General features: G+C 37.6%; 3 protein-coding genes across 3 annotated transcripts; all 3 read left to right on the forward strand.

Moving 5' to 3' along the window:
- Positions 1-25297: 25297 nt before the first annotated feature.
- LOC138869780 (uncharacterized) lies at positions 25298-50064 on the forward strand. Its single transcript, XM_070147448.1, has 4 exons — positions 25298-26027; positions 26189-26248; positions 48923-49013; positions 49655-50064. The coding sequence occupies exons 1-4, from the start codon at positions 25809-25811 to the stop codon at positions 49684-49686; spliced, it is 402 nt and encodes a 133-aa protein (XP_070003549.1). The 5' UTR covers positions 25298-25808; the 3' UTR covers positions 49687-50064.
- A 6199-nt stretch (positions 50065-56263) lies between these two features.
- LOC104238531 (DNA replication complex GINS protein PSF2) lies at positions 56264-63508 on the forward strand. The gene is made up of 8 exons (XM_009792907.2): positions 56264-56475; positions 56703-56777; positions 56867-56981; positions 59186-59282; positions 59353-59383; positions 59466-59561; positions 62790-62942; positions 63182-63508. Exons 1-8 carry the CDS (start codon positions 56428-56430, stop codon positions 63200-63202), a joined length of 636 nt encoding a protein of 211 aa, XP_009791209.1. The 5' UTR covers positions 56264-56427; the 3' UTR covers positions 63203-63508.
- Positions 63509-65246: 1738 nt separating this feature from the next.
- On the forward strand, positions 65247-68092 carry LOC104238530 (glucan endo-1,3-beta-glucosidase-like). Its single transcript, XM_009792905.2, has 3 exons — positions 65247-66347; positions 66949-67327; positions 67874-68092. The coding sequence occupies exons 1-3, from the start codon at positions 65283-65285 to the stop codon at positions 67900-67902; spliced, it is 1473 nt and encodes a 490-aa protein (XP_009791207.1). The 5' UTR covers positions 65247-65282; the 3' UTR covers positions 67903-68092.
- The last annotated feature ends 3997 nt before the right edge of the window (positions 68093-72089 follow it).

Below are 72089 nucleotides of genomic sequence, written 5' to 3' on the forward strand. Positions count from 1 at the left end.
ATGAGAAGATCTATTGATAGTGTAATGACCTGACCGGTCGTTTTGATCTCTAGCACGTCGTTCAGCAGTTTGAGGCCATGAGCAGCTTCACTTTAGGTATTATGATTTGTGTGCACGGTCAGAATTGAATTCCGGGAAGTTCGGAGTTGATTTGGAAAGAGAATTCTCATTTCGGAAGCTTTAAGTTGAAAATATTAACTAAGGTAGGATTTTTGAGTAAAAGACCTCGGAATCTAGATTCGAAGGTTCCAGCAGGTTCGTATGATGATTTTGGACTTGGGCGTATATCCGGACTGGGTTTTGGAAGATCCGGGAACATTTCGGCGCCTATTGTAGAAGTTAGCATTTTTTTAAGAATCTCATAAGTTTGGATTGAAGTGCATTTCAGGGTTATCAATGTTCGTTTGAGATTCCGAGTTTGGGAATAGCACCGTATGGTAAATCTGGTATTGGGACCGCGATCAGAAGCGAATTCGGAGGTCCGTAGGTCATTTGGAGTCATTTAGCTAAACATAGAAATTTGAAGGTTTTTGAGAAATTTGACCGGAAGTGGACTTTTTGATATCGGGTTCGGAATCCAAAGTTGGAGTAGGTCCGCAATGTCAAATATGACTTGTATGCAAAATTTGAGATCAATCGGACTTGATTTGATAGGTTTCGTCATCGAATGTAGAAGTTTGAAATTCTAAAGTTTCTTAAGCTTGGATTGGGGGTCGATTCATGATTTTTGCGTTGTTTGATATGACTTGAGGCCTCGAGCAAGTCCGTAATGTGTTTTGGGACTGGTTGGTATGTTTGGTTGCGGTCCAGGGGGCCTCGGGTGGATTTCGAATGGTTAACGGATCAAATTTGGAATTTGAAGAAGGATTGAAGTAGCTGATATCTGGTATAACCGCACCTACGAAGTTTTGGCCGCAGGTGCGGAGCCGCAGAAGCGTACAAAAGAGCGCAGATGCGGTTGAGAAGGAAAAAGGATGGGACCGTAGATGCGGTCAAGTCGCCGCAGAAGCGGGACCGCACCTGCGGAAGAAGGAGTGCAGAAGCGGAAATAGGGGGCCTGGGAAGGACCGCAAATGCGGTAGTGGGGCCGCACCTGCGGAACCGCAGAAGCGGTCATGTGACCGTAGATGCGGAAGTGTTGGAGGCAATAAGATCTTTAAAAATCGGGGGGTTGGTCATTTTCCCCCATTTTTCATTTACTGTGGACGATTTTGGAGAGCTTCAAGTGATGTTTTTCTTCATCAACGACAAGGTAAGCTAACCTCACCTATCTTGAGTTAAATACATTGATTATGTACGGATTTGAGCACAAAAATTTGGTAAAAACTTGGGGTTGAGGGAAAACCTAGAAAATTCATATTCTTGAATTTTGACCACGATTTTGGGTATGAAATTAAGAGGAAATCATATATTTGAGTTCGTGAGTTCATGGGTAAACTTTATCTTCGAAAAATTTCGAATCGGGGCACGTGGACCCGAGGGAAATTTTGTCAACTTTTCAATCGGGGTTAGGAATTGTTATAAAGTGGATTGTAATGAGTAATTGAGCATATATTAATGGATTTGCATGATTATTTGCTAGTTTTGGAGCATTTAGCATCGATTCGAGTCACCGGAGGACGTGGAATGTCGGGTATGGATCTTCGGAGCGAGGTGACTCTCCTTTCTAACCTTGTAAGAAGGAATTGTCCCCATAGGTTATATAATTGGTTATGTGCTCCTATTTGTGGGGGCTACGTACGCACGAGGTGACTAGATTCCGTGCGTAGCTACAATTATGTGTAAGTCTGGGTAGTCTAGGACCCAAAAGCATGATATACTTGGGATATCTGTAATCTTGTTGGTTGTTGAATTTCTTAAATCTTATCGAATTGGTAAATGAATTTCTAAAAGGATTAAACTTCATTTTATTAAATGGCTAAAAGAGAATTGGCTTTTATTTGTATAAATGTTCCCCGATAAATTCTTGATTTGTTGTTTGAGCATGTATTTCTATGTGTACTTGCGTCACATGTATGATTCGCGTAGGGTGTTTGTTTATTTATGTTGACCGCGTCGCATGTATGATTCGCGAGCGGGCTAATAGATGCATCTATGGTTCGCACCATTCGACCCTCGGCAGTGCACATTTTATATTTATGTTGGATCAGGCTGTACGACCTCGACATGATTTGCGCATGCTTGCCTTGAGATTTATCGATATTGATATTTTCCCTCCCTGGCTTGAGATAATTGAAAATTTATAGATTATGAATCCGGAGATTTTTAATATAAAAAGGAACTTTTACTTGTTCGTGATTTATTTGAAATTACTGTCGTTCTTAATAACTCCATGATTACTCGCATTAATAATATATTACTATTTGACCACTAGTAAGTGTCGAAGTCAACCTCTCGTCTCTACTTCTTCGAGATTAGACGGGATACTCATTGGGTACATGTTGTTTTCGTACTCATACTATACTTGCTGTGCATTTTTGTTGCACAGGTTTATGTGTGGCTAGTGGCATAGCGGCATGGTTGACACGGAGACTTAGGTGAGTTGCATTTATCGAGACGACCGTAGCGAGCAAAGTCTCCTTCAGAGTATTGTATTGTATTTTCATTTCTATCCACTTGTATTCCTGTGATGACCCAAAAGGTCATCACTTGTTTTTAAAATGAATTATGCGTCCCAAGGCCTTAAAAACTTCTTTCAGTATCACCTCGACCTGCATGCGCAGTCCGGGCGCGTAGCCGGAAAGCTATTATGTGGAAATCTGTGAAAATGTTGAAATTTTTATTTAAAATGCATTTTAAGTTGACTTTGGTCAACATTTTGGGTAGACGGACCCAGACCCATGAATTGACGGCTCCTGAGGGTTTGTGAAAAAATATGGGACTTGGGCGTATGCTCGGAATCGAATTCCGAAGTCCCAAGCCCGAGATATGAATTTTTAAAAGAAAATTATTTTCTGGATATTTCTATGAGTTTTGGAAATGAAATACATTTAGAATTTGATGGTATCGGGCCCGTATTCTGGTTCCGGAGCCTGGTACAGGTCTTATATGTGAATAAGATAAGTCTGTGAAATTTGGTAAGAAACGGAAGTCGTTTGAGGTGATTCGGGCCCGTAGTTGTGAAAATTCATATTTTAGGAGTGTTGAGATTTAACTTAGATTTCTATGCTAAATTCATTGTTTAAGCGGTTATTTTGGCAATTTGATCGCACAGATAAGTTCATATGATGTTTTTGAGTTAGTATGCATGTTCGGTTTAGAGCCTCGAGGGCTCGGGTGAGTTTCAGAAGGTTTAGAACTTGTGAAAAATTGCAGAAACAGCTATTGTGATGCACAGACCTTCTGTGCTTCACGATCGCAAAGCCCTTCACGCGATCGTGAAAGGGAAAATGGGCAGGGGTGGATTTTGTTCAATACGAACGTGAGGTAAGTATCGCGAATGCAGGGCATTGGGGGGGTTGTTCTATGCGAACGGGACCCACATCCCGCGAACGCATAGCGTAAATGGGAGGTTGGTCTGGGAAATAAACGTTCCTCTACGCGAACGCGTGCACAGGCCCGCGAAGGTCAAGGGGGCCAACCCTTTGCGAACACGTAAGAGGACTCGCGATCGCATAAGCCTGATGAAGGCTGCTATTCGCGAATGCGGCAGACCCAACGTGAACGCTATGAAGGTCTGTCCAACGATTGTAAACAGAAACCAGCACATTCGGGACTTAATCAAAATTTCATAACCTTTTCTTCTCAACTCCAAATTGGGCGATTTTTGAAAGAGAATTTCACCACCAATACTTAGGTATGTAATCTTAGACTTATTTTCTTCAATTTCCATTAACACTCATTAGATTTCTAGGCTTAAATCATGTTCTTAAGGGTAGAAAATTAAGTATTTGGGTAGAGTTAGGGCTTTTTGTATAATTGTGATTTAGACCTTATTTTGGGATCGAATTTTGGAATTAATTATATATTCGGGCTCGTGGGTGAATAGGTAATCAGGTTTTGGTCCAAACCTCGTGTTTTGACCAAGTGGGCCCGGGGTCAATTTTTGACTTTTTGGAAAGAATGATGGGAAAGCTATAATTAAGCATTGGAATTGGATTGTTTAGTGTTTATTGATGATATTAAGTTGATTATGTCTAGATATTATTGATTTGGAACTGAATTCAAAGGGAAAAGCGATGTTTGAGTCTTGAGTTAGCCGTGAAAGTTCGAGGTAAGTGTTTGGTCTAACCTTAGCTTGAGGGATTAGAAGTTGTGTCTTATTTGCTACTTGTTTCTTGTTGAGTACGACGTATATGCATGGTGACGAGTATCTATACGTTGGTATCGAGCATCACCGTGAGTCTTGAATTGAAATTTATTGTGTTCTTAAATAATACTACGGATGCCTAAGTTGATGATTCTCTGTATTGAGCAAGGATTATGGTTATTCTTGTGAAAATTACTTATGACTGAGTATTGGTATTAGCTGAGGTAGTTAGGTGTTGGAACAAGTTTGGTTATAGTTGTTTTTCCCTTGCCGGGACGTAGTTACTTATACTGTCAATTCCCTTGCCGGGATAGTGTAGTTCTTTATTGATCCCTTGCTGGAACTCTTGTTATAATTGTTGTTGTTGTACATTAGGATCGGGTTGCGCGCGGCAACGATTGTTGATACAAAGTGTTTATAGATTGGATACAAGTTTCTTATTGTTTTACCGTGAATTCTAAGTTGTCCTTATGTCGTTACTCTTGATTTACTGTTGATATTGATACACCCCCGCAACACGTACCCCCCTCCCATTTTTACTTGTTTATTCCTGTTTTATTTTTATTGTATATTATAACTGCACAGGTTCATTTGGTAGTCTGGTCCTAGCCTCGTCACTACTTCGCCAAGGTTAGACTAGGCACTTACCAGCACATAGGGTCGGTTTTGCTGGTACTACACCTTGCACTATGTGCAGATCCCGGAGAAACTCTTGGACCATAGCATTTGGGTGGCTACCTTCAGTCCACTCGGAGATCCAAGGTAGACCTGCAGGCATCCGCAGGCCCTGGCGTCTCCTCTATCATTTATTCCCTATTTCATTTCTTTTATTCGGAAACAATGTATCTTTATTTTCAGACTTTGTATTTAGCACTCTTAGATCGCATGTGGTACTGTAACACTAGTTATGGGTGATTAAGGCTTAAAGAGTTGTATTAGATTCATATTTTAGATATTTTACTACATTTCTTTCGCTTAATGAAATTTCCGCTGTTTTTTCACATTATTGCTTTATAAATGCTAAAAAGGGTATACAATTGGAAAAAGGTAATATATTCAATAATTGGCTTGCCCGGCTCACATTAGTAGGCGTCATTACGACTCCCGAGGGTGGGAAATTGGGTCGTGACAATTCCGGACAGTTACTGTATTTTATTTTCATTCCAAGTAAATGCTCATGCACTTGTGACACCGGGTTCTAGGATGATTATGGGTTATCTTGTAATAACTTTTTTTAACATTTATATTCGATTTGAAATGATTATCTTTTACTAGTAAAACTGAAGGGAAATCATAGTTTTCAAAATTATTAAAACGAGAATTTAATTAAGTATTTTAGTTGGCTTGCCTGACAACGATATCTGGCGCCATCACGACCCTTAGTGGAATTTGGGTCGTTACAACATGGTATCAGAGCACTAGGTTCCCTTAGGTCTCACGAGTCATGAGCAAGTCTAGTAGAGTCTCGCGGATCGGTACGGAGATGTTTGTACTTATCTTTGGGAGGCCACAGGGCTGTTAGGAGTACTTCCCTTCTTGATTCTTCATCGTGCGATTTGATTCCTTGAGGCTTATGCCCTTGTTTCCTTCCTACTCAATCTTACGCGACGCGAACCGCTGGTTATAAATCGATAATTGAAGGATTGTAATGGCACTACAGATGTGGTGCGAGATGTTTCTCCCGGTATTGTTGATTGTGCTATTGTCGTTGCCTTGCGGGAGGATATCTTGTCATTTCAGCTCAGTAACAGTATTCCCGAGAGCTTTGAGACTATGCACAGATCGCTATGATTCTCATGATTGGTTATCGCACAATACTGACTTGATGGTAGGATACTTGCCTATGTGTTGGGGCGGTGAATAATTTGAAAGGAAGTCTACTCAGTGCATGATTCAAAGATCTGATATCTCATTTCCGGTGGAGGAAAAGCAATTGGCCTATGAATGTACATATTTGGGGTGATGGAGAAACGAGACTTGGTATTTTCGAGCGTGGTGGAATTTTCATTTGCGATGTAGTGTCGTCGTCCTCGATTGTACGTGTTAAGTTCGTCGGTGTTATGGTCTTCTGTGATTCACCTTTAGGTTAAAATATTACGAAATAATATGGGAGAAATGACTGTCAGAGATCGCGGGGTACGGTGGTTCAGGATTGAATCGATGTTTCTAATGTTGACGGCTCGAGAAAGATTTTCTTCGGAAAAGTTTAAGGTTAGTAGCAATTTGAAGGTTCAAGTGCTGCGAAGATAGATTTTATTTAAGGCAATAACTGAGCAGCGAAGGATGAGAAAGGACATGTAGGGAGTGTCAAGCGGTGGTTAAAATTTCTAGAAGGCCAGTTATAAGAAGCAAAGGTCTAGTAGTCGATTAAAAGGGTAAGTTTCGCCAAAGTGGGAGAGTGGAGGAGTTGCGTGTAGGCTTTGTGGTAGGATGACTACACACCTTAAGGAGAGTTTGGAATGATTTGGGAATTTTAGTGATTGGTGATTGGGGTCTATGGATTTAATTTGAAGTATGGGCTCTTATGCGGCAGGAGATTTGATATAACGAGAAGGAGCTGCTTGAAATGAAGAAGGATACAACATAACTTTGAATTGGAAGGATGTTGCCGCATATTTAATTGATGTCCACGAGGGGTGAATGGACTTGTGTAGCTAGAGAATAAGCCCGGACTCAGGATGGGGTATTGATGTCATAGTGATTGTACCTCGTGCAGCAACGTTGGAAGATGTCGGGAAGTGATTTCCACAGGTGGGGTTTTCCCTGTGAGTAGGTTAGAGGTCGTGTGGTTGGCGAGGCTTCTGCGAATAATTCTATTGGTTATACAGCAAAGAGATCGGTCGTGCGAATGTGGTTGATGATTCAGAGTAAAAAAAGGTTTTACAGAAAAATTTTGAGAATTTTGGCTGTTGATTGCGCAAGGTTGTGTCAATAAGAGATAAAGAATTCTGGAGAATTCCAGAGTTGTGTAATAGTGGCTTCAAGCTAAGTGGGAGAGTCTCACGACCTATGATTGGGTTGCATGGTTAACTACTTGCGAGATTTCTGGTTATTAGCATATTGATGGGTTATTTCAGCTACGGGAAGGGAAAATAAGTGGTAATTCGAGCAAAGGAATTGTTAAATATGTGCTATGGTTGGCCTTATTGGCTCATGTTCAGACTTGGGGAAGGATTTAGGAATTATGCCTTGTATCGATGCGGGTTTCAAGGGAAGTGATTATGCCTGGTGCTTCGCGAGAGGGTACTCATGTGCTAGAAGATTCATGGAGTAGATTATATTCGGGGCCAAGTCAGAGCGGGTGGCTCTCAACAACGGTTCTAGTGGATTCATAGGGGTAAAAGTGTGGTGCCTAATGATTTCAATCCTATAGGTACGGTTAAGAATCAAGCTTTGTAGCATCTTATCAGAGTAGGCCCATAATGTTCTATGATGTTTTGACTTGCGTTGTATCATTTGGGAGGTATGAAATGGTTCGTAGGATTTGAAACAACATGGTCTTGTGATTCAAGGTCACTCGGGATGAGAGCTAATGGAGTGTGTTATGTGTCGAATGGAGTTATTTCTAAGGCAACCAAGGATAAATTGGAAGAAGATAGATTGGTTAGCCATGGTTGAATTGGCATATTAGTGGTAGTGATCAGTTCTTTTAGTGTGATCAAGTTATGCAAGTGATTTGTGATGGTACGTGTGAGGCTTGTCGGCTGCTATAATCGATGTTATTCAGAAGTATTCTACTGTTATAGCCTATTATGTGTAGGCGGATCCCGGAAGGGCTATGGTGGCTTAGACCACTACTTAGAGGTTTGCATATTCTACGGTTATGAGAATTCACCTGTGTGTTGCTATGGTTCTCTTGAAGTGAGTTAAGTGAAAAGTTTTTATATATGATGAAGTGTTAATCTATTAGTGGTTCCGAAGTTATGATGAAAAACGTGTTATATCGTATATTGGCATGTTGGGTTCAGTGAGTGGTATGCAATTTGAAGTGAGTATCATGGTTGCAGTTCGGTGTTGACAAGGATGTCACGAGCTCGAATAAGCAGGAAAAGAGTTTCGATGTTTAAGGTAAGTTGATATTGTCTTCAACGTCACCTGAGATCGGTGTTCTGTGAAAAAGGCTTTGCATCCTAGTTAAGGATTCTTGATCACTTTTCAGCGTTAGTGCGACTGGTGGTTTAGATGTACAGACCTGTTATCTGTTACAAAAGGTTGTGGGAGCATGGCCCATGGGAAGTTTGCATTAGTGTGGCATGTAGCCACTTGATTGATTGAAGAGTTAAACTAAGTATGAAGATTGTGGTGATGTCATTAAATTGAGAATTGATGCCTGGAGGGCACTCAATTTATTGGGTTGTGGACTATGGAGGATTACTCCGGTTATGATGGTTGTTCTTGTGTGTTATGATAAAAGGGGAGTTATTATGGATTTTTGAAAGAGTATTAGCCTAGTTCAGTGCGACCAGAATCAACTTGAGGTCTGTGGATGGATTTAAATGTGAATATGGGCTCTTTATCAGGCCAGATGTGTTCATTTCAGCAATGCGCTCCTTATGGAAGAGTAGTCGGGGTGTTATTTCATCGTCAGCTATTTCATGTAATGATGTATTGCGTTGTGTGAGTCGTGAGACATCTTGGTGAATTTTTTATGTGTTGAGGTTCTGCGTAGAGATGATGTTATATGAGCAGAATGGCTCTTGAGATTCAGATTGTATATCGCACCTCAGTTGTGCTTGAGTTTGTAGCTTATAGCGCTATATGTCTCCCTACGGATGGTATTATGCACTTGACGTGCTGGTGACCGACATTCGGTATTTTGATGTAATGAGAAATATAGCTCGGTATGTATCTCCTGATGTGAATTTTATGTGTGGATCGGGTGGCACGCCGCCATGGGTATATTGTTTGGATCAGGTTGCGTGCCGCAATAGTGTGATGTTGAGTACAGTTTCCCATACCTATTTTTATGTGTTTTGTTTCCTATTTTTCTGAGGAAAGCTCATATTAGTTGTGTGCCCGCGTCGCATGTATGATTCACGAGCGGGGTGTCTGTTTAGTTATGTTGACCGCTTCGCATGTATGATTCGCGAGCGGGGTAATTGGATTTCCTTTTCAAAGTTCGTTTTCCTTTTGTATCGAGTTTGAATTGGTAGCCTATTGGCGCATTGTGGCATCATATGAGACTTTTGGTCATGTCTGGGTGGTTTATTGCCTGAGCAGTTCGTATTAGGTGAGACGAGATTATTGGATTTAGGATCAGTACAATCTGATTATATGGAGTATATTAAGGAGCTAAGACCATTATTTGGTTCAGAATGAGGTGATGGTTCTTGTCAGGGGTATAGACCCAATGATTTATTGATTCAGCAGTTGGCTACGAATTTCTACACATCTCTTCCATCGTGGCGGTATTGTAAGAGTTAGAGCAAGACCTATGTATGTTATGAGTTGCAATGGGAGCATCAGAGTCATGGAATTTCGACTAAATTGATTAGAGAATGTTATTGTGGTCCTGTGAGTAAAGTGGTGCAAGGTGTGAATTCAGCTAAGGTATGCAGTCATGTTTTGGTGTTGCGTGTAGTTATAATTCGGTGAGCGTATGTTGGAACAGGAATGCAGAGAATTCAGGATGTTGGAATTGGGCTTTAAGGCTTATTTGCCTAAGTGAAAAAGGGTATCTTCAGATTGATCGAGCTAGGGTGCCCAGCTGAGTTGTGGTAGCACGGGTAGGTGCTCGAGGTGTTAAATAGTGATTTCGGGTAACCCCAGCGTAGTTCTTAGCACGTTCGAGGACGACATATGTTTAAGTGGGAGAGAATGTAATGACCCAACCGGCCGTTTTGAGCTCTAGCGCGTCGTTCAGCAGTTTGAGGCCATGAGCAGCTTCACTTCAGGTATTATGACTTGTGCGCATGGTCGGAATTGAATTCCGGGAAATTCAGAGCTGTTTGGAAAGAGAATTCTCATTTTGGAAGCTTTAAGTGAAAGAATTGACTAAGGTTGGATTTTTGAGTAAACGACCTCAGAATCGGGATTCGAAGGTTCCAACAGGTTTGTATGATGATTTCGGACTTGGACATATATCCGGACTAGGTTTTGGAAGATCCGGGAACGTTTCGGCGCCTATTGTAGAAGTTAGCATTTTTGGAAGAATCTCATAAGTTTGGATTGAAGTGCATTTCAGGGTTATCAATGTCCGTTTGAGATTCCGAGTCTGGGAATAACACCGTATGGTGAATATGGTATTGGGAGCGCGATCGGAAGTGAATTCGGAGGTCCGTAGGTCATTTTGGAGTCATTTGACTAAAGATAGAAATTTAAAGGTTTTTGAGAAGTTTGACCGGAAGTGTACTTTTTGATATCGGGGTTGGAATCCAATACTGGAAGTTGGAATAGGTCCGCAATGTCAAATATGACTTATGTACAAAATTTGAGGTCAATCGGACGTGATTTTATAGGTTTCGTCATTGAATGTAGAAGTTTGAAATTCTAAAGTTCCTTAAACTTGGATTGGGGGTCGATTCATGATTTTAGCATTTTTTGATATGATTTGAGGCCTCGAGCAAGTCCGTAATGTGTTTTAGGACTGGTTGGTATGTTTGGTTGGGGTCCCGGGGGCCTCGGACGGATTTCGAATGGTTAACGAATCAAATTTGGAATTTGAAGAAGGACTGAAGCAGCTGATATCCGGTATAACCGCACATTCGAAGTTTTGGCCACAGGTGCGGAGCCGCAGAAGCATCCAAAAGAGCTTAGATGCGGTTGAGAAGGGAGAAGGCAGGGACCGCAGATGTGGTCAAGTCGCTGCATAAGCGGGACCGCACCAGCGGAAGAAAGAGCGTAGAAGCGGAAATGGGGGGCCTTTGAAGGACCGCAGATGCGGTAGTGGGGGCGCACCTGCGGAATCGCAGAAACAGTCGTGTGACCGCAGATGCGAAAGTGCTGGAGGTAATAAGATCTTTAAAAATCGGGGGGTGGTCATTTTCCCCCATTTTTCATTTGGTGTGGACGGTTTTGGGGAGCTTCGAGTGAGGTTTTTCATCATCAACAACAAGGTAAGCTAACCCCACCTATCTTGAGTTAAATACATTGATTATGTGCGGACTTGAGCACGAAAATATGGTAAAAACTTGGGGTTGAGGGAAAACCTAGAAAAGTCATATTCTTGGATTTTGACCACAATTTTGGGTATGAAATTAAGAGGAAATCATATATTTGAGTTCGTGAGTTTATGGGTAAACTTTATTTTCGAAAAATTTCGAAATCTGGGCACGTGGACCCGAGGGCAATTTTGTCAACTTTTCGATCGGGGTTAGGAATTGTTATAAATTGGATTGTAATGAGTAATTGAGCATATATTAATGGATTTGCATGATTATTTGCTAGTTTTGAAGCATTTAGCATCGATTCGAGTCTCCAGAAGGTTGTGGAATGCCGACTGTGGATCTCGGGAGCGAGATGAGTCTCCTTTCTAACCTTGTAAGAGGGAATTGTCCTCATAGGTGATATAATTGGTTATGTGCTCCTATTTGTGGGGGATACGTACGCACGAGGTGACGAGAGTCCGTGCGTAGCTACTATTATGTGTAAGCCCGGGTAGTCTAGGACCCAAAAGCAAGCTATACTTGGAATATTTGTAATCTTGTTGGCAGTTGAATTGCTTAAATCTTATCGAATTGGTAAATGAATTTCTAAAAGGATTAAACTTTAGTTTCTTAAATCGCTAAAAGTGAATTGGCTTTTATTTGGATAAATGTTCCCCAATAAATTCTTAATTTGTTGTTTGAGAATGTATTTCTATGTGTACCTGCGTCGCATGTATGATTCGCGAGCAAGGTGTTTGTTTATTTATGTTGATCGCGTCGCATGTATTATTCGCGAGTGTGGTAATAGATGAATCTATGGTTTGCGTCGTTCGACCCTCGACAATGCATATTTTACATTTATGTTGGATCAGGTCGTACGACCTCGGCATGATTTGCGCATGCTTGTATTGCTTGCCTTGAGATTTATCGATATTGATATTTTCCCTCCCTGACTTGAGATAATTGAAAATTTATAGATTATGAATCCGGATTTTTTAATATAAAAAGGAACTTTTACTTGTTCGTGACTTATTTGAAATTACTGTCGTTCTTAATAACCCCATGATTACTCGCATTAATATTGTATTACTATTGGACCACTAGTAATTGTCGAAGTAGACCTCTCGTCTCTACTTCTTCGAGATTAGACGGGATACTCATTGGGTACATGTTGTCTTCGTACTCATACTACACTTGTTGTGCATTTTTGTTGCACAGGTTTATGTGTGGCTAGTGGCATAGAGGCATGGTTGATACAGAAACTTAGGTGAGTTGCATTTATCGAGACGACCGTAGCCAGTAGAGTCTCCTTCAGAGTATTGTACTGTATTTTCATTTCTGTCCACTTGTATTCCAGACAGTTACTATATTTTATTTTTATTTCTAGTAAATGCTCATGCACTTATGACACAGGTTCTGGGATGATTATGGGTTATATTGTAATAACTTTTTTTAACATTCATATTCGATTTGAAATGATTATCTTTTACTGGTAAAATTGAAGGGAAATCATAGTTTTCAAAATTATTAAAACGAAAATTTAATTAAGTATTTTGGTTGGCTTGCCTGACAGCGGTGTCCGGCCCCATCACGACCCTTAGTGGAATTTGGGTCGTGACAGATAGGGGTGGTAACCTTCATTAGTCCTAAGTCATTCCATATGTGTTTTATGTTAGAACAGTGGAAAAATATATGGTTAATAGTTTCCTGATCTGTCCAACATGTTTGGCACTGGTCGTCAAGTGTTATGCCTATATGGTGAAGATAGTGTTTTGTAGGTAGCCTATTGTGCATTATAAGCCAAAGGAATATTTTTATTTTGGATGGTACTAGAATCTTCCAAATCCAATTGTAAATAGGTGTGTGGGCTATTGTGTTTAAAACATGTTATAATAACTTTGAATATATTGATTCCACAGTGAATTTTCCATGATTGGATAATCCCTAGTAGATAGTGTCAAATTTGTTTGTGTAGACAGGCACATTGATCCTATTGATAATTTTTTGTAAAAAGCTTGTAATGTTAAAAGGTATTTCTGCTCATTTCCATTCATTTTGAGCTCTATAGGTACCTATAGTCCTTGTAGTGTGTTCTAAAGGGATAGGACCATGTATTAAAGATCTAATTGTGGTGTTGGGAGCAATCCATGCATCATTCCAGAAGTTGATGTTAGAGTTGGTACCCACTTTCCATTGAATACCATATTGGCATTTTTCCCAACCCAATATGATATTGTGCCAAGTATTAGAGAAAGTTCCTATAGTACATTTGTGCTTGTATTTATGTATAAGAGTGTTCGCCCAGAGTTGATTGGGTGAGTGAAATAGGCATCAGGCTAGCCCTTCTAGTAGAGCATCATTTTTTAAATCAAGCCTCTGTATACCTAGTCCTCCCAAATTCTTTGGAGTGGTAACTCTTTTCCAATTGACTACGTGGACTTTTTTTTGTGAGTAGTGCCCCAAAGGAAATTACTCATATATTGCTCCATTTTATTGATAATATTTTTAGGAATGAAGATGTATTGCGCTATGTGATTTGACAAGCTAGAAAGGATAGATTTAATGTGAGTAATTCTACCTGCTAGTGATAGGAAATTAGTCTTCCAGCCTGCAAGTCTAGCCTTGAAGTTATCTAATAGGAATTGGAAGTCTAATTCATTTGGTCTATTTTGAAACATGGGGAAACCCAAGTATTTGCCGAAGTGTTTTCCTTCATTCATGCTAAAGGAAGATAGAATATGATTTTTGGCTTCAGTAGTGCAGTTATTAAAGAAGAATATTCTTGATTATTGGAGATTAATAGTTTGTCCTGATAAATTATTAAAGGTATTAAGAGTGTCAATGATAGTGTTGCAACTTGTATTATTTACTTTAGACAGCAGGATGATGTCGTCAGCGCAAAAAAGGTGTGATAATTGAGGTCAATTTTGAGAAATTTTTATGGGTTTCCAGAATAGGTAATCTACTGATTGGAATATATTCCGTGAGAGGCGTTCCAAACACATAATAAAGACATAAGGAGATAATGGATCTCCTTGGCGTATACCCCTATATGCTTGAAATTTTTTTGTACGTGATTCATTTATCAATATAGATACGGAAGACGTTGTAATGCAGGACATTATGAGGGAGATTAGATTGTTTGGTAAGTTGAAGTATTGGAGAGTGTTTTTTATGAAGGACCATTCAAGCTTATCAAAAGCCTTTTCCAAGTCCAGTTTTAGAAACATTTGGCCCATTCGCCCTTTTTTCTTATTTTTGAAGTGGTTAAGGAATGTACAATGATTGCATTGTCAGAAGCTTGCTTCCCTTGTTGGAAACTTGACAGTGTTGGACCTATTATTTTTTGAATGAAAGGTTTGAGACGGTTTACAATTAATTTTGTAATTAGTTTGTAAATTGTATTGCAAACTTATAGTACGATATTGAGTGATGGATGAGGCATTTTTTATTTTAGGAATTAGGTGCAAATAAGTTTTATTAGTTTCTTCCGGAATTTTACTTTGTTTGAAAGCATTGCAACAACAATTTATAACTGAGTGACTCAATTCTCTCCAAAATTTTTGGAAGAAATATGGATGAAGGCCATCAGGATCCGGTGCCTTGAAAGGTTGAAAGGAGAGGAGAGCTTGCTTTATTTCAATCAACTTTAATGGTTGTGCCAGTTGTTGTTGATCAAACGTGTTCAAAGAATCAACCATTGCTGATTCAATTTTTATTTTGTTAGTTATTGAGTGTTGTGTTTGGAATAGGGTATTGTAGTATTGAAAAATTTGTTGGTGAATTTGTATTGGATCAAAAACCCAATTTCCTACACTATCTTTTAAGACATTTATGCAATTACGCCTACGCCTCTGTAAGGTAGACATATGAAAAAACTTTGTGTTAGCATCGCCTTCGTTTAACCAAAGGATTCTTGATTTTAATTTTCAAAAAACTTCCTCTTGCTTTAGTAAACCACTAAACTCATGATTTAGTTGAATTTCTAAATTTTGAAGGAAAGTGCTAGTAGGGTAGTAAATGGATGCTTGAATTTCATTAATTCTAGCTAGTAGTTTACGTTTTTCTTGAAAAAGATTGCCAAAAGTATGCTTATTCCAATATGTGACATTTTGTTGAAAGTTAGCCGTAGCTTCAACTATTGAAGAGGTATTTTGTCAGGACTGTTGAATTACAGTTGTGAAAGTAGGGTGGGTTGTCTAGATTTTTTCAAAACGAAATATATTATTCCTAGGTATTCTGTTGGGTTCTAGTGTGACAAGTAGAGGGCAATGGTCTGAGTATGTACGAGGGAGGTGTTGCACTACTGTTTCAGGGAACAATTGAAGCCAATCATAGTTTGTTAGGAGTCTGTCTAATCTTTCTAGTATAGTATTTCCATAATGTCGTTTATTTGTCCATGTATACCGGCTACCCTTAAACCCTAGGTCTACAATTTATAATAGTTTATACAATGTGCAAAGGCATCCACCCTTGTATTATTGATAGGGTTTCAACCAAATGTTTTATTTTCTCTAATTATCTCATTAATGTCTCCCCCAACTAACCAAGGACCCCTATAGGAATCATGAATGCATTTTAAATTGTCCCATGTATTTTACGTAAGGAAGTAGAGTTATTTGCATAAATTGACGAAAACAACCACTTAATAGGGTTAGGCCATACCTGGACCATGCAGTGCACCTCTTGTATGGTCATGGTGAGATCCTCCATAGTTACAAGTTCAGCATTTCATAGTATGACTATACCACCAGATATTCATTGTGCCTCAACTTGTGTCATGTTGGAGAAATTGAAATCATTCTTCAAAATAGTGTGATCATGCATGCGTGTCTCCAGTAATACAACTAAGACTGGTCTATAATTATCCAAAAGCGATCTGAATTGTCTTCTAAACTCCGCATTATTTGAACCTCTACAATTCCATAATATTAAATTCATGATAGGTTGTGGGTTGGTAGCTTCATCTAGGTCAGCGATGTAACTCGTCACTCCCAATGGAGTCTAAGTCTAAGGGTTCCTTGTAGTGGTCTGTCGCATAGAGGGAATTATTACCATAGAATATTTCCCCTCCTGTGGGTTTGGATTTGCCCTGAAGTTGACATTGCATATTGTTAGCTCTGGAGGGCATTTGAGTATGAATTTTTTTGCGTACTGCTCTTTGAGGCTGTAGAGAGAGAATCCCTTTAGCCATATGAACTCTATCCAAGTTTCCCTTATTTTCTCCATTATTTGTGCTAGCTCTAGCCTTATTTGTTCTCCTAGTTCGTTGGGCGATGGAGGTGGAGTGATTGGAGGACTCAGGAGAGGAGAGAGTGGATCATGTGTGCTTGTTAGAGACAGGTTCATTTGTGGTGGTGAGAATGAGTTCATGTGTTAAAACCATGGGGCATAGATCATCCTCGTATGGTGTTGTGGATAGAATGGGAGCATTCCCATGATCTGATGAAAATTGTGCAGTGGGGAAGTCGGTGGGTGTGCCTATGGTGATGTTGTTTATGATGAAGTCCTGTTGTGGTCGATCCTCGGTGATGTGTGAATGTTGGACCACTGGTTCTGAGCAACTTCCTCCATCCATAGTCTCATACCCTCTATTACAATCTCTATTAAATGAGTTGGGTTCTGTACTAGTAGAATTATTTCCTGATTGTTTAGTTCCATTATAAATATTAGAGCATATCTCTGTAGCCCCATCTCTAACCATGACTGGAGTGGATATTCCAGTGGTGGAGTTTGCGAGGTGTATATCAATGGGGTTTTGGGGTTTGGATGAGGTGGTCCGCTCATTATCAAGTGTGGGAAGTGGAAGTGTTGGTTGTTGATCTGGTTGTTGTCGTACCCCCTTTTTCTCGTAAAATCGGGTTTATGACATTTGGGAGGACAGCTCGTTCCCTTTCGGGAATTGGGTTTGAATTGAAGAGTTGCCACCTAATGATTTAAGTGCATTAGGACATTAAGAAAGGTTTAATTTGAACAACCAGAGATTGGGTAAGGGCTTGAAATTATCCCAAAGGGAAGGTACTAGACACCCCTCAAGATCCACTAGTGTGGTTCCCAGCCAAACCATTGTTGTGACTTTAGGTACAAATAACACGTAGGCAAATAAGAACTTCAAACAAAAGGGGATTTTCACGTAATGATTACAAAATAGGTGAAGTTAAAAGAACTAAAAGAAAAGCTGATTTTTTTAAAGAAAATAGTCTGAAATTTGAGAATAAACAACGAAACAAATAAATAAAGGAAAAGGGGTCCTAGGTCTATAAATAATATGGATCACCCCACACAACATCCGGTAATTACTCCTCAGTGAGGGTCTACACGAGATGTTATTGCGTGATCATCATATCCATATCTACCCTTTCCCACCCCGTTGAGGTATTAAAGCGCGGAATGGTCTCGTTTACTTATTGCATGCTATTACCCGCCCCAATCCTATCAGTGTCGGAGGCATTTGGGACTACTAATCCTAAAGGAGAGGGATATTGGGCTTACTTGTGGTTTCAAAAGGTAAAAATACTAAGGCGACAAACAAAACATATATGGCAAGTATGAGAAAGCATATAAACAAATGAAAAGGCTCAAACATACCTCCTTTAAGCAGAGAAAATCAAGTAGTTAGCATGACTTACACATATTGTTTAGGGTCTGATTAAACTTAAAGGATTGAGGCAGACTGATTTATTACATAGTTCAGATAAGAAGCCCGAATCAGGCCTGCCTGCTAGTTGTAGCATATAAAATCTGATTCAGTTTATAAACTTTCACCCTATGGCTTGCCTAAGTGTTAGACGAAGACACTATAGCCATGATATTTACTGATTCCAGAAATAATGAAGTAAACATGAATACATGCTGATTTAAGAAAAATCGTCTATTATTAAAAAAAAAAAGGCGAGTTTTAGCAAAAGAATATGCGTCATTGTTACTGATTTTAGACTTACAAGCGAGTGAAGCGGTTCAGATTCGATTAAATCTCCTATAGGCATGCTTTTTATGTGTTGTTGATTTTGGACACTTTTATAAACATAGTAAAAAATGCAGAAATCCTATAGGCATGGCATCTAGATGTTGAATTTCATTTAAAGTCAATGAACATGATATCTAATTGCGGGTGATTATTTAAGACCTATAAACATGTTTGCCTAATGAGGAATGCATATGAAAGATTCAGAAATTCCTATAGACAGGATATCTATATGATATGCAGAAATTCAAAAATAACCTATAGGCATGGTATCTATATGGGAATGCAAGATTCCTATAGACATGTTATATATACATGAGAATGCAGAAATTCTTAGAGACATGGTATCTATATGAGAATGCAAGATTCCTATATACATTGTGTTTATATGAGAATGCAGGAATTCATAAACTCCTATAGGCAGGTTATCTACCCCTTTCGCATACATAGTTACCCCTCCCTTTTCACTAGCCATCCTCGAGAGTTTTATTACAAAGTTGTTATAGCCCAGAAAGAGTAAAGTAAAGAAAAAATACAATTAGAAAAGTATAACTAAGGAGAGCCTGATTCAGACTTCCTGTCTGAAGTATGAAGTAAACCAACTCCAAGAGATCTTATTTCAAAGCCTTTCTCCCATTTGGATGTGTCAGAGTTCCCTAAGAGCCTCATATGGACTCGGGGCAGTGGTCACACCCAAATGCATTATAGATGAAGACATAGTGCATTGTGGAAGGGCCAACCCTCAAGTGTCCAAGTTCAGAGGAAACTCAAGGTCCCAAGGCAAGGCTCACAAGAGGGGGGCAGAACTTAGAGACTAAGAGAGGGTGCAAGTGCAGAATTCTGAAAAAGGGAAAGGGAAAGGGAAACAGTTTACATTAATACACATAGGGGTATAGGGATTGGGGAGGTGGTAAGGAGGCAAGGACAGACTAGTGGGCATACCCAGCAATGGGAAATACTGGCACACCCATAAGCCTGTTAGAACACATTTTTTAGAGGTTAGGATCCTCTAAGGGATCAAGTTCAATCCATAGACAATAACTTGCATATAACCCTATTTTAAACTGTAACTCAAAGCACATAAAAGGAAATAAGGAGCGATGATTCATAGCAGAAACAGGTAGTAGGACATAAGCATACTAATTTAAATGTTGAACTCTACAGAAAGCAGTAAAGTAGACATGGATACAAAGACTGTAAATGAACACATTGTTGTGGTGCTGAAGCTTAAATCAGGACATACCAGTTTCAAAGGAAACAAACAAAGAAAAGTAGTAGGTCTTGTAAACAGGCCACAATGCAGACAAAAAGAGAAAGTTATTGTGAGAGAGTATGAGTTCAGAAGGATTCTGATGTCCTCTTTGTGAAAAAGGGTCGTGCCTTTTATAGTGTGAAAATCATGAAGAAGTAAGGTAAGAAAATAGTCAAGAAACTAATTGTCAATCAATTACACAAGACTTCCCTTAATTAAGGGATTCAGATTTAAATGGGTAAAAGCAATTTAAGGAAAGAAAAATGAATAAGCACTTTCTGCACAATATGCAATTAAGGGTAAATACATAAAGGTTATTTAAGGACAGAATTTCTTAAATACGCGGTTGCACAAACAAGGCAAGAAAATCAATTAACAGCCAGTAAATCAAAGGTCATGGATTTTGTATGAATGAACCGAATCAAAAAGATGGGAAAGGTTTTTTAACTTAAGGGAAATCAGCAAACAATAAAAAGGGAATCAATCAGACCTATTTAGAAGGAATTTGAATCAATCACGAGTTGAAAGCCTTTTTAAAGGAAGATTCATCACATATAAAGAGAACACAAACACGTTGATTTGAAAGAAAATGTTGTGCCATTGCAAAAATCAATAGAAAAATCCAGTGAAGAATCCAGTGAAGAAAGAGTTTTAGAAGAGTTTAGCCAAAGGTTAGAATTATATGCAAACACGGATGTCCAAACTCGGTTCAGAGACTCGAAGTTGGTCTGAAAGATTTAGGGGTTCTAAAATAAAAACCCTAGTTCAATTAAATCACATAATCAAACTTGGCAGAACCCTCGAATTCTAGGGTTTCCACCTTGAATCAAGTACAAAGATGAGAAGGCAAGTAATCGAAACAGGCTCAGAGGTTTCAGTTCTATGAAACCTCTTGCATGTTTCTTTCAGCAGCAGAAACTCATGAGAAAATAATGATAGCAAGTAACACGCAAAACATAGTAGCAGAATTCAAAGAAAAATAGAGTAGAAGAAGCTAATACAAAAATTAATAGAGAAGACTAATAAGAATAGTAGAAGAAGCATGCTAAGAAATTTTAGAAGAAACTTTAAACAAAGCTCAGTAAAAGGAACTTAATAAGGAAACTTAAGAACTTAGTAAGAAAATATAGTAGGAGAAACATATCAGAACACAATAGAGAAAGCATACAGTAGAAAAGCATACGAGAACATAGTATAGGAAAATACAGTAGAAGAAGCACGTAAGAACATGGTAGAAGAAAATACAAGAACCCAGTAGAAGCAAATACACATAAAAGGAAAAAGAAAGTTAGAAAACACTTAAATACTTTCAGAAAATCCTAGATCGGAAAAGAAAGATTTTGAAAGTAGTTTTTTGAAAGAAAAGTCAGGAAAATGTTTAAGACCTTAAGGAAAGCATGGATCTGGAACAGATCTAAGGGAATCGAAAAAACCTCAAAGGGTTAGGGTGTCAGAAGAACCCTAGAAATGAGAAAGGCTTTGAAAAGTCACCGATCTGAGTCGGAGAGGTCAGGATCAGGCTCAAACAACCATGGTACGCCGGAGCAAGGTCGGAGATGGCCGTGGAACCTAGAATCGACAGAGGTCTGGGTACAAACCTTCAAGGTGAGACCTTGAATCTTCAGAGATCAGGTGTGTAAGAGCAACAGAAGGTAGGTATAAGACTCTCATAGCCCTAGAAGCCATGGATTCCGGTGGCTTTCAAAGTGGAAGCGGTAAGAGGAGGCTAGGGTTCTGATAAGACTCGAGAGAGTTTGAGAGAGTGTAGGGTTTCAGAGGTGGCGGGTAGGTGAAAATAACTTAAGGTTAGTAGGGTTAGTGAATTAAAAAAGGAAAGGAGAGAATGTGTCGTTGATCATTTTGATCAACAGCTTGGATTAAACGGGGAACCGGGCAGGTTGGATTTAATTGGGTCAGGGGCGGATAATTTTAGGAATTGGGATGGGGTTCAATTGGGTTTAATTGGGGTAGAGTTTAGGCTAAAATTGAAATAAGTAGGGCTAATATTTAAATAGCCACTTTTCCCTTATTTATTTTATAAAAAATAGTAAAATAATTTCTGGAAACAAATTAAAGGTACTAAATTAATTAATAATATATAAATATTAAATTAAAATACTGGACTCAATTTTGTAATTATAAACGTAATTAAATCTTAAAATAGGCTAATATTGCAATTATACGCAATTTGGCTTTAAAAATACTAAATAAATTTGTAAAAATGTGCAAAATTCATACTAGCTATTTTTTAGTATAAATATAAGAGTCCAATAAATGAATTACCAAAATGATAATTTTGGGGATAATTATTGGGTTTTTCTTGATAAAATAGGGCAGTAAATTGATTTAAAAATCTTTTAAAAAAATGGTATACTTATATATGCATATACATACTATTTGAAAGGCATTTTGCATATAAAAAATATAGGAAAAAATTGGGTATCAACAATTGTTTTCTCTGAATGTGGTGTACCAAGGTCGTTGAATGTTTGCTAGATTGCTTTGGTTGTGTTATATTATGGTTGAGCAGAGTGGCGTCTGTGTTAGTGTTAGTGTGTGTATGTGGTGTAATAGTAGGAATAGTAGTGGTTTCTTGTAGTATGCTAGGTATAAGGTTAGCTATTGATAATGGAGGACCACATGGAGGGAAATCATTGTATTCCATTGGAGTTGTAGAAGAGTTGCGTATGTTTGTGGAAGGTAGTTCGGTGGTTGGGCAAGAGAAAGTGGCATGCAAAGAGACAACTTCTAAGTGGGCTGAGATTGATTTTGTACATATTTTGTCAGAGGTTACTTCTGATGTGTCGTCTGTAGGGCTAGTTAGAGTGGTTTTTGAGCGACATGTATGGGCTATATGAGATGGAGGTGATAAAGGTTGGATCTCCATTAGGTCTTTAGTAACTATAGTTTTATTTGTTATAAATATATCCGAGTAATTTGAATCAAGGGTCATAGTATTTGGGTCGTAGGTGTTGTGTGTAGTGGATTGGGTAGAGTTGACAGGGATATGAGGTTTTTTTGAATAGTCTTTAACAGCTTCTGTTGGTATTTGGACCATTATTGCATCATTTAACAACATTGGGCATATAGGTCCATTAGGTGTTGGGTTAGTAGGCCCAATCGTGATAGTTTCAGAAGATGAATCCAAATTTTCTAAATTGCCAAAAGTGTTGTTAGTCAATAAAGGTTGTTGGTTAGATGACAAATATGATTTGTCAACATTGTTGGCCCATACATGATTAATATTAGAGTTTTCTACCTTACCTAGCATTACCTGTGTATCTGTTGTGGTCACCGCCTTCCCTGTCCTTGTTTGTGTGTTGTGAGCATCTGTAAGAGAATTTTGAACTTCAACTGGTAGTCTATGTTGAGTGTTCCAGCCATATCTTGGATTTGTTTTTTTAGGAAAAGTAACAGTTTTCCACTCCGAGTCATTTATGGAGATTATGGAGGAAGTACTGTGTGTGTTAAGAGTAATGGAAGGAAGAGAATTTAGTAGTGGTGTTTGTGTAAAATGGCAATTCCAGCCGGCGTGCCCAAATCTACCACACTTTGTACATAGTAGGTTTAGATTTTAATAGAGCAGGACCTGTTTGTGAGTGCCTATATGAACATGTATTTTTAGAGGTTTCTCCAATGGTACCTCAATGCATATGCGGGCATACCTACCCCTTGTAGTAGTGGTTGTACAAGTATCAACCTTTAAGAGTTGCCCTATCTTGTTTCCTACTTTTTTCAGTATTTCAAAATCATAAAACTCTGTCGGAAGTTCTGGTAATCGTACCCATAGAGCAACATAAGTTAGTTGAGCTGCTGAAGAAATGAACTTAGGCTCCCAACCACGAACAGAGAGGAAGTGGTTTAGTATGAACCAAGACCCTTCATGTAGAGCCTTACACATATTGTCCTCATAACGAAATTTCATAAGGAAAAAGTTGGATCCCAAGAGGGTGTTTGGATTGGCTTAAAAGCTGGTCAAACCAGCTTAAAAGCACTTTTGGGTTTATAAACTTCTCATTTTACCTTTAATGAATTGGTGAATACCCAAAAAAATATCTATGGCTTTATTTTAGACCATAAGTTTCAAAAGACTCTTTTTATTTTTTAAACATAGGCTCAGTCAAACATCATCACATAAAATGGAACGAATGGAGTAATGAAAATGTAGCTTAGGTTTCATACAACCAAAGATACTAATTTGGGATAGAAAGCATATCTGATTGATATTAAACGAAATAAATGTTCAAATAACTCAAGCAAATCGGATTCTTACGGAAAATGAAATTACCACAAAAAAGAAAAATAACTGACCAAGTCTATTAGATGAATTTCTTCGGAGGGCTTCCATAGATTTGTGAGTTTAATTTTTAGCAGTTGGTGCCTAACCGTTTTGCCAAAAACTTTTACTGTGATGGAATTTTTCCAAGGAGTGTATAATCAAGATTTGTCTTCAATTGTTAACAGAATAAAATTGTCTAACTCTTCCTCATTTGATGTTTCATCTGTTAAGTCCACGGTGTCATTGATGGATGGGGTGTTAGATATGTAAGTAGTTTGATGTGAATTTGAGGTGAGTGTCTGAAGGAAAGATTTGGGTGATGATTGGATGTCTGGTTTGTCAATTTGCATATTGTGGGGATTTGGTGGGTCCATGGTTGATGGCAGTTGATTAACTAGCATGAGTGGTTTGCATTGAATGAGAGTTGGGAATTAAAGTATAGTGAGGGAGGAAGGCAAATGTGGATTTAGAGAGAAGTGAGAGGAATATCCTATAGCGAGAAACTGAATTCAGAGGTAGAATAATTGGTAAATATTGTTGTCAAGCAGCAACCTTTAACATCAAAATTATAGTATATTGAAATATAATATTGTGACGAAAAATGATGGAAATTTATTATTATGAAAATAATTGATCATGCCTTTATATAGAAAAAGAAAAGATTGGATCCACTTTACCATGTAAACTATCTGTTTTCTTCAATTGTGAAAATGATTAAGTAGGCGTTTGGACATAAAAATTATAATAGAAAAAAAATAGTATTTGGAGTTAAGTTAAAAAATGATATTTAAAATTATGTTTGAACATGTATTTTATTTGGAAAATATTGCAGTTTTGTGAGTGGAGAAATTTTTTTTTCTAACATTAAGAAAAAAGCAATCAAAACTGCTTTTTGGTTTTTGAAAAACTCATTTTCGAAAAGTTTCAAAAACATGCAAAATTTCACGGACAAACATATTTCTGGAAAAACATTTCGAATAAATATCTATGAAAGAACGGACCCTAAATCATCATAGCTGAATAAACCAATTAATCAAATTTTGTGTGTGAAGTCTAGTATTATTGAAGAAAATTGAATAGGTATTATTAATATTTAGTGAAATTGTTTGGGTGAAGCTTGTCCAAGAGTTAGAGATCCCTTGAATTATAAATTGAAAAAAAATAAAAAATTAGGAGCCCTAAAACTTGTATCATTCTCTCTCGCTTCCCTTTAGAATACTTGGAATAGATACAACCACCAAATCACCAAATATACCGCTGGAACCACCAGACCAAAATAGTCTCATGGAGGTAGAAGATACCCCATCTCACTCCTATAAGGAAATGCTCTTAGACAAACAAGCAACAAATCAATCCGAATATTATGGGGAGGAACCCCCTACGAACAACAATGATGACAAAGGCAAAGAAAATGATGGCCTAATAGCTCTATCCCAGGAAGACAAATATCACATGTACCATCCTTGGCTCTTCTTAATCATTAGAAAAGCCTTTAGGTCGTAGAATGCCCCACTATTTCCTCCGATCCAAACTGATATCTTTGGAATCCATCTGAACAGTTAATCTTGATTGATCTAGGATGAGATTTCTTCATCGCTAATTCGAATTGGAGGAAAATATGGGTAAGGCACTACACCTAGGTCCTTGGTTCATATCCGAAAATTTTCTCTCAGTCTGCAAATGGGAACCAAAATTCATTCTACAAGAGGCAACTCTATCCTTCATTGCCATCTAGATTCGCCTACCACAATTGCCAACTGAGTTCTATGATAAAGAAATTTTTAAAAAATTGGAAGAAAACTAGGCAAACTACTCAAAATAGACACGTGCACGTCCTCTACCCTGAGGGGAGGTATGCACATATCTGTATCCAAGTGCCACTTGAAACATCAGTGGAAATTTCAGTTGTTATTGGAGATCACAAACAAGATGTGATCTACAAAGGGAAGGGAACCTTTGTGTAAAGGTTGTGGAAGAATATGACACACTATAAATTTATTTACCCACAGACAAAAAAGTCAACATCTTCACTGGAAGTTTTAGAATGCTCTGAAGCGCGCAATAATCAGGATGTCGAAGATGAATTGAAAACGGTAACCTTACCAAGAAGAAGGAAACCAATTCAAAAGATCGCGCAAAATCAAAGCAATGGGATAAGAAATGGCAATAAGACTGAAGCATCAACACAAAAAATTCAGGTAAAAATATTTGATGCAAATTTTAGTAAGTTCTCGGGAAAAAAACTTTAAAATATAATATTAAAAATAATACTAATAAGGCCAATAACCACTAAAGGCCAACTAACCTGTCTAACCAACAAAAATTCAATATCCCTCTCTCACAAGCCCACTTCACGCAGGATCAGCCCAAGCCCAATGCAAAGAGGAAGCGGGACCAGGGCCAGAGGAAAAAAGCACAGGTACAATTGTATACCCTACCCAAACCCAAACCACAAATAGTGCATCTTTCATAACTAAGCAAACACCAGGCCAGGACCTGACAAGCCAGAGCAGATAGGGCTGTCATCTTCCTACAATGCCTACTACCGAGGGACATTCCCAATTGGTAAACAACCACCCAAATAATACACCCCACCCCAATACCTACTTGACCCATAATTATCCCCTACCAGAACAACCTGCAGGAACAATCTCACCACAATCCATGAATACTCAAGTGCATCACCTGAGAAATCATCCAAACTCAGGTGATATGATAACCTCCGTCCACTCAAGAAGATTCGCAATTAATTATAAATCCCCGGTATTAGACTCAAATACCAAAGCTCAATAGATCGGCAATGATTTGACAAGATGCACCAAAAACTCTATTATGCATCCACCGTCCAATCAAACCTCTATTTTTACCCAAAGAGACAAATCAAAAAAATTTAAAAAATGGAACACCTACAGCATCCACCCATCCTTGTAACCTCCACCCCACGACAACCGGACCACACACCGGCTTTGTGGCAGGAATTGGCACTGTAAGGCTAGGTTCTAGCCTACAACTTCCTATTAGGGAACCAACCAGTTACCCTAATCATCCAAAACTCAGCGCATCTAGCAAGGGTGACAATGGAGGCGTTGAATAAGGCCTTGGTAACCTTTGGCCCGCATCTACGGCAATCGATAATCCTCACAAGCAACACCAGCAGCACGCGCACCAACCTGGACCCACCAATAGTCAACACCTACTGCACCAAAATATTCACTCGATTCTTTTTTTCCCAGGCCCAACAGAAAAGGACCCAATAACAATGCCTCAATTTGTGGTTATTGAACTACCATCCCAACAAGTGCCATCATCTTCAACTCCAGTAGAGAAGAGACAAGCCCCTCCACTGGGGAATATAATAAAGGAAATCAATAAAGCACTAGATCTGCTCAAGGAAAAAACAACAAGGGAAGCGGAGATGTTAAATGAAGCCTATGGACCACTGCGGACGGACTCACTCCTACTGGACTCAGTCAAAGCAATAGAGTTCAGTATGGAGTGTAGTGAAAATAGTCCTGATGTACCTTTGAGCCCTATCCAAGTGTGGAATGGGATTAGGATCCCATCAAATTCAGGGTGTACTCAATCCACTACTAACTCTGACCCATGTACTGAGCATAAAGAACCTAGGGAAGAAGAAAGGCATGATGCCTCCTCTAAGGATAGAGAAGGCACATAAGTTGGACTCCCCAACCAACCCCACCCCTCTAATGAATTACATCATATAGAATGTTAGAAGGGGGAACAATGCGGAGTTAAGAAGATAATGCTCATCTATGGTTCAGCTACACAAACTAGCTATGTTAGTACTGCTGGAAACAAGGATGGCCGACCACAAAAAGCTGACCGAGGAGCTTCAGTTTGACATACTCATCTAGTTCCCGATAATGGGTCTCTATGGAGGGATAGTAATTATATGGAAGGCAGATACTGTACAGGTAGATGAGGTATCCCCCACTCTCCAAGGTATCCACGCAATAGTCAAGGTATTACCCTCTCATACCCCTGGCATTTTTCTGCAATTTATGCTGGCAACTTTTTAGCTGATAGGAAAGTGCTCTGGGACTATTTAGTTCATATCTCTAGGAATTTCAATGGTAATTCCTTTGTAGGAGGTGATTTACTAAAGTTTTGAAAGCTAGGGATAAGTTTGGGGGTAACTGCATTAACCTTAATAGAAGTAACCTCTTTTGGAACTGCCTTAATTAATGTAAACTAGTAGACCTAGGGTACAAAGGTAGTAAATACCCATGGACCAACAAAAGATATAAGAATAGAAGTAGCCTGATTCTAGAGAGAATTGATAGATGTTTTTCTAATGACTGTTGGATCTCTGAGTACCCTAAGGCTAATATTACCCACCTACCTGGGACCCACTCTGATCATTGTCATTTGTTCATTACCTAGATTAAAGGGTGAGATTGTCACTACTTCCAACAGACCCTTCAGATTTGAATCAATGTGGTATAGCCATTATTCCTTCCCCAATCTTGTCTTGGATGTTTTTCCCCAAATTTATCTCTAATCCAGTCAACCCAACTCTTCAAGTCTAGAATCACTCTGTAGAATAGGCATACTTTTGGTAACATTTTCCATAAGAAGATAAGGCTAATGGATAGAATAGCTGGCATCCAAAAATCCTCCAACTATCAGTTCAGTGACTTCCTCTTACATCTAGAAATCAGTCTAATTGAAGAGTTTGACTCAATTTTTAAGAATGATGAAGAATTCTTAAAACTGAGATCTAGAAATAATTGGCTTACTGATGGAGATGTCAGCACTAGATTCTTCCAAACATCAACTCTCAATAGGAGAAGGAGAAATATAATCCTCTCTCTAAAAGATGAAGATGTCAACTAGCAATCTGACCAGCAAGAAATCAATGTTTCTATCCCTAACTACTTCAGGTCCCTCGACAGCTCTTCACACATATGCACCAATGCACACAAGTAGTGTTGAACCCATATACTAGCCAACCCTCAAAGGGACATACTGAGCATACCTCTTAGGGATAGTGAAGTTAGGAGGGCCATCTTCTCCTTCAAGCCTTTCAAAGCTCCTGGGCTAGATGGTATACACTTTTTCTTCTATCAAGAATACTGGAATATAGTAGGGAAGTTTGTCATTAACTTCTGCATTGGAGTTTTGAATCCCACACAATGCATCCCACTATGAATTAGACCTTGCTTTGTCTCATCCCCATGTGCCCTCAGGCTTCAATGCTCAAGAACTTCAGATCCATAGGGTTTTGTAACACCATCTACAAGACTGTAATAAAGATCATTGTTAATAGGATCAAATCCTCCCTCCCATACATAATAGAACCTAGCCACGCTAGTTTCCTATTCAATTGGAGAGCCTATAATAATGCTATAATTGTTTAGGAATACATCACTCATTTTGGAAAAATGAGAGGGAACCAGGCTAACATGATCCTAAAAGATAGATTTAGAAAAGGCCTTTGATAGGATTGAGTGATTTATTAGAGACATATTCCAAGCCTTCAATTTCCCCTCTGGCCTTATCAAGCTCATCCCCTCTTATGTCAGTTTCTCCTTAATTTCTATCCTAGTGAATGGTGGCAAAACTGACACCATCCAGCCAACTAGGGGAATCAGCTAAGGAGACTCCATTTCACCCTACCTCTTCATTATGTGCATGGAAAAGGCTCATTGACAATTCAGTCTATACCGAATAGTGGCTACCAATCAATATCAGCAGGTCTGTCGTAAAATTTCCTATCTTTTCTTTACTGATGACCTAACCCTCTTTACAAGAGCTGACTCCGGGAACTGTAACACAACCATCAATATTCTGAACTCCTTCAATAATGCATCTAGGCAAAAAATTAATCTCACTAAGTCTAGGGTCTTCTTCTCCTCCAACTGCAAACCTGATCACATGGAGGCACTTATTGCCACCCTCTCCATACAACCCGCCTACTCTTTTGGTAAATACCTGGGCTTCCCCAATATTCCATAAGAGACCATCTAATAGTGACTTTCTTCATCATTGACAGTATGCAATATAAGTTGGCAGGATGGAAAACAAGCTAACTAAACATGACTGGTAGAACCACCCTGTCCAAAGCATCACTAAATAGCATCCCAAGTCATATCATGTAATTCATCAAACTACCCTCCAAAACAACCAAGCTAATTGATAGGATCCAAAGAAATTTCATCTGGGGGATAACACCCAATAGGAAAAAAATGCACTGGTGGGCTAGGAAAGGGTTACAACTCCAAAAAGTAAGGGCATTTCATGTTGGCTTATCTTGGAGGATATTCCACAATACCTCATCTATCTGGGCAAGAGTCCTCATATCTAAACACTATAATTGGAACCATATTCCAAAAAAATCTAAATCTCCAATCTAACAGTGTATTCTCAAGGGATGAGATACATGTAGACATGCCAGTAGGTGGGTCGTTAATAAGAGGACATGGTATGTCTTTTTAATGATGCTTGGATACCAAATAATATATCCATCAGGAAAATGATCGGAGGTCCTCTAACCTTAAATGACCTAACTGTCAAGGTTGCCACAATCTATAATTATAGGGAATGGAATACCTCTTCCCTCTCCCTCAGTCTCCCTGATCACATCCATATTCATCCCTACTAATTCAGATAAGGAGGATAAGATGATTTGGGGTCTGACACCCATTGGCATTTTTACCACCAAATCAGCCTACACCTTCCTTAGCAGCAAAGCTGATCCAAAAATTGCTAGGGATGGAAATAACTTCACATGTATCTAGAAGTTAAAGGTACCCAATAAGGTCAAAACCTTCATCTGGTTGTTGTTTCATGAAAGGCTTCTTACTGGAGGTTTTTTCACGGGATTGGAGTTAATTGTAACCATGCATGTTGTTTCTGCTCCTCCACTCTTGAAACAAGTGCCCATATTTTTTCAACTATCCCAATGCTAAATTGTTCTGGCATAATCTCACCACAAAAAAACACAACTGCCAGCCAACAATAGAATCCTATCTTCACAACACATTTCTGGTCCAATACATGGATAAATCTAAGCAAAAAACCTTCCAATGGTATCCTATCCTAGGAGGTTATCCTTCCCTTCTGCTTCTGGCACATATGGCTAACAAGAAATCACAATCTATTTAATAAAAGGAAGGATCCCACCTCTACTTCCAACGCCATTGCAAAGGTCACTAAATACTACATAGTAACATGCATGGAGTATTTGAGAAATGTAGTTGCTATAGGTGTCAAATGGGAACCTCCACCTAGGGGTCATTATAAACTTAAAACTGACGGGGCAGCTCTAAGTAACATATGGATTGGTGGCATTGGAGGTGTATTTAGGACCACCAGTGGAGACTGGATCCTAGGATACCTAGAAAACATGCCCCACACCATGTGTATGGGCGAAAAGCATCACGTTATGTGTTTACCAAGTCGATATGAAGAAAGCCTTCGGAGGGTGTCAAGTGTCATCAAAAGGATATAATGACATGATCTCAAAGGGTCAGTGTCAGGAGAAGGCAATGGGTCATCGATGAGGTCGAAATGATTTGATAGAAAATGAGGATGAGGAAAAGGACGAGATGATGACTCCTTTTATTAAAGCAGTAACAGCTAGTTCTAGGATTGTAGTTCCCTAGAGAATATTCCAGTGAATATTCCTTCTACTTGTATTATTTAGGGTTTTATGGACCATGTACTCTTATAAATAGAAAGATATGTAGTTATAAAAGAGGATTTTGGACATTCATTGTAAATAACAATATACTGACATTCTGTGAAGATTCTCTCTTTATTACATATATACAAGGTTTACCTTTTTTGCTCTTTTATCTATCTTTTCTCCCACGATCCAAGAGGGAACCGAATATTCAAAGGCTTATCATTATCCATCACTATCAGAAGAATTATTAGGGAATCTCACCTTTATAGAGTGGCCTCTACTCATTTATTTACTTGAATACCATTTATTGATATTTATTGCTCTCCTTTATATTCTTGAGTAATCCATTACTCTATCATTGATATTATTTATTGTCATACAACAATACACGTGGGATATACTCTATAAATAACTTGGTCTATAATATGGATATTAATATTGTCTAAGATTAACTCCCTTTTCACTATAAATTCTAATTGTATAAACCTAGATCTTAAATTTGGGTCATACAGTTTGGCACCATCTGTGGTGATTTCTCAATCAAAGTTTTAGTTTCAATTGAATCTATAGATCACGTGCCTTGATGATCTAACGAACCACAAAGGTTTTTTGCTTTCTCTGCGTATACAAAAATTCCATAGCAAGTGAGCAAAGAAGTGGAGCGAAGGCGATGGACAACATCCCGCTCAATCTCATGAGTGTCATCGACGAAGGGTGCAATACCCAGGGTGAGGAAGTGACTCCCAAGGACTCTCCCAAATGAGCGAAGTCACTTACACCTTTCTACAGCAGAACTAAACCAAATGGCAATGGGGCCTCTACGTCAATGGGAGAAGGGGCAAGACCCACTGTAAAAAAGCTCCTCGAAGCATGGTTAACTGATACTCTAGTCAGCGTGATTAGCAAACAAGCCCTATGCACGACCGCAAAAAACATGAGAGCTCATGCGACACATCACGAGAATGAACAAGACGACCAACCGAACCATCCTTTTACAGGTAACACTCATGCGATTGTTAATAGTGCAAGAGACATCGTCCTCGCCACCGTGCTGAAAAGAATGGAAGAAATGGAAAATGAGAACAAAGCGCTAAGGGAACAGATGAAAGAGCACCGGTAAAGGGCAAATAAAATACCAGGTGCTCCCAAGTTGTTACCAAAAAGAGATGCCGGTAGGTTTGTGGAACAACCATACAAGGAAAAAGCGGCTACACATGCCATACCAAAGACCTTCACGATGCCCCCATATCTTAGAATCTACAAAAGAACAACCGACCCCGAAGACCATATAACTCACTAAGTCAATACCATAAAAGGCAACGACCTCACCAAAGAGCAGGTGTCCTCCATCCTGTTGAAAAAAAATTGGTGAAACTATCACTAGAGGGCCATTGACGTGGTATTCATAACTGCCAGCTTATTCCATAGAAACATTTGAGAAACTGGTGGATAAGTTCGTAATAGCACATGTCGGGGCCAAGAAAGCTGAAACAATGGTGAACGACATCTTCACCATCAAAGAATCCCCAAGAGAGTGATTGAGGGATTTCCTAGCCCGTTTCAATAGAGTGAGGATGACTTACCAAATGTCTCTTAAGGGATGGTCGTGGCAGCCATTCAGAATGGGTTGAGTAGATAGGGTTCAAGGACGACCAAAAAGCTATTGGGTAGTTAATGAAGTACCCACCAGCCAGTTGGGATAAAATCCACAATGCCTACTATGTCGAGGTTAGGGCAGATAACACCGACCTCAATGATCCAATTCGATAACTCACCTCGATACAATCCGAATCCAGGAAGGAACGTAGAGACAACACAAGAAAAGACCACCCAGTATCGTGACCAGGTAGGGAACGATATCAGCCTTATTTAGGGCAATGTCCCCTTCTTTTGTTGCAAAGATGGCCCATCTAGGCCGAGATCAAGCAATCATAGGAATGATATAGGTATGCCCCTTACTATCTGCTATAAATTTTGTATGTTGCCTACAAAGGTGGTCTACGCCCTAGAGAATCTCGGGACAAAGGTGAAGTGGCCAACAAAAATGAGGTCCGACCCGAACACCAGGAAGTCGGACCCCCTCTGCGAGTTTCACCAAGAACGTAGACATAAAACGAACGATTTCCATGCCCTGAGGTTAAAGGTAACAAACTTGATGCAACAAGGATATCTCAAAGAATTACTCAGCGACAAAGGCAGGAACACTTTAGCAAGGGCCTGAGAACGCCTAAGCCCACCAAAGTTGTCATCACCAGCTCGCACCATCAACATGATTATTGGTGGCAGTGAAAACACATCCATCACCAGCATCAAATTCACTGCCACTCACAAACTCAAAAGATCAATCACCCACGAATGGTATGACGGATTCGAAGAAAGTATCATCTTCATTAAGTCAGACGATGATAGTTTGACTTTCCCTCACAATAATGCACTTGTCATTACTTTACAAATTTTAGATACTAATGTTAAGAGAATTATGGTATACAGTGCAAGCGGAGCGTGCATCATCCATCCTTGAGTCCTCGTACAGATGAGACTTGAGGATAAGATAGTGTTGCGCTGCATTACACTTATAATGTAGTTGAACAGACTTCGGGAGAGATCATACTCCCCATCCTTGCCGATGAGGTGACTCTGGAGATGACGTTCCATATCATGGACTAGTACACCGCTTATAACGCCATCATAGGACGACCATGGAGACACCCCGTGAGAGCCATCTCCTCCAGCTTATACCAGACTACTGAGTGATCAAATTCCCAACCCCTAGGGAATATTAAGCATACAAGGAGAACAACGCACATCTCGGGAGTTCTATCGAATAGCCATGGATAGGACGATAACTCAATCAAAGAAGAAAAAAGAAAAAGAAGCATAGAAACTAGCGGGGTTGAGGTCACCACTGGTCGAAGCCAAAGAAGCCATTATGGACCTAGAAATGGTTGAAGCTGCAGGGTCAACCATAGAAGACCTCAATCCCCTCCAGCTAGATCACAGCGGCCCTAGTAAAAAAGCTTACACCGGCTGTAAACACCAGGACCTAGGTAAATTCAGTCAATTCTTAATAACTAACGCAAATTTATTTGCCTTTAGCCAAGCATATATGCCCGGCATCCTCAAGGAGATAACCACGCATGGACTGAACGTCGATCCTTACTACCCTAGTAAGGCAAGTCGAACGAAAGTTCAACCCCACGATCAACGAAGCTGTCTACAAAAAAGTAGAAAAGTTATTGGCCAACAGCTCTATCAGTGAGTCAAAGTACCCTAAATGGATTGTCAATGTGGTAATGGCTAAAAAGAAAAACGTGAAATGGAGGATGTATGTGGGATTCACCAACCTGAACAAAACATGTCCAAAGGATTCGTTCATGCTGCCACACATCGACCAACTTATTGATGCAACAGGGGGACATGAGCTGCTAAGTTTTCTGGACGCCTACTCAGGCTATAACCAAATACTCATGGAGGAAGATGACCAAGAGAAGACTACATTCATCACTCACATGGAGCATATTATTATAAGGTCATGCCATTTGGGTCGAAGAACGTAGGAGCTACTTATCAAAGGTTGGTCACGAAAATGTTCAAAGATCAGCTTGGCAAAACCATGGAAGTATACATCGATGATATGTTGGTCAAGTCCCTAAAGGTGGAGGATCATGTCAACCACTTAAATAAAGCATTCGACATACTGAGAAAATGTGAAATAAAACTAAACCCCAAGAAACGCGCATTTGGCATGGCCTCAGGAAATTTTTTGGGTTTCTTGGTATCACAACAAGTAATCGAAGTCAACCTAGATAAAATTAAGGCCATCGACGGGATACCAGAACATTTGACCACTAAGAAGCAAGTCTAGAGACTGACTGGTCAAATTGTCGCACTGTCTAGGTTCATCTCACGGTCGTTTGATAGGTGTCACAGGTTTTTCAACGTACTCAAGAAGGATAACGGCCTCAAATGGATGCTCGAATGTGTATGAGCATTGAAAGAGCTTAAGGAATACCTGTCGTCGCCACCCTTACTCTCAAATTCCGAGCCCGGGAAGCATCTCTTTGTCTACCTTGTCGTGTTAGAAGTAGTAGTAAGTGCAGTTTCGATTCAAAAAGACAATGGTACTCAATATCCAATTTATTATATCAGTAAAACATTTGTTGATGCCGAGACAAGGTATCTACACCTCGAGAAATAGGCTTTGGCTCTGGTCGTAGTTTCACAGAGCTTAGGTCATACTTCCAGTGCCACCCAATCTTGTGTGTTACCACAATTCCTTTGAGAAGCTTATTGCACAAACCCGAGCTGTCGGGGAGGCTGGCTAAGTGGGCAATCGAATTAAGTAAGCACGACATCACTTATCAACCTCGCACAACAATAAAGTCACAAATGCTCGCCAATTTTGCCGCAGACATTAGCACGAAAGTGATGCCCGATGATGAGAAAGAAGCCACTCGAGCTTCTCTCCAAACATAGGACCTTTGGGTCCTACACATTGATGGTGCGTCCAACACTTGCGGGTCCGAACTGGGACTCATGCTCGAGGTTCCCACAGGAAAAATAGTTTTCCAATCCATAAGATGCCCAGATATAACTAACAACGAGGCCGAGTATAAGGCCGTAATTGAAGAATTGAGGTAGCACTCAAATATGGGGAGAAGCATTTAAAGATACGCTGCGATTCTCAACTCGTCATCAACTACTGGGACTTTCCAAATCAAAGAGCAGAGATTGCAGAAAAATCATACCGAGATTTGTAAATTGTTGCCTGATTTTGACGAATGCCAGCTCGATCGCATTCCACGAACTCGGAACGTCAAATCAGATGGCCTCGCTAAATTGGTTGCCGCCACCAAAAGCATAACTCCCATAGATAAGAGCATAGTCCACCTCCTCAGCTCGACACTAGACCATGTCAAGGTAAAGTCCATAAACTTAACTTGGGACTGGCACAATTGTATTATAAATTACCTGCAGGACGACACCCTTCTAAATGACAAAAGAAGCCAAAAAGTTGAGGATGCAAGTCGCTAGGTACAATCTCCTTCACAACGACTTGTACAAGAGAACGTACAGTGACCCATTAGAAAAATGCTTAGGTCCGAACCAAACCCAACGTGTTCTTAAGGAGGTCCACGAAGGTCATTGCGGCAGTCACTCCGGTGACCGAGCACTCGTCAGATGCCTCATACAGGCTGGATATTATTGGTGAACCATGAAGAAAGACGCCTTAGAATTCATGAAGAAATGCGAGCAGTGTCAAAAATATGCCCCAATAATCTACCAAGCAGGAAAACACCTCCATTCCATTACCTCTCAATGGCCATTCATCAAATGGGGGATGGATATCGTAGGACCACTTCCACCAGGACGAGGTAATGTAAAATTCCTTTTAGTTTTAACTGAGGATTTCTCTAAGTGGGTGGAAGAGAGAGCAGTCGCCCAAGTTCACAAGAAAGAGGTAATCGCCTTCATATGGAAAAGTATCATCTGTCGGTTCGGCCTACCTAAAGAAACAAGCTGCGACAATGGACCCTAATTCATGGGAATAAAAACCACAGAGTTCCTCGAGAAATGGCACATCAAAAGGATACTTTAAACTCCTTACCACCAAGCCTACAATAGGCAGGCAGAGTCCTCCTATAAATCTATCTTAAACATCATGAAAAATAAACTCGAAGAGGCTAAGGGACTGTGTCCAGAAACACTCCCAGAAGTATTATGGGCGCACAGAACAACCTCATAAATGAGCACAGGAGAAACACCTTACTCTCTAGTCTATAGGACGGAGGCGGTCATACCAGTCAAAGTTGAGGAGCCCAGCCTAAGGTACTCCCATGAAAGTGGTATCGACAATAACGAAAATAGGAGACAAGACCTCAACGAGGCCGAAGAACGACGAGATATGGCATACATAAGAATGGTCGCACAAAAAAACAAGCAGAACATTATTACAACATAGGCAAAGGTACGATTATTCAATATCGGGGACTATGTGCTCAAAGCTAATACCCAAGCAGGCAGAAATCTGCGAGAGGACAAGTTAGTAACCAAGACGGACCATACAAAATCATAGGCAAAGCGGACAAGGGTTCATCCCAACTGGAAATTACGGAATGGAAACTCCTACCAAACAACTGGAATATAAGCCACCTCAAATACTTCAACTTCTGAAAAACAAGAAATGCCCCATAATTCTTACTCTTATTTCCCTTACTTGAGTTTTGTCCCAATAGAATTTTCTCAAGAAGGTTTTTAACGAGGCGACGAGCGAGGCTCGAGTTGAAGTACGTGAGAGCAGAAATATTTTACATTGCCTGACTCCTCAAGTATCTCCAAGTTGAATAATGACGGGACTAGATATACTGGGATTGGGATGCCAACCGACACCTGAAACTTGTAATTATCTCCAAAAGTTGCCTCAGGGCAAAATGATGTAGTCAAAGCAATTATATTGAAGTAAGTAAGATATATGTTCTTTGAAACTACTCTCCTTAAAAGGTAAGCTCGACCAGCTTGAATGACTCTTATCGGCCCTTGGCCACAACTAAATGAAAAGGTAAGTTCGATTAGCTCGAATGACTCTTATCGACCCTCGGCCATGACTTAACAAAAAGGTAAGTTCGACTAGCTCGAACGACTCCTATCGGCCCTCGGCCATGACTTAATGAAAGGTTAGTTCGACTAGCTCGAATACCTCCTATCGGCCCTCAACCATGACTTAACAAAATGGTTGTTCGAACAACCCATATAGGTCCTTGGCCATAACTAAATAGAAGGTGAGTTCGACTAGATCAAACAACTCCCATCGTCCATCGGCCTCAACCTAACTCAACAATATGCTCAACTTATTCGAACAACACTTATCGGCCCTCGGTCGAAACCATAATAGAAGATAACAATGAAGAAGCAAAACACAAGTATAAACCCAAGAATTCACAAAGACAAAAAAGTACATATGAAACCAAAATGAACTTATGTATTTATAGACAAAGTTCTTACAAAAATGTTCGAGGACGCCAACAAAAGGTACAATACAAAAGTTGAGCAAAAACAAAAAAGATAAATATTCAATGGTCGTCGCCATCCTGATCTCCACTATTCTCTCATTCCTCTCCTCGACCATAAGCTGAATCATACCAAGCTCTATCCACAAGATGGTCCACACCATTCTCATCGCCTCCCTCAGAATTAAGCTGAGGCATGGCGAGATCATAGTCATAGGCAAGCCAGATCTCACGAGCTTTGACTCGAGCCTCCTCAATAGTCATCTCAAAGACAAAGTCCATATTGTTCAACTCACGAGTACGTCCAATTAGGCTACACCGAGGATCCATTCCTCGTACTTCTCTCGGGAATGCCAGGAAACTCAGAGGCATGAGATGTAGAGGGTCGATCAAGCAATCGGGCATTCTCGGTCTCAGCAACAGAAACTCGCTCAAGCATCTTCGAGTTTTCCCTATCCAACTCTCTAATTCTCTCCTCGAGCCTGACTTCTTTAGCTTTGGCCGTTGATAGAGCATTATCCCGTTCAGAGCAAAAAGTTCTATTCGCCAACTCTAAGACGTCGGCCTTCCTTCGAATCTCCATTCAGGAAGATTCCGCCTCCTCAAGCATCTGCTGCTTCTAAGCTACCTCCCCCTTGAGAGTGTCTATTTCAATTTGGCACTCATTCAACTGACTCTACAGTTGAACCACCTGGTTTTAGAGATCATTGCATTGGTCCTCCACGCTCTTGCTCAATTCGAGCTCCTCTTCTTTCCTCTTCCGTGCTCCCTCGAGAACGTTAAATCGTTCCACAACCGCCATCAACTCCTCATCCTTCTTTTTTAGCTCCTCCCTCAAGGCAGACATGTCACCCTCCTCGCGAGAAAAGAAAATTCGAGTATGATAAGCTATAAAAATTTCTGCCAAGTGAATGTGGTTCTAGAGAAAGTAAAACTTGAATAATGGTGGAACAATCCCTATTTATAGAGTAGAGGCGCCGAATCCGAAACGGCTAATGATGATTACCACAATAATCGAAACGGTAGCACTAATCAGAAGTCGCGCGTGTATCGATGCAACATACTAGGAACATGCGTCATCATGACGAATGACATCATGACGTCACAACTTTTTCTTAATAAGATAGTTTCGGTGAATCACCTTGGAAGATTAAGATTTTGAAATATGTGGTCCTCGAAGTGCTGTGTTGCCCGCTTTTCACGATGACCACGACCGTTGTTATTCGCTCATTGAATTCGTCCCATAAGGATGACCTCAACAAGTGGAGGGACGTCAAGAGTTAGGATATAATGACCTGATCTCAAAGGGTCGAAGTCAAGAGAAGGAAATGTGTTGTTGACAAGGACGTGGACAAGCACTCCTTTTATTAAAGTAGTAATGGCTAGTTCTAAGATTGCAGCTCCTTAGAGAATATTCTAGTGAATATTCCTCCCAGTTGTACCATTTAGAGTCTTGTGGCCCATGTACCCTTATAAATAGAAAAATATGTAGTTATAGAAGGGGATTTTGGACATTTATTGTAAAGAACAACATATTGACATTCTCTGACGATTCTCTATTTATCACATACATACAAAGTTTACCTTTTTACACTTTTATCTATCTTTTCTCCAATGATTCAAGAAGAAACCCAATATTCAAAGGCTTATCAGTATCCATCTATTACACCCCAAGTTTTCATACGTGAGAGTACGTCGTAAGTCATTGATGTAAGCTCGTAAATGAGATTATATTTGGAAGAAAATAAAGTAAGTTAATCATGTTACCTTGGAGGTTACAAATATTTAAGATCATGAATAACGAGTACCAAGAGGGTTGGAAATTTTAGAAGCTAAACCAATTGAAGAAAATAAGTTTCGTCGAAAGTCGACAAGTTTGGAATGTTATAACATGTACTTTGGGGTGAGACTAGGGTTCTTAACATGATAAGGAGGTTATTCTATGAGTTATTTTAGTCGTATGATATTCATTTTCTACATTTTGAAGGCAAGCAAGTTGTGGAACAAGAGTTGGCAAAGGTCACCACAAGTTACATTCATAAATTTGCTGAAATTTAGGTCAAATGTATGTGAGCATTTCTCCAAATATACTTGGAATCATGGGGTGTTATACCTATAAAATTGAAGATCTACGAATCTAGTTTCTAACGCATTAAACCAGTTGTCAATATGACATCGGAGTAGAGAGATATTCGTGTTTTCGCGAGACCGCACAAGCAGCTCCCAATGGGACCCACTTATGCGGTGGTTGACCTACTTCAATTTATAAACGATTTGGATGCCTATTTTTTCTCATTTTTCAACTAAAAATCGTCTCCAAACTTCTCCTAACCCTCCTAAACATATACCACAAGGGTTTGAAGTGATTACACCATATTTCAACATCAAAACTTAGTTCTAGTGAAGAACAACACCTCTTTGAGGTTGTGTTGTCATTGAGGATTGTTGTGGGATGTATTTGGATGAAATTCCAAGTTGTTTCTGCTGTCTAAGGTGATTATAACAGCCTACTAATTGTGCTTAAGCTTTCTTGTATGTTATATAAGTTGTTAGGATGATAAACTACAAGATAATACTTGGATTAGCTTAAGTCACTTCTATGGTGTTGTATTGCTATTAAGGGTTGTTGTAAACTGAATATAACTTGGATTTTGACTTGAAGTTACTGTATAAGGTATGTATATTGTGATCTTGCTTGTGCCTAAGGTTATCTTGATGTTGATTAAGTTAAATGGATGGGCTAGACATGAACTAGTGAATAAAGTTGCTAATTGAGGATAGTTGAAGTTGTGGATTATTTTCGTTGTTATAAATATATGGTATAAGGCTGGAATCATTGATTAATGACTTCATTATCATGTTAATGATACTTTTATGTTGAAGTAAGAAGTCTATAAGGATTGATAAGGGGTATACGGATTCCAATCGGAGCTTGCCGCTCGTCGTAATGTAGTTGTGACTTGTTGTTGTTATATGGTGTCTTGATATTGATAATTATGTATTGATGGATTGCTCTGGTCATTGTTGTTGGTATATGGTATTGGAGGAGGCCCTTGTTACAAGGGAGATGCTACCCAAATTTACGTAAACAAGCTACTAGCTTAAGTTATAGACTTAGCCTTTGCTCAACACTGATTTTGAATCTCCTTATACTATGATAGATTGAGTTGACTTGTTTGAAGAGTTGCTTGGAAGGGATTAAGGACTCAACGAGTTTAAGGTATGTTAAGGCACTTTCTTCTTTCTTTTGGCATGATCTAAAGTGAAATGAATACGCTACTTCATAACGGATCTACTCCTAGAAACTAAGGTTGTCCATGTTGTTCTTTCCTTATAAAATTATTCTAAGCAAGTGTGTATGATCCTTGAATCCTACTAAGGTTCATATTGAGGGTATAGATGTCCATAATGTTCTTAAGTCACTCCAAAAGGTTTAGAAGGTGATTCTATGAGTCTAGCATGCATTATATATAGTATCTATTTTACTCTGCCGAGCCGCGCTATAGTCGGTGGGTACGAAACCTATTGTGCAACCACTAATTAGTTGGGTTTACCGAGCTCCACATGGCCGGGTACGATTTTACCGAGCCTTATGATGGTCGGGTAGGCTTTTACCGAGTCCTCTTTGAGGCCGGGTACGATATGATGATGATGATGCCCACAGAGGCGAATGTTTTAAAAAGTTTATGTATATATATGTATTATGCATTTCATATCAGTAGCCCCCAGAGGAACTCAGATATTTTAGGTTGTATATCCTCTATCTCTCTCTTTACATTACTGTTCTTGTTTATGCTTTCCTGCCTTACATACTCGGTACTTTATTCGTACTGACGTCCCTTTTGTCTGGGGATGCTGCGTTTCATGCCAGCAGGTCCTGATTGATAGGTTGACAGTCCTCCTAGTAGGCTATCAGCTCATCGAAGGTGTTGGTACACTTCACTTGCTCCGAAATTGCCTATTTGGTCAGTTTGTTTTGGATATGTATTGATTGGTATGGCGGGGCCCTGTCCCGAACTTTATGATTTTATGTACTCTTAGAGGCTTGTAGACAAATGTCAGGTGTATAGATACTTGTATGGCCTTGTCGGCCTATGTTTTGAGTTTACAAATGGTCATGTCGGCCTTATAGGCCCGTATGTCACATATATAAGTTTGTATATTATGTTGGGTCTTCATATGTTGAGTATTCCCTTATATTTTATTCTTGTTATCTCATGACGGGTTTTCTGGCTCATTTGCTCATGATAGTATGATAAGAAAGACATGTTACGTTGGTACTCGGTTGAGTAAGGCACCGGGTGCCCGTCGAGGCCCCTTCGGTTTGGTTCGTGATGGAAGTGGTATCAGAGTAGTTCTGTCCTAGGGAGTCTACAAGCCGTGTCTAGTAGAGTTTTGTTTATGGATGTGTTGTGCACCACACTTATAAGCAGGAGGCTATAAGGCATTTAGGTCTGTCACTCTTTCTTCTTACTCTAGATCGTGTAGTAGAGCTCAGTTGTAAGAATTCAGAATCCTAAATTTGACTTTAGTCGTAATACAATAATACCTGCATCCACAAAGACAGTTGGTAAGAGATTGCATGTGGATGTGGAAGAGTTGAGTCAGAGGAACTCGATTTCACATCATGCTTATGATGAGTAAATGTGAGGTCTTCAACAGATCATGTGTGTACTAAGATGTGTATGCTTCTTAATAAGGAGCCTTAAGGCAAGGATATCTATTCACGAATATGGTGAAAATCTATGAGGGATTCAGAAGCTATATACAAGTTTCAACAAGTAAAAGATGTAAGATGAAGAGGGGTACGAGGCACCCAGATAATGAAGATTATCAATATTTTCAAATCAGGCAGAGAAATATAAGCATTTTGGTACCTTCATCAATGACAGAGGTAAGTACAATTGGCCACACCCATCTCAGTTATGTTCTATGGGAGCTAACAGATATTATTTAAGAGAAAGATGGGATATCAGGATCCAGTTGGAGTTAGAGTAACCCAAAAATTGTGGATAGGTTGTTATCATTAACTAACGTTTCCGAAAGATGGTGCAAATGTGGTAATAGATCTCCTTCTAAGACACCCAGATGGTGAACTCTAGAGTAGTACAATCAGATACGAATACTGGAATATTCAGAAATTTCAGAAGATAGGCAGTGGGATCCTAGAAGGGACAAATATTTACCTTAGTATGACTCTAGCCCCGAGTAAAAAAAAGAATGTTAGGCATTCCAAAGAGCCAGTGAGATGAAGCTAGGGGAGCTTAAAGGGAAAGAACTTTTTGTTGAAGTTTTCAGAATAAAGTGATAGACAAAAAAATATTATCCGGAGAATAAGAAGAAAATAAATGAAGCATCATGAGTAAGATGTGATATATGGGTGATAACAGTAAATCAAAATATGACACGATGACAGAGTCTATAGTCAAGTGAAGGAAAATACAAGAGGTGACAAGCCTTAAGGCAATAAAAGAGTATAAGCCATAAAGTCATATTCTTATTTCGAGAAATGAGTTGGTGACTTCAACGTGATTACCAGGAGGAAAGGTTAGACCCCAGAGTAATAAAAATCAGTATGGGCTGGTGAACAAGATAAAACCGAGCATGAATTAGGGACCGGAGAATTTGATAATGGTCTACATCGTGAGAATTTCAAAGATCGTGCTCCAACAATAATAGAATAGAAAACAGACGAATAACCTTTAAAGGCCATTTAGGAAGTCGCTTACCTAAAGCAAGCACTCTGAGCAGAGTTAATCTTAAGGGACTAAGTGTGCCAGTTACAGTAGGTGTCACCTTCGTGCGTAAGAAATTTAGTTATCCCTGGTATAGAAGGTTACCATAAGGTGATTAAGGTTCATTGATAATGTGAAAAGACGCCAAAGATGAAGAGGTAAAACAACTATAGGTAGATCGCCGTAGTACTAAATCTTAGTAATCCCCTAAAGGGAGGAATATGGTGTGATATGGTATTAAGTCAGAGTTAAACGGTCCAGTTAACTATGGGATGGTAAAGGAAGAATGTGGTAAAAAGGAGAAAGGGATGATGTTGCATTTATTCAATTCCTGCAGATATGTTGCGACCCCAGAACATTATACAAGCACAACACCGGGGAGAGGTAGTAAAAGTTTCCGGCCAGGATGTTATTGATAAATAAGTGTGAATGGACACTTGATACATCAGGAGCTAGTGGCTAGAGATAAGTTAAGACAAAGAATATATCCCAAGAGGGATTATGCAGAATATATATATATATATATATATATATATATATATATATATGAGAATGGACCAACGAGTAATTAGTAGTTAATTCAGGAAGAGCCTAGTTATGGCTAGACAAGAGGTCACAGATAAATCAATAGATCATGCAAGATAAATGTAGTGAACCGCAACATAGTGAATTCAGTTTCGCAGATACGAGATCGCAATCATTTGAAAAACATTTCAGATAGGAGTTGAGGCAGTTAAAGGTACTGTTTTTAAGGTTTATAAAAATAAGAGAGAGTGTCACTAAGGAGACAATAAAAATTTGAGCTTAGAAGTAACCCTACGAGCACAAAGACATAAATTTATGTAACTAAGGATTATTATAGGCGAGTAAGAATAATGAAAATTACCTTCGGGTGTACGATATATCAAGCTCGCAACTTTACAAGAGCCAGAAGGTCTCCCTAAGTACTACAATGAAAGACTAGCTGAGGAAATAAGGAAGAAGGTTTCCACCTAAGCATAGTGAGCTAAAGAGTAAATGATCCTGTAACAACAGTCTCACTACAATATTGTATACACTCCATAAGAAAGTGGCACCTATCATGGCTAATGAATGGTAAAAAAAAGCCATCAAAGGTGATGTTTGAGATCATATGAGGTACAGGAAATTATAGTATTCGTGGGCAAAAAGACAAGCCAAGTATTCATGCAACAAGTGATAGAACGACCAGCAAAAGTAATTGCTTACATTTAAGGACAACTGAGAAGGCACGAAAGGAAATTTATGGTGCTAGCAAGTTAAAGGAAGGTTGCGAGTAGTATAAATAGATCGGTGTAGGTCCTAAGGTAAAGTATTGTAGAGCAACAAGATTTTAGGTAGATAGGAGTAAGGATATGAAAAGGTGACGAGATTATGTATGTCCTCGGGATTAAACCCATCAAAACAAGGGAGATGATGATTTCCATATGTAATAAAAAGCTCGGTACAACCTAAATGAACATAGAGGAGTCTGAGACTAGGTGCATTTAGAAGAGATGAAATGCTACCCTGGCAGTAGAATAAGGGTGTAATTGTGATAGATAAGAGGATGGTGCTTAGTTATTTGATTGAGTAACGATTTAACGAGAAAGGAATTTCATTAATTGCACGGGATTAGAATACCACCATAAGATGAATCGCGTTGGGATGAAATGAAATACGGTTATTGAAGTATAGTATTATCCCTAGGTGGATCAGGAAAATCACTTCATATGTTCCCCGATAAGATGTGAGCCCTAGTGACAGTGTATTACGTAAGAGGTTGCAAGTTATCAGTGATAGATTATAGATCAACATTAAGGTGAATAAACAATAGATGGGTACAAGTTCCAAAGTTCGAGATGAGATTTGTTTGTTATTCTTAGATGAATAATAATGAGGAAGCACTAAAGGACTTAGATTTATACATATAGGATAAGCAGCGAGAGAGTAACCTGGAGTTGGGTAGCAAACCTCGGTAATAATAAACCGAAGTAAGTTTTATGGTATAGTATAACCTACCTAGATGTAGTAAATCCATAAGGATAGATATACAAGGCTATGAAAAAAAGATAGAAATAGTCTTAAGTTCGATAAAGTACCAAGCGAAAGACATCAGTACACCTATAGATGCCTAGAGGGACCGCTTGTCATAATTCTGTATATGTTCATAAAGTGAGGCTTAGAGATTGGCTAAAAGATGGAGGAATAAGAGAAGACGAGTCGCTAGGTGCTCATACAAGGACACAGTCGTACATACTGCATGACATAAGGTAGCAAATGTTACAATGTTGGAAGAATTCCGACCACATGTCATGGCGTGACAAAGAGGCCTAAAAGGGGGGAATGCCCAAGCGTTTGGATTTATTCACAAAACAGTTGCTTAGATGGAAATATGAATATTAAAGTATTCACAAGAGCCATAGTTTATGAAACTGATAAGCGCATCAGTCAACATTCGAGGACAAATGTTCCAAAGGGGGGAATGATGTTACACCCCAAGTTTTCATACGTGAGAGTACGTCGTAAGTCATTGATGTACGCTCGGAAATGAGATTATATTTGGAAGAAAATAAAGTAAGTTAATCATGTTACCTTGGAGGTTACAAATATTTAAGATCATGAATAACGAGTACCAAGAGGGTTGGAAATTTTAGAAGCTAAACCAATTGAAGAAAATAAGTTTCGTCGAAAGTCGACAAGTTTGGAATGTTATTACATGTACTTTGGGGTGAGACTAGGGTTCTTAACATAACAAGGAGGTTATTCTATGAGTTATTTTAGTCGTATGATATTCATTTTCTACATTTTGAAGGCAAGCAAGTTGTGGAACAAGAGTTGACAAAGGTCACCACAAGTTACATTCATAAATTTGCTGAAATTTAGGTCAAATGTATCTAAGCATTTCTCCAAATATACTTGGAATCATGAGGTGTTATACCTACAAAATTGAATATCTACGAGTCTAGTTTCTATCTCCTTAAACCGTTTGTCAATATGATATCGTAGTATAGAGATATTCGTGTTTTCGCGAGACCGCGCAAGCAGCTCCCAATGGGACCCACTTATGTGGTGGTTGACCTACTTCAATTTATAAATGATTTGGACGCCTATTTTTGCTCATTTTTCAACTAAAAATCGTCTCCAAACTTCTCCTAACCCTCCTAAACATATACCACAAGGGTTTGAAGTGATTACACCATATTTCAACATCAAAACTTAGTTCTAGTGAAGAACAACACCTCTTTGAGTTTGTGTTGTCATTGAGGATTGTTGTGGGATGTATTTGGATGAAATTCCAAGTTGTTTCTGCTGTCTAAGGTGATTATAACAGCCTACTAATTGTGCTTAAGCTTGCTTGTATGTTATATAAGTTGTTAGGATGATAAACTACAAGATAATACTTGGATTAGCTTAAGTCACTTCTATGGTGTTGTATTGCTATTGAGGGTTGTTGAAAACTAAATATAACTTGGATTTTGACTTGAAGTTACCGTAGGAGGTATTTATATTGTGTTCTTGCTTGTTCCTAAGGTTATCTTGATGTTGATTAAGTTAAATGGATGGGCTAGACATGAACTAGTGAATAAAGTTGCTAATTGAGGATAATTGAAGTTGTGGATTATTTTCGTTGTTATAAATATATGGTATAAGGCTGGAATCATTGATTAATGACTTCATTATCATGTTAATGATACTTTTATGTTTAAGTAAGAAGTATATAAGGATTGATAAGGGGTATACGGATTCCAATCGGAGCTTGCCGCTCGTCGTAATGTAGTTGTGACTTGTTGTTGTTATATGGTATCTTGATATTGATAATTATGTATTGATGGATTGCTCTGGTCATTGTTGTTGGTATATGGTATTGTAAGAGGCCCTTGTTACAAGGGAGATGCTGCCCAAATTTACGTAAACAAGCTACTAGCTTAAGTTATAGACTTAGCCTTTGCTCAACGCTGATTTTGAATCTCCTAATATTATGATAGATTGAGTTGACTTGTTTGAAGAGTTGCTTGGAAGGGATTAAGGACTCAACGGGTTTAAGGTATGTTAAGGCACTTTCTTCTTTCTTTTGGCATGATCTAAAGTGAAATGAATACGCTACTTCATAACGGATCTACTCCTAGAAACTAAGGTTGTCCATGTTGTCCTTTCCTTATAAAATTATTCTAAGCAAGTGTGTATGATCCTTGAATCCTACTAAGGTTCATATTGACGGTATGGATGTCCATAATGTTCTTAAGTCACTCCAAAAGGTTTAGAAGGTGATTCTATGAGTCTAGCATGCATTATATATAGTATCTATTTTACTCTGCCGAGCCGCGCTATAGTCGACTGGGTACGACATCTATTGTGCAACCACTAATCAGTTGGGTTTACCGAGATCCACATGGCCGGGTACGATTTTACCGAGCCTTATGATGGTTGGGTAGTCTTTTACCGAGTCTTCTTTGAGGCCAGGTACGATATGATGATGATGATGCCCACAGAGGCGAATGTTTTAAAAAGTTTATGTATAGATATGTATTATGCATTTCATATTAGTAGCCCCCAGAGGAACTCAGATGTTACAGGTTGTATATCCTCTATCTCTCTCTTTACATTATTGTTCTTGTTTATGCTTTCCTGCCTTACATACTCGGTACTTTATTCGTACTGACGTCCCTTTTGCCTGGGGACGCTGTGTTTCATGCCAGCAGGTCCCGATTGATAGGTTGACAGTCCTCCTAGTAGGCTATCAGCTCTGCGAAGGTGTTGGTGCACTCCACTTGCTTCGGAGTTTCCTATTTGGTCAGTATGCTTTGGATATGTATTGATTGGTATGGCGGGGCCCTATCCCGACCTTTATAATTTTATGTACTCTTAGAAGCTTGTAGACAGATGTTAGGTGTATGGATACTTGTATGGCCTTGTCAGCCTATGTTTTGAGTTTACAAATGGTCATGTCGGCCTTATATGCCCGTATGTCACATATATAAGTTTGTATTTCATGTTGGGTCTTCATATGTTGAGTATTCCCTTATATTTTATTCTTGTTATCTCATGACGGGTTTTCTGGTTCATTTACTCATAATAGTATGATAAGAAAGATATGTTACGTTGGTACTCGGTTGAGTAAGGCACCGGGTGCCCGTCGAGGCCCTTCGATTTGGGTTGTGACGCCATCATTGTCAGAAGGATTATTGGAAAATCTCACCTTTATAGGGTGACCCCTATTCATTTATTTAGTTGAATGTCATTTATTGCTACGTATTGCTCTCCTTTATATTCTAGAGTCATTCATTACTCTATCATTGATGTTATTTATTATTATACAACAATACACGTGGGATATACTTTATAAATGCACTTGGTCTATTATTTGGGTATTAATATTGACTATCTCTTTTTCACTATAAATCTAATTGTATAAACCTATATTTAAATTTTAGGTCATACACCATCAAAACATTGGTGGAGCTGACTGCACTTCTAAGGGGACTTCAAATTGCAGAGCAATGGGGCCTAACACCACTGGAAATAGCCACTAATTCTACAAATGTAATAAGAATGGTAATTTCAGAAAATAACATATATGCCTCTATCGTTTCTGAATGCAGATTGTTGACCCAAATAATGGGCAGAACTATGGTGAAACACAGCTACAAGAAATAGAATAGGGCAGCTGACGTGCTAGCAAAGGAAGGAGCAAAAATTAATTTTTTTTAGAAGAACAACAATGATGCCAGTTCCTCTGGATGTTTGCAAATTAAAGTTTTTGGGCAGACATCCTAGGAAATGTAGTACCTAGAATTATCCTTGGATTGTAATAGTGATAGTTCAGAACAACTTATATCCAGCATACGGGGAAACCAATTGATGTTCGGCAAAAAAAAAATGCATATATTTAATCATTGTTGTCTCATATTCTAGTACTTTTAATTTTTTTTGAATATTAACTATATTACTTTATACTTAATATTATATTTTAACTCTGTAAAAATAAAGCGGTGTGAAGACAAAGAGATTTGGAGCAAAATCGAATAAAACGCGGAAGAAGAAAAATAAAATAAAAGAATAAAAAAAGGAGAAAGGGAGAGGGTGTTGGTGTTTGTCCCCTCACGTCAAGACAAGAAAAGAAGTGAAACAATTCAAATAATTGAAGTAAGGAAGATCGTACTGCCTCTAGCGCCAGGCCAGTACGACGCGCTCATTTGTACCTTGCGTGCGGGATTTTTCTTATTTCGCCGGAACAAGGTTATTTCAGTCTTAAACAATCTCAACTCATATAAAAGGGGTCCTAAACCTAATTTGGAGGGGATCGAACATATGTTTGGGATGAGAACACACCACTTTGGAGGGGAGAACACAAACAACACTTGGGAGGATGATTCCAACTAGTTTTTCTTCTCTTTTCTTTCTTTAATCTCATAGTTTTAGTTCTAGAGTTATGGGTGCTATATGAATGTTGTAGTTTGAAGCTTGAATTGTTCTTGTTATTTTATCATATTGATTTATTTATTCAATCTTATGCTTAATTATTTGATTGCTTGATCACCAATTGAATACTATCTACGAATCTAGGATTAAACTCGAGAGAAAAAATTCTAGATTGCAAATAGGATTGAGTAGAGCAAGATTTTGAACCTGAATTACAGGGGATGGATTTGCGGTTAGGATAGGAATATACCTAATCGCCTTTCTTGGATACTATACGGGAATTGTTAATGTATTATTGTTAATTCTAACTCCATATGAATATAGGCGTTGGGTTAGCTTGAATAGGCGAGTAGTACTTTGGGAGAATACTACGAGTAATATTAACCATGTAAACCAATATACTAGATAATTTAATTAGGCAATTTAAGTGAAAAACTCAATGGGATTGTTAGCTAACCCATAACTCTGGAATATTTTCTCCCATTGAATTTGTCTCTAAGATTGCCGATGTATTTTCTTTAATTTCTTAGTTTGCTATTCTAGGTTAGTTGTAGTTAAATAATCAAACTTTAGAAAATCGCTTGAATAAATTAATTATTTTAGTTTAATTTAATTGATAGTTAATCACAAGTACTCATGGGAACGATACTCTACTCACTCTATATTACTTATCGACTACGTATACTTGCGTGTGCGTTTGGGAGCAACAAATTTTTGGTGTCGTTGTCGGGGTCTTGGAAATTAGATTTTTTTGTAGATTAGACTTTTACGTTTATCTTTACAAGTTTTTTGCATTTGTAAATATTTTTAATTTTCTAATTATTTGATATTTTCTCTTAGTGTGTTTCTAGTTTTCTGATCATGACATCTGGGGATGAAATATATGAAGAAAAGATGATTGATGAATAAACTTGGTTGGCGGAAGACTTTTATGGCCCGTATTTTTGGGCTTGTAATGACCTGACCTCTTGGAAGTCTGAATTTGAATATGAGAGTAAGGGTTAGTATTGTGACGAATATTATCGTTTAAGAGAATATGTGAAACGACATTGTTTACTAAATACATTGGTGAATGTTTGTTCTAAGAAGAGAGTTGATCTTGCACAATAAATTGGCAGGTTTGGCTTGGTTGTGCGCAACTTGGATGCAGATATGAGTGCAATGGTTGATGCGTGTAACGCCCAACAATTTAGTAATGAGTTGTGTGAAGCTAGAAAAATCTCCTAGGCCAAATTGATGAGCTAAAACGAGAATACCAATCATTAGATCATGTTTTTGCTGATGATGCCGAGGTTGGGGGAGTATATATTATTGGGGATATAAAAAAAATAATGCAGTTCTGGAGTTGGGACGTGTTGGTCCTCATTTCTAAATATTTTTCTACATTATGTTTGGATAGATACATGGAGATCATGCCTGTGGAGAGATGTATACATAAAAAACAAGACCTTTTCATTCTAAAATTTGCCCCACCAAGGAGACAAAATGACATCCCTCGCTTAAAGGCCAAGAAGTGCAAGATGCAACATTATTTACTTGGTTCTTTTGTATTCATAGCACCACCCCAAAATCATAATCGCAAGCTTGAATCAAAGTTGAGGATACAATTTTTATCTTCAATTTGGAGGAAAAAGTGGTGAAGTTGGTGTAAGTCGTCTCACTTCAATTGTTTCTTTTTATTTTTTTAATTATTGTGTTACTTTTGTATTGTTGTTTTTGTGTTTTGTAGGAGTAGTAGCATGAAATCAAAGCCAGTAGGCGTATGAAACATCGAGCAGGTGGTTGAAACTAAGTATGAGGTACCGCACAAAGGATCATACCTGGGAGAAGTCTGAGTATCCCACGAGCTGCTAATACTTCAACATTTGGCCTATCAAGGAGTCTCTTTTACCCTCTATTTATTTATTGGAATCATTGAGGACGTTGCATAATTTTAAGTGTAGGGTGAGGAGATTGTCTGAGTGATTTTATGTTTTATCCTAGCTTAGTTGTAGTACACTGTCTTAGTGTAGTGGTTTTTGTAAAAAAAAAATTAAAAAAAGAAAAGAAGAAAAAGAATTAAAAAATCAGAAAATTTGGACTTTTCCTAATGATGAATTTTGTGGACAACTTTCTTAAGGGATTAAGGTCCAATAAAAAATTAAAAATATTTTCTTTTTGTTCTAGTTAATTTTTGTTAGGTAATAATCCCTCTTAATTTTTATTTGTGCATTGGTTCTTTTTTAGGGGATGAAACTTGAATCGGGTAAATTTTTTATTTTTACTATTAGATTTTTCTTAGGAGTAGTAAAAGAGGGATAAGAAAATCTTTTGTTACGTGTTTGATACTAGCATATTTAGGCCTAAGCTTGAGCAGTACTTTCCTCCGAGTGCTTGAGTAATGAATAAAATAACAAACTTTCTGACACCTAAGATCAGGGTTGTGACTATGTATATAACTTATTCTTATTTTGTCGTTCGCTATGGCCATGTCTGTCTTAGAGTAGAATTGATCCATTTTTATTGATACTTGTGTCATGTGGGGTGAGGATTTCTTACATATATTCTATATTTTACATTTTAATCTAGAACTTGCCCTACACGTTATTGAAGCGAAATAAAAGTGTTGCTCTGTTTAGAAGATGATAATAGGTTTTTTTTGTTATGTTTTGTGAATTTTAGCCTTTTCAGATATTGTACTACTAGTTACCCCTTTGAGCCTGTAGCCTTTTATTTGGAAGTCATATTTTTGCCTTGGTTCTTTTGTTGAATCCCTAATTTTTGCACCCTGCTTCCTTGAGCATTGTTGTTTAAACTGTAATATTAATTGATAATTTTGAAGAAATGGATGATTAAGTGAAAATGGTGACCAATGATAGCTGAAAAATGATGAAAAGACCCTCTTGAAAAGAATGTGACATAGAAAAAAAATTGCTTTGAAAAAAAAATGAAACGGTCTTGATATGAAGGGAATACTTGTAAAACAATTGACGAAGAGAGGGTTGAAAATAAAATTAAGAGATAAAAATAATGGATGATGAAGTCTAAAAGTGCAAAGTGCTTAGGGAAGTGTAAGTCGCTGTTATATAGTTCTCCTACACGTCCCCTAGATAATATTACAACCCATTAAAATCCTATTTGATTCTATTCAAGCACACTTAATTAGTAGAGATGTACATAATGGGCAAGCTTATGGTACTTTGTGCATGCATGTGAATTCGTTTGTGATTGCGAGAGTTGTTCTTTGATGCTAAGTCCTTAAATTATATTCATTCTTTGATTTGAGTATATAAACTATTTATTCTTGGGAGGGCTCTTGTTTCATGATAGATAGGTGATGTTATTAGTTTTATTTGACAGAGTAGGTGAGCGAGCTTAAATTTGGTGAGTTAGAGTCCCTATCTGAGGCTAGGAGGTTAGAAGTTTGTTATTTGTTTGTGACTTGTATATCTTGCATGATGATCAAGAAGTGTATGTCTGATGGTTTGAGTTGCTATAGGGCCTAATTGTTAGTATCACCGAAGTGGGGGTATTCTAGGATTGATTTATTGATAGTGGTTTTAATGCTTACTCGAGGACGAACGAGAGTTTAAGTGTGGGGTGGTGATATTCGAAAAAAATACATATATTTAACCATTGTTGCCTCATATTGTAGTACTTTTAATTATATTTTGAATATTAATTATAATAATTTATACTTAATATTATATTTTAATTGTATAAGAATAAAGCGGTATGAAGATGAAGAGATTTGAAGTAAATTTGAATAAAATGCGGAAGAAAAAGAAAGAATAGAAAAAGGAGGGGGAGGGGGCGAACACCCTTTGATGGTTCCCCCCCCCCCCCACGTGCAAGACAAGAAAAATAAGTGAAACAATTCAAAGAATTGAAGCAAGAAAAAACGTACTGCCTCTAGCGCGTCGTGCTGGTCTAGATCATGCTTGCGAGATTTTTGCTATTTTACGGGATAAGGTTATTTCGACCATATACGGTCCCAACTCGTATAAAAGGGGTTTTAAACCTAATTTAGAGGGAATCAAACATATTTTTTGGAGAAGAACACGCCACTAGAAAACAAACAACACTTGGGAGGAGGATTCCAACTAATTTTTCTTCTCTTCTCTTCCTTTAATCTCATAGTTTATTTGTTCTAGAGTTGTGCGTGCTATATGAATGTTGTAGTTTGAAGCTTGAATTCTTCTTATTATTTTATCATATTGGTTTATTTATTCAATCTTGTGCTTAATTATTTGATTGCTTGATCACCAATTGAATACTATATACGAATCTAGGATTGAACTCGGGAGATAGAATTCTAGATTGCAAATATGATTGAGTAGAGCAAGATCTTGAACCTGAATTATGGGGAATGGATTTGCGGTTAGGATAGGGATATACATAATCGCCTTGCTTGGTTATTATACAGGAATTATTAATGCGTTCTTGTTAATCCTAACTCCATTGGAATATAGGCGTTAGCTTGAATAAGCGGGTAGTACATCGGGAGAATACTATGAGTAATATTAACCCTGTCAACCAATAAACTAGATAATTTAATTAGATAATTTAAGTGAAAAACTTAACGGGATTGTTAGCTAACCCATAGCTCTGGAATATATTCTCCCATTGAATTCGTCTCTAAGATTGCTGACGTATTTTCTTTAATTTCTTAGTTTGCTACTCTATATTATTTGTAGTTAATAATCACACTTTAGAAAGTCACTTGAATAGATTAATTGTTTGAGTTTATTTAGTTGATAGTTAATCGCAAGTCCTCGTGGGAACGATACTCTAGTCACTCTTTATTACTTGTGGACCACGTATACTTGCGTGTGCATTTGAGAGTAACACCAGTACCCCCTATCAATCATAACTTTGTTTACTAACTAATAATATATGTAATCCATTTCACCACAAAAATAAAAAGAGTTAGAGATCTATTTGGTGATATTTTTGACCCATCCCGATGAAGCTTTGTGAGTTGAAGTTCGAACAATGGCAGAGCCACATGCACCAAAAGCGTGTCAACCGATACCCTTTTGCCGGAAAATTACACTGTATAGCCAGTGGCGGAGTCATCTTATACGAAGGGGTGTCAAATGACACCTCTTCACGGGAAAAATACACTGTGTAGGTAGGTAAAAAAATAAATTATATGTATATATACTATGTATTGACTCCCCTTAATTTCCTAATATGGTTACTTTTATATATTTTGACACCCCTTAACAAAAATTTTGGCTCCGCCACTGTGTATAACTCGGTAATTTTTTTTAAAATATGTATATATACTATATAATGACACCCCTTGACTTCTTGGTGAGATTGTTTCTTTATATTTTGACTCTTCTTAATGAAAATCTTGGCTCCGCCACTGACTCCGAAGGACACGAAAAATATTTTTTGCATAATTTTGTATAGTGATGTAAAAATGTGTTTAAACACCTCTTATATATCATTATATATTTTTATATAATATTAATACATTTTATATATAAACAGGGTTATGCAGATGCGATGTTGGACAATAAATTTGTGTGCAATAATATCTTCTTATAATAATAAAATATTATGAATACTGAAGATTACAAGTTCTAAAATATTTTAACCTTGAAGTTTTATTTTATTTAAATTTTGCATCTAGTCAAATTTGTAAAAGCATATTTTGTCCGCACATCACGTGAGAACATGATCCATTTTCCCAATTGATTTTTTGATATTTCCCGCCACTAGTAAACTAGGGCTTAGAAACTCAGCTTCAGTACTCAAATCCCGAATTTTACTTACAAGCAAAGATAAACAGCAAATGGGTAGCCAATCTGATCCTCACGCTTTCGCATTTTCAGCAGCCGAGGTTCGTTTACTTCACTTCCGTCCAAATTATATCATGAATTTTTCATTTGATTTTATGTTGAATTATGCTCTTTACTAATTTTCATACACTGGTTAAAATCCTAGATCCGCGTCTGTTTAAGTGCAATTAACTTAGGAAATTTCATTTGATTTTTGTGTTGTTTCGTGTTCTTAATCTATATGTCGGAGCGGTGAATTTTCAACTTTTATTGTTTCTCAATTATGCAGTTGGAGTTTCTAGCGGAAGATGAAACGGTTGAAATTGTGCCAAACATGAGATTGGAACCTCTCCATCTTATATCTGTATTATTCTCCTCCTTTAGTAACTAAATTCGTTCACGTAGTGTTTGTGTTATTTATGCTGATTTTGTTTTAAATGTACTGATTGACAGGGAGATTTTGGACCTTTCCGTCCACAAATAGCAACACAGGTGCCTCTCTGGTTAGCAGTTGCTTTGAAAAAGAGAGGGAAATGTACTATCAGACCTCCTGAATGGATGTCCGTTGGTAGGTTTTTAGATGTTGGATGACTATACTGATCTGTGCTTCCAAATGCTGCGACCAGTTGATTTAAGTTTTGATTCAGATTTGTTTTTTGTGTCTTCTCCGTTGCAGAGAAACTGTTAGAGATGCTATTTTACTAAGTTAGTTGTTGCCTACAGAGGCGGACCTAGGATTTTAACGCGACGGTGGCACAATTTTTGTTCAATCAGAGCCCCCTAAATGCTTTTAGCGTTCAAGTGCCAAGTGATTTAATTTAACCATTTTTAAGGTATATACATATACATATACAAGATTCTGACGAAGTTTACGGGGTCTGGTGGCCCCTCAATATAATACATAGGTCCGCCTCTGGTTGCTAGCTCAACTTGTATATCCGTATAACATTAAGTCTTAAATCTAGACCGCCCCTAAGAAAAAGGTTCAGTATTGGAAGAGAGACGGGCTGAAATAGAGTAGAATGGTAAAGAGGATTCATATAGCCGACCTCAACTAGTGTGGGGTTGAGGGATAGTAGTAATTGTTGTATATTTGCTGCTAGTTCGACATTGTACTGATTCCTGTTTGCTTACATTTCCAAAAATTAGCTCTTTGGTTGAAGCTTAACATGTACTTGTAGAGTAACCACCATGTTCGGAATGGATTGGTGTGGTTCCTCTATGCCTAAGACACCAGAATATCGAACCCTGAATGAAGAAATGCACGAGAGAAAAGCATATTGGCTGCTATGAGGCCCCAATAGACTGGAGGGAACACCAAAGGCCTCTGCCTTTCCATCCCTTAGATAGATAGAGAGGGACGCTGTTTCTGTGGCCTCAAAAGCCTATCCTGTCTCGGATATTGTGTCAGTTGACACGGAAAGAGATCTAGAGGAACTTCCAACACACAGAATAAAAGTTGACCACAAGGCCATCTCTGTGGGAGGCTGATACCTGCAAAGCCATTTCGGGCATGAAAAAGAAAGCCGTCGGGCAACCAACTTCATTGTAGAGCCTAGACGGCATAGAGAATGAGCTCATCAGTCGACATACGGCTTCTATCTACATGTGCTTTCATTATGGATGATTGTTCACACACAATTAGGTTAGGCAGACCTAAGGAGGTGATGTGAAACACTGTCAATACAATGTGAAGCTAATTTGCTGACCGTAACGAACTTGACCTTGCCCCTAAAAAGAAGAAGGGAGAGGGGGAAACCTTTGACCTGGGCTGAGGAAGGACTGGGGTCGCTTTTCTTTAGGATTTTAGTACGTAACAGGGCTCAAACACCTCCGGCTGGATTCGAAAGGATCAGGTAGGGCATCTGCGTACAACCTTGGTCGGATTAGCAGTTTTTCAGCACCAAGAATTCTCAATTCTAGTACGTGCCTTGTAGTTTTGACTAACCTTTTCTTTTTAGTTTGTAAAGGAGATTGTAGTATTGGTAATATACTGGTAGAAAGATTGCCATGGCTAAATCTATAACTTCTTGTTTTTCTTAGAAAGCAAGTTGATATATTAGTCTCAGTTGGAGACGTAAAATTACTGAACTGCTGTTGGAATGCATTAGAATAAAGTAACAATTGAAATGTTCCTGGGCCAAATTGAGTATTCACTGTTATTAGGAAATAGAACGCTTAGAGAACACCTGCATGGAGCAAAATGCTTTTACTCTTGGGGAAGCTTTATAGTGCTGCCGAAAATGAAGCTTTCACCCGACTAGTAAGCTGAAAAAAGAACGTCATATCAGCGATTTGCTGATAGACAAATTAATGTCTAGTACTACTTAGCCCTCGGTTAAATCTTCCTCAATCGCACTTCTAACTGAAAAGATGAAATCCCATTCCTCTAACAACTTTCCTGGTGCTTGAATTACCTGATAAATCTCAAGAACATCCCTTCCTTGACAAAAGCTGTGGGCTAACGTTTATCCAAGACAGCAGGAGAAGTTCAATCTGCCAGCAGTATGCGAGTGGTCTTACTTCAACCAAGATAAAACCCACTCTATTATGTATCAGATAACCAGATGGTTAATTAATTGTTTTTTGATAACATGATAATGACTGCTGTCACCCCCTCACTCATCAAGTTTTGTCCAGAAATGATAAGGTTTCCCTCTATGAATCATCTCAATTCCAATAGAAATTTCATATTCATTGCTCTATCATTTATGCATGCAGATTGTACTTGTTGAGTTCTTAGTTCTTATTAATCTCTGCTTTGTCGACTAGAAAAGTTAACCCAAGTTCTGGAAGCTGAAAGGGATTCTGAAAAGTTCCAATCATTACCATTTCATTACGTTGAGATCTCGAGGCTTCTTTTTGATCAGTAAGTAGTTTCTTATTTTTATATCATGTTTATCATGTTCGTCTACTGATGATAATATTCAATGATTTAGTGCGCGCGAAGATATTCCTGACATCTATATGGTAAGCTCGGTTATTTACTCTATTCTCTTGGCTTAAATATTTAGTAATTCACCCAGAACTCTGAATCAAACATGTGGAATAGGTAAGGTCTCTTATTGAAGATATTAAGGATGTGCGGTTTCACAAAATTGGAACTGGTTTGGAGATAATTTCTAAGGAGGTCACATACGCGTTGAGGGTACACTTATTCATCTCTTCTGAATATGCAATTTTCATTCTGCTGCATGTGCCATTTTGATGATCAATATCTTAGTCATGTTACAAAAATGAGAACTGAAGTAACATACGATAGGTTGTGTGTTAAAGAAGAAAAGGAGGCCTTATACTGATTTAGTTACATCAGGTCTTGTCTCTTTAAATATGGAAGCACAATTGCTATCCATTCTGTAGGATTTACTCAATACTGCAAATTCAGCTGATGCTCAAAATTCAGTGGATGATAGGGTGAACTAATTGAGAAAGTCAATTCTGTTTGATCTAGTAGATGTAGTACATTGTACAATGAAAGAAATATACTAGTCTGGTTTATGTATTACAGGAATTATTCTCCCCTGAATCTAGGGCTATGTGGCATTAGAGGAGAGTAACATAACTTCTCTCTTGTCCTGTGATAACTTTGTGCCTGATTGAGAATGGCCAAAGGAAATAGAAGTCTGACTATTGATTTGAAGTTCTACACAAAACCTCCTTGCCTAAGGTGAAGAAACTGAAGGAAAATATTTTATTATAAATCTCTGATTGATCTCTACACTTCTTTATTTCCTCCACATATAAAATAAGCTATCAATATCCCTATTTATAATAGTATGAAACTTATTTCAACTAGAAACAGGAAAGCCTATTCCTACATTTATTCTAATTGCAATTCCTATTTAGACTTGAATTAAATAAATCAAATCTTAAATAACTAAGGTTTCCTACTACAACTTTGAATTAGTTTTCCAATATTCTCCCGTAATTCAAAGTTGTATATGTCTGACTTGTCCGTTGTGCAGTTATGTTGGAGCACTTCTCTCCAACTCTCACTTTTGATGAAACACATGTCTTCATCCCTCGATTTGTTGAAGCACCTGTCTCCAACTCACGGCAGTTGATGCACTTTGTCACCAACACTCAATTTTGTTGAAGCCCCTGTCTCTAACTCATGTTGATGCACTTTGTCACCAACCATTGATGCACTTTGTCATCAACACTCAATTTTGTTGAAGCCCTTGTCTCCAACTCACGTTTATGCACTGTCACCAACTGTTGATGCACTTTGTCACCAACCGTTGATGCACTGTGTCATCAACACCCAATTTTGTTGAAACCCCTGTCTCCAACTCACGTTGATGCACTTTGTCATCAACACCCAAACTTTTTTCCTTTTTTTTTTTTTTTGTTTTTTTTACTTCTCTCCAACTTTTTAGAGAAGAGCTTCTTCCTCTTGTATCATATTTGCTTGCACCTCTTTAAATTTGTTTTCTTTTTCTTGAATCTGTCATGAAACTTTTCATCAAATAACCTAATTTTGTCGACAACTATCTATGATTTTGCCAACATACTTTTTGGCCAGACGGGCGACACCCATTGGCTAGCGCCGACAACGAAAGCTACTTGATTCTCTCCCAAGATCGTAGAAGCTCTGATACCAATATGAAGAAAATATTTTATTATAAATCTCTGATTGATCTCTACACTTCTTTATTTCCTCCACATATAAAATAAGCTATCAATATCCCTATTTATAATAGTATGAAACCTATTTAAACTAGAAACAGGAAAGCTTATTCCTACATTTATTCTAACTACAATCCCTATTTAGACATGAATTAAATAAATCAAATCCTAAATAACTAAGGTTTCCTACTACAACTTTGAATTAGTTTTCCAACATTCTCCCGTAATTCAAAGTTGTATATGTCTGACTTGTCCGTTGTGCAGTTATGTTGGAGCACTTCTCTCCAACTCTCACTTTTGATGAAACACATGTCTTCATCCCTCGATTTGTTGAAGCACCTGTCTCCAACTCACGTTGATGCACTTTGTCACCAACACTCAATTTTGTTGAAGCCCCTGTCTCCAACGTGCACTTTGTCATCAACACTCAATTTTGTTGAAGCCCCTGTCTCCAACTCACGTTGATGCACTTTGTCATCAACACCCAAATTTTTTTCCTTTTTTTTTTTTACTTCTCTCCAACTTTTTAGAAAAGAGCTTCTTCCTCTTGTACCATATTTGCTTGCACCTCTTTAAACTTAGTTTTTTTTTCTTGAATCTGTCATGAAACTTTTCATCGAATAACCTAGTTTTGTCGACAACTATCTATGATTTTGCCAACATATTTTTTGGCCAGACGGGCGGCACCCATTGGCTAGCGCCGGCAACAGAAGCTACTTGATTCTCTCCCAAGATCGTAGAAATAAGGTTTCCTACTACAACTTTGATTTTATCCCAAGATCGTACTACAACTTTGTCACCAACACTCAATTTTGTTGAAGCACCTGTCTCCAACTCACGTTGATGCACTTTGTCACCAACACTCAATTTTGTTGAAGCCCCTGTCTCCAACTCACGTTGATGCACTTTGTCATCAACATCCAATTTTGTTGAAGCCCCTGTCTTCAACTCACGTTGATGCACTTTGTCATCAACACTCAAATTTTTTTCCTTTTTGTTTTTGCTTTTTTTGTTTTTACTTCTCTCCAACTTTTTAGAGAAGAACTTCTTCCTCTTGTACCATATTTGCTTGCACCTCTTTAAACTTGTTTTTTTCTTCTTGAATCTGTCATGAAACATTTCATCGAATAACCTAATTTTGTTGATAACTATCTATGATTTTGCCAACATATTTTTTGGCCAGACGGGCGACACCCATTGGCTAGCGCCGCCCGCAAGCAGCAAAAGCTATTTAATTCTCTCCCAAGATCGTAGAAGCTCTGATACCAATATGAAGGAAAATATTTTATTATAAATCTCTGATTGATCTTTACACTTCTTTATTTCCTCCACATATAAATAAGCTATCAATATCACTATTTATAATAGTATGAAACATATTACTAGAAACAGGAAAGTCTATTCCTATATTTATTCTAACTGTAATTTCTATTTAGACATGAATTAAGTAAATCAAATCCTAAATAACTAAGGTTTACTACTACAACTTTGAATTAGTTTTCCAACATGTATCGTTTACCATAGCTTCCCATAAGATACTGGAGTGGAACCTTTCCGTTTGAGACAATGGTTGGGGCGAGTGGAGAAGGAAAGACATAGTAATTTCTTCTTTTTCTTTTGGTTGGGGTGGTGGGAGTGGGGGTGGGGTGGGTTTAAGGGATTTTCTTCGGTAGAATTGCTTTTTACTATTTTGAGGAAGAAATATACACCCTTATAAAATCTGATATATTAACCTGACACTTCACAGCTTAAAAATCTCTCAGCAATGGAGGCAAACATAGTACGCCCATTTGTTACCCAAGCTTTGCAGACATTTCATAAGCTAAATACTTCAGAAGCAATACCGGAATCAGGCAGCATTCCGAGCAGACAGCGCCAACCAGTGAATCAGAGGGACAAAGTAAAGTTCTTAAGGCTTTATCTTCTTCCTTTCTCTCATAAGCATGTGTATGTATATATTTGTCACTGTACTTCTCGTCACATAACTAATACCACTTAACTATGTTGTCCCCCTTATGGGACCATTCATACCTATAATATGAAATGATTTGAGTTTTTTCATATTGCAAGCAATGACAGGTCCTTTATACTGTATGTTCAGTTTTTAACGATATTTTTTCTTTTTTTTTTGACATCCAGCGTGTGCTGAAAGGTAGATGAAAACTATTCTCTCATCAGTCTCATCCTGACCCCTTTAAAGAGACATGAATTGAGCATCCTACTAGCAAGGGAAGTATTATTATCATGCAAGTCCATTTTGTTTTCGTATCATATTTAATGCCAGTTCTTTTTGTCAGCAATGAATGACAGAAACTCTCATTCAGTAAATATTAATGCTTGATTCTGTTTCTTGATATTCAGTTCTCAAGAGTGTGCACAGGATATTGATGCATAAATTTGTATTTTCTGTTTGATTTCTTGCCCATTAAGAAGATGTATGTTGCCTTTTTGCAGTTGTTTTTGAAACTCAACTGTTAAATGACTGAATAAAGATTTTCTGTCGTTTATTGAACTACACAAACCTCAAAAGGCACCTTAATACAACACCTCCCCCACCCCCCCACCCCCCAAAAAAAAAAAAAAAAAGACATGGAAAAAGTTCCAATAGGGGACTGTTCAGCGACGTAGTAACATGTGCTTAAGTTGGATAAAATCGAAGAAATAAATCATGTAAACAAATTAGGTTTCATGCTATCATTTTATTGGTGAAGATAGCATGGTAAAAATAGCACGGTATAGCCAGTTTTCGGACTGATTATTCAAAAATAGCCAGTGTTTACCAAGTCAATGAAAAATAGCCACTATTTTACTGCAATAGAGACCGGTCCAGCATAATATACTGGAGTTTGGTGCACCTGTGTATGAACTCCAGCATATTATGTTGGATCAGTATACTTTGTTGGTTCCAGTATAATATACTGGAGATTGGAGCACCGGTGCTCCAAACTCCAATATATTATACTGGACAATTATACTTGTTGGAACTTCAGTATATTATGCTGGAGTTCTAGTGTACTTATGCTGGAACTCCATCATATTATGCTGGAGTTCCAGCTTACTTATCCTGGAACTCCAGTATAATATGCTGGAGTTTAAACATGCTTATGCTAGAATTCCAGTATAATATACTGGCGTATTTCCGGGTTTTGAACAGTGTTTTCGCTCAGATTTATCTTTACATGAAAAGTGGCTAAATTTCGATTACTTTTGAAACTGGGCTATTTTTGAACGACTAGTTGTAAATCTGGCTATTTTTGAATTTCTCCTGATAGCATGGGCTAGCCAGTTTGTGGGCTGGTAATCGAAAAATAGTCAGCGTTTGCAAAATCATTAAAAAAGTTATCATTTTAGCCAGAACAAGCATAATATGGTGAATTATGGAGCTCCTGCAAATAAACTTCCAGCATATTATGTTGGAACTCCAACACATTATGAAATTCCAGGATATTATGTTGGAATCTCGGATTTTTAAGGGTGTTTTTATTCAGATTTTATTAAAAAGTAGTTAAATTTCGATTACTTTTAAAATTGTGGCTATTTTTCAATTACTAATTGTAAATCAAGCTATTTCTTATTCTTTTCCCTTCTACTCCCTCCGGTCCAAAATAAGTAATTTTTTGACCTTTTTTTGTGGTCCAAAATAAGTTATTTTTCTAGATTTCAAGAACGAATTAATTATTTTTTCCTACATTGCCCTTGGAGTAAATAGTGTTGGAGTATGTGTTAAGAGTATTTATGTGAAGAGATAGTAAAGATTAATATGATCAATTTCATAGCTAATCTGTGTGAAAACAGCTAAAAAATCACTTATTTTGGAGCGAAGGGAGTATTGTTTAACACTTTTAAGATTTTGATGATTTGATTCAGTTTTGTTCTTTTAAAAATTCCGACTGTCTTTGCCAAAGTACTTCACATTTCATTCTTCACCACTCCATTTATTTATCGCTAATTCCGGCTCCAAGAAAAAAAAACGTTGCCACTAGAAACAAGACGATGTGCTCCATTGCCATTTTTTGGACATCTTTCAATAGTTTTGCGCATCTTAAGCTGCCCTTTGACCTTTGTTACCAGACAAGTTTGTCTATTCCTCAAACTCTAAACTCCAATCTCTTCCATCCATTAGTCCAACGTCGTATTTAACGCAAAACCATACAAATAAATGCCCCTCTATTTTTCTTTTCCCTTCTATAAATGTCCTGTTGCATTCTTCCTCTACCAATAACTACCTTGTACAAAAATAATGGAGATGTCTAACAAAAAAACATCTCCATTCCTTTCCATCTTGTTCATTTCAGCTATCTTTATTCAATGTTTTCCTTATGTTTCCTCCATAGGTGTTAACTATGGCACCCTTGGCAACAACCTACCTCCACCATCTCAAGTTGCTCAATTTCTCAAAGACAAAACCATAATCGACAAAATCAAGATTTTCGACGTTAATCCAGACATCTTAAGAGCTTTTGCCAACACAGGAATCTCAGTTACTGTCACTGTCCCAAATGGTGAAATTCACAAATTGTTGGACATAGGCTATGCTAAGAGTTATGTGGAAGCTAATATTAAGCCATTTTATCCACAAACCAAAATTGATGTTATTGCTATAGGAAATGAGATTCTCCATTGGGAAACACCAGAAGTACAAAATAAATTAGTCCCTGCAATGAGAACCTTTTATCAAGCTCTAATTCAATCTGGAATTAATACAATCAAAGTATCAACACCACATTCTTTAGGAATTTTATTATCATCAAATCCACCAAGTATGGCTAGATTTAGACCAGGATGGGATGTTGGTATTTTAGCACCAATGTTACAATTTTTACGCGAAACGAAAGGACCTTTTATGGCTAATCCATATCCATATTTTGCTTACAATCCACAACAAGTTGATTTCCTTTTGTTTAAACAAAACAATGGAGTTTTTGATAGGTTTAGTAAGAAATTGTACACAAACATGTTTGATATGTTGTTGGATTCTGTGTTTATGTCAATGAAGAGACTTGGTTATGGAGATGTGGAAATTATTGCAACTGAAACAGGTTGGCCTTCTTTAGGTGAAAGTTTTGAGCCACAATGTACTGTGGAAAATGCAGCTTCTTATAATGGTGGATTGCTTAGAAAATATGTTTCTGGGGCAGGGACACCATTGATGCCACATAGGAAAATTGAGACTTATATTTTTGGTTTGTTTAATGAGAATACTAAACCAGGTTCTGCTGCTGAGAGAAATTTTGGATTGTTTAGGCCTGATTTTACACCAGTTTATAATATTGGAATCATGAAAGGAGAGCCCCTGCCACCAAAGGTAACTTGACATATTGTGAAAGAATAAGTTTATTACTGCTAAATTTTGGATAACATTAATTGATAACTTGGTAATCAATTACTAATAACTAAAATGTTAACAACCAATTAATAACTATCACATTAGTAATAACTAACATATTATCGCTTCTTTAAATACATTACTCTCTCTGCTCCTTTTTAAGTTCTTTTAAGGTTTTGACACACTTGTTAATAAATTTAGTTAATAACATTAATTGTATAAATATTTGACTAAATTATCCTTTATCACTTTTTAAACATGGATTTTTTTAAGAAAGTTGCCTGGATCGCTTATTAAAGCAAGGGGAAAAAATTTGATGCTTTCCTGGTTTGTTAAAGACACTTATTTTAGACTACATGTGAAAGGCTAAAAAGACACTTAAAATGGACCGCAATGAGTAAAAGACATCCCAATGCACAAAACATCCCGCTTTCAAGCAGGCCGCACCCTAAAAGGTGTGATATAAATAGCCTACCTTAATGCAAGCATTAGTGGTTCTTTCACGGCTCGAAAACATAATACATAAGAACTTAAACTCCAATTTATTACTTAATAAGTTTTATAACTTTGATGAATACAGCCTCTTCCACAACCAGCATTGCCACAACCACAGCCATTGCCAAGAGGGCGAAGACACCCCGGAAAGCCTCATGTTCCAAGACCAGGAAAGCCAGCGCCAAACCTCCCTGCACAGCCAATTCCAAAACCAGTTCTAGGCAAGAAATTCTGCATGCCAAAGCCAGAGGCTACAGATGCACAATTACAAACCAATATAGACTGGATATGTACTAATCAAGGTGTGGATTGCCGCCCTGTTCAAGCTGGAGGTCTTTGCTTTGACCCCAACACTGTTAGATCTCATGCTGCCTTTGTCATGAATTCTTACTATCAAACTAAGGGACGTAATGACTTCAACTGTGATTTTTCGGGCTCTGCTGTCATCGTCTTTGCTGATCCAAGTAAGAATCCAAAACTTCGTTCTAAACATATTTAACTTAGATACAACGATAGTGGAAAAGAATTTTTACATTATCAGACCACTCAGATTAGCAAAAAAAATAATAGTAAGGCAAGTAACGTGCTATAACATGTTAAGATAAAAATTCTTCACACTAATTTTATACCATTAGGTCGCCTAAAAGATTCTTTACAGGTAACATATCAAAATAATTTTTACATATAACCATCCATAATAAGGTTATAACATTCTATAACATCGATACTGTAAAAGTTCTTTAAATTGACAGCGCAAAAAGGATTATTTACGCTATTAGGTCAGCTAAAGGATTTTTAAGCTAACATATTAAAATACTTCTTATATTTAAGTTCATAACATATGAGATTATAGTAACCTGAAAAGTAAGGTAGACAACTTGTTATAATATGTTAAAATATATTAATACTGTAATACTTATTTTCGCTATTAATGTACATGAGTTAAATCCAATTTTGAGGAGTGATCATGACTAATGGTTGTTTTTGTTTGTTTGTTTGTGATTTTTTAGGTTATGGTACATGCAAATACCTATCTTGAGTTTTATGGCCAGCAAAGGAAGATTTTGCAGCTACTCCAACATTTGAAGGATTAGTTTTGACACATTAAGATTTTGTTTTAATATACTATGTACTTCCAATTTTACAAACTAATCTAATCTGTTGATGTGTCATATGTATTTATGGCTACTAGTGTAAATGAAAATTGGTGCCTACTTCATTTGTCATGATCACTCCTCACCTCCTTCCCTCTGTTCTCTCTTTCTTCTTTATTTAAATAATTAAATTACTCTATTCTACTAAAATTAAACGACACAATTATTGTTTAAGAAATTAAAAAAATTCTTTTAACTACTACAATATAATTAGTCCTAGTGAAAGTAAAAAAAAAAAGTCAAAGAAAATATAAAAGTTAAGACAGAATATATATCATGCCAATTAGAGTCTGCTCAGGGAAGCAGGTAAAAATAGCATGGTATAACCAGTTTTCGGACTGTTCATTAAAAAATAGTCAGCGTTTACAAAGTCAATGAAAAATAGCCACTATTTTGCTGCAATAGAGACCGGTCCAGCATAATATACTGGAGTACGGTGCACCTGTGTATGAACTTCAGCATATTATGCTGGACGAGTATACTTTGCTGACTCCAGTATAATATACTGGAGATTGGAGCACCGGTGCTCCAAACTCCAGTATATTATACTGGACAATTATACTTGTTGGAACTCCAATATATTATGTTGGAGTTCTAGTGTACTTATGCTGGAACTCCATCATATTATGCTGGAGTTCCAGCATACTTATCCTAGAACTCCAGTATAATATGCTGAAATTCAAGCATACTTATGCTGGAATTCCAGTATAATATACTGACGTATTTTTCAGGTTTTGAACAGTGTTTTCGTTTAGATATATCTTTAAATGAAAAGTGCCTAAATTTCAATTACTTTTGAAATTGAGCTATTTTTGAACGACCAGTTGTAAATCTGGCTATTTTTGAATTTCTACCGGGAAGCGGGGCAAGTGCAGAGATAGTCATTCTCAGGAATACTATTTAAAGATTAGCCAATACTTGTTTTGTCCCGAAATTTTAAACTAAAAATCTTAACTTCAGGACAACGCAGGATATTTTTATCCTAAAAATTTAAACTGGAAAACTGAAAATTGGGACGCACTTACAAATTTCTTAATAAGTGTCATTTCTATTGGGGAAGCACTAAGCTGATTCATTTCTATTGAAGCCCAATAGAAACCTTTAATTCTAAGGCCCTTCTATTCATAATGTCACGAAAAACTTCCTATTAATCTGACAAGAAATTATGCTGGATGATTTTTTTTATAAAATGAAAAATTATTAGTTATGGCCGCCTATAAGTAAATTAGTATAAAAACTGAATGATTTATAAAATATTATTAATATTAGTTAAATGCTACTGTCAATTTGTTATTTATAGCAAAAAAAGGTTCAAAATTTTACTTTCTTTTGAGTGGGTGTTGTTGGAATAGATTGAGTACATCTTAAAGAGTTTGAATATCAGTTTTGGGATGATTTGGTAAAGTTTTGAGGAGGTTTAAATTTAAAATTCGAAGTAGAAGATGAACATGAAAAAAGATGATAGGTGTATCACACTATGTATCATTTGTGTATCACATAAGTATCATATGTGTATCACACACATATCAATGTATACATGTATGAGATACATACGTAATACATGTTTGATACATGTGTTGTAGAAGAATTTTTTAAATATGATTTTAACGATGAATTTTGATATCAAACCAGTCCAAATCACCTCAAATCTTGCTCAAATTTTTATATTGCCTCATCTAAATATTTTCAATGAATTTCAGCTATACCATTGAAAAAAACTGTTTTGCCTAATTTTTAAAGTATTTTACATTATTAGTAATGAATTTTAACTCCAAACTAGTTTACTCTCAAACTTTGCCAAATTTTGTATATTGTCTCACCTATGTATTTTCAACAAAGTGCAACAATACCCATTGGATTTTTTTTTTTTTATCTTTGTTCATTGACGGTTGTATATTATTGATAATTTTCTTCGCTATTTATGGTAGCATGACTAAAATGATTAATTATTGGTAAATAGTGTCTTTTTTGGTACATTCCCATAAGATTTCCTTTTAAAATCACCATTTATATTTGACCATGTTAAGAAAAGTTTTGAAAAAATAGTGCGGCACCGAAATTTTGAAGTACGTTGATAGAGTTTTTAATTTTGACAGTGTGCTTCAAAATTCTGACAGCGTACTTTAAAATTCTGACTTGGGAGTACTTTTCTATAAAAAAAAATTTAACAGGGTCAAAATTAAAACGATGACACTAAATGGTCTTATTTGTACAAATCGCCATAACCTGAAGGCTGGAGCTAGTGGATTGGATGATACTTCTACTCTACATTTCTTATGAACTGTTTTTTTTTTTTGTGCTAATTCTTATGAACTGTTATCATCCCCAACTTCTTGAAATTGAGTTTAAATTTTATGTATTAACGGTATAAAAATAATTATATAATTATATAATTTATTAGATAATTACAAATAAATCTTTTGATAAATATTAATTAATAATTAAATTAAAAATAATAATTAACTTGGTATCACATATTAAAATTCACTCATAGGAAAACGTTACTTTGTTAGTGTTCATAACTTAAACCCCTTAAAAATTTAATTGGCAGGCTGAGAGTTTAAGACGTAAGAGTTGATTCAATCACCAGCAAGTTTTCTGCAAATTATACACGCATACTTTTTTCGTTCACTTTTAGTTGTCCAGAATAGATGTATGCCCCTTAAGAAATAATAAATGGAATACATATTTTACTATAATAATAATAATAATAATAATAATAATAATAATAATAATAATAATATATTAAGAAATCTTGGAAAATAATTTATGAAATGAGTAATTAATGATACGGGTAAAATAAAAAAAAGTATGATCTTCTCTTGATTTGCTAAAAATTGATAAATAAAAATGTAAATATATTTTGATATAGTGGACGAATATAGTAATTACAACTCCAAATAGAGCAAGCTGTTGAGTACTTTGTTTAAGTTTGTGTGTGTATTGCAGAGGGATTATCACCCCAACCATCCCAAGATGGGTCTAGTAATTAATGCTCATTATTACCACACTAATTCATGTCAGTGGCGTACATAAGATCTTGTGCAGTTAGTTAATTTTTTTTTAATCATAATTGAGCTTATAAATTCGTATAATTAAATAAAGTAAATTATAGATGCAAATTGCAATTTAAGTACTAAATTATACTTCCATGATAATTAAATAACGGTGCTAACCACAAAATATTCTCTCTTACCCAAACTTCAGTGCCGACAACCCCTTCTGAAACAAAAGAACAAAATTTGTGATTATTGTTATGAAACTAAGAAAAGTAGAGAGAATTCTTATTGATATTGAGATGAATTATAATGGAATATAACTCTCTATTTATACAGAGAGATTGGCTTAACCACCAAGCAATAAATCCTAGAATCTCTCTAAATATGGACATCACCATGAATAGAAATCTATTTATAACACTCCCCCTTGAATGTCTATTCAACAGATAATGTGTTTCGTTAAAACTTTAACTAAAATAAAACTCAGTGGGAAAATAATTCTAGTGAAGGAAAAAGAGTACACATATCTAATAATACGCCTTTTGGTTGCCTCGTTACAAACCTTGCAAGGAAAACCCAGTGGGACAAAACCTTGTAAGGAAAAAAAAGTACAACGCGTATTAACTCCCCCTGATGAGAGCATCAATTCACATCCTTGAGCTTTCGCATTCCAATCTTGTGCACTAGCTTCTTGAAGGTTGATGTCGGCAGAGATTTGGTGAATAAATCAACTATATTAACTCCAATGAATATGTTGCACCTTGAAAATTCTCGCTATCGCATTATCATGCTTATAGTTATAGCAAGATACATATGTGCGCAAATAGCACTTAGGATATGGTATTTCAAGACCAAGAATTCTATATGCTTCAAGCGATTTAAATCCTTCAAGGATTGTCATATAAGTTAAGTCATATAATAGACTTTAATTAGATGCATATCAAGTTTTCATGTCATGCTAGACAAATAAGATATCGAAAACTGATTGCATATATCATTGACTTTATACTTTCAAGTATTTGAACAAGACAAAAATATATGTCTTTCATATGAAACCGATTCTATTCGAATTG

Source organism: Nicotiana sylvestris, chromosome 5 (assembly GCF_000393655.2).
Source record: "Nicotiana sylvestris chromosome 5, ASM39365v2, whole genome shotgun sequence".
In the NCBI taxonomy this organism is placed as follows: Eukaryota; Viridiplantae; Streptophyta; class Magnoliopsida; order Solanales; family Solanaceae; genus Nicotiana; species Nicotiana sylvestris.

What these genes read in the sequence shown, in the direction of transcription:
- LOC138869780 (XM_070147448.1), top strand. Translation starts at nt 25,809, where the DNA reads ATGACACACTATAAATTTATTTACCCACAGACAAAAAAGTCAACATCT. An exon ending in GCCAGAGGAAAAAAGCACAG is followed by an intron (nt 26,249 to 48,922) that starts GTACAATTGTAT and finishes TCATGCCAGCAG; the next exon opens with GTCCCGATTGATAGGTTGAC. An exon ending in GCTTCGGAGTTTCCTATTTG is followed by an intron (nt 49,014 to 49,654) that starts GTCAGTATGCTT and finishes TTTAAATTTTAG; the next exon opens with GTCATACACCATCAAAACAT.
- LOC104238531 (XM_009792907.2), top strand. Translation starts at nt 56,428, where the DNA reads ATGGGTAGCCAATCTGATCCTCACGCTTTCGCATTTTCAGCAGCCGAG. An exon ending in TCGCATTTTCAGCAGCCGAG is followed by an intron (nt 56,476 to 56,702) that starts GTTCGTTTACTT and finishes TCAATTATGCAG; the next exon opens with TTGGAGTTTCTAGCGGAAGA. An exon ending in CAGTGAATCAGAGGGACAAA is followed by an intron (nt 62,943 to 63,181) that starts GTAAAGTTCTTA and finishes TTTGACATCCAG; the next exon opens with CGTGTGCTGAAAGGTAGATG.
- LOC104238530 (XM_009792905.2), top strand. Translation starts at nt 65,283, where the DNA reads ATGGAGATGTCTAACAAAAAAACATCTCCATTCCTTTCCATCTTGTTC. An exon ending in GAGAGCCCCTGCCACCAAAG is followed by an intron (nt 66,348 to 66,948) that starts GTAACTTGACAT and finishes TGATGAATACAG; the next exon opens with CCTCTTCCACAACCAGCATT. An exon ending in CATCGTCTTTGCTGATCCAA is followed by an intron (nt 67,328 to 67,873) that starts GTAAGAATCCAA and finishes GTGATTTTTTAG; the next exon opens with GTTATGGTACATGCAAATAC.